This window comes from Phyllobates terribilis, unplaced genomic scaffold (genome assembly GCF_046119375.1).
Source record: "Phyllobates terribilis strain yellow unplaced genomic scaffold, ASM4611937v1 Scaffold_9__5_contigs__length_417890890, whole genome shotgun sequence".
Lineage (NCBI taxonomy): Eukaryota > Metazoa > Chordata > Amphibia > Anura > Dendrobatidae > Phyllobates > Phyllobates terribilis.
Window position 1 is genome coordinate 88655737 of NW_027362769.1, and position 72089 is coordinate 88727825.

General features: G+C 44.3%; 1 protein-coding gene across 2 annotated transcripts; it reads right to left on the minus strand.

The window, feature by feature from the left end:
- Nucleotides 1–5917: 5917 nt before the first annotated feature.
- LOC141161634 (anterior gradient protein 2-like) lies at nucleotides 5918–17244 on the minus strand. 2 transcript variants are annotated; one of them, XM_073646730.1, is made up of 8 exons: nucleotides 17088–17244; nucleotides 14931–15104; nucleotides 14181–14244; nucleotides 13933–13985; nucleotides 11048–11124; nucleotides 7625–7688; nucleotides 7368–7451; nucleotides 5918–6673 (listed from the first exon to the last, which is right to left on the minus strand). In XM_073646730.1, the coding sequence occupies exons 2-8, from the start codon at nucleotides 15097–15099 to the stop codon at nucleotides 6624–6626; spliced, it is 561 nt and encodes a 186-aa protein (XP_073502831.1). In that variant the 5' UTR covers nucleotides 15100–15104; nucleotides 17088–17244; the 3' UTR covers nucleotides 5918–6623. The 2 variants fall into 2 exon arrangements, with proteins under 2 accessions (XP_073502831.1, XP_073502832.1); XM_073646731.1 differs by having other exon boundaries at nucleotides 17061–17222.
- Between the last annotated feature and the right edge of the window lie 54845 nt (nucleotides 17245–72089).

Sequence of the window (72089 nt, forward strand, 5' to 3'; positions counted from 1 at the left end):
TCCTCCATACGGTAAAAGGGGCCCCACATGAAAAAAAAAAACCTCTCCTTGTTCCCCTGGTCCTCCGGTTTCGGCAGTGAGTGCAATGAAACTGCTCACTGCTCGACACAGCTGGCGCAAAATAGCGACATCATCGCGCCCGTGTCGCGGAGACATCAGACGCAGAAGAAGAATGATGGAGAAGGGAGTGTCAGCTGACTATCTTTCTTCCATCATTGTTTTCAACTATATTGGCATCCAGGATGCTGATTACAGTTGCAAGTCCGATGCTGGGTGGATGGAGGGGGGGTTTGGTGCTGGCGTCGCAGGCAAAATATAATCATCCTGTGGGCCAGATTTGGCTCGCGGACCAGAGTTTGACTTGTATGCCTTTAAAAGGTAACCGTGCTGGCTAACCTGCAGTTGCCACTGGATGGAGCACAGGAGCTAAAGCTGTTTATGCATTGCTTTCCTTAACCCTGCTGTACTGTTCGAGTCTATTTGACCCGAAAAAAAAGTTTGTGACATTACAGATTATTTATTATGAGGATCTGTAAATCGTGGGTAGGCAAGTTTGTTTATGGATAGGTGTTATTATGAGCGTTTTTTTTGTTTTTTGTTTTTTTTTACTTTCTGTATTAAGTATTTGTTACATATGTACTGATTAGTGTTTTATACAGTCACATAAACGATTTATATCATTGTGGATCATATATTGCATCTACTATTGTTTATCAATCTCTCCAGTTCCTGCAGGTCCGTGCGCTCGATACATTTGCAAGCTACTGTAGATGGATGGGCTTTGGCTATGTGCCCACGATGCAGAAATGAAGCAGAAAATTTCTGCAGCATTTCTGCATCTCCCTGGCAGAAAAAACGCATGCAGATTGTACATGCGTTTTTCCTGCAGAATACATGCGGATTCACATGCAGATTCACATGCGTTTCCGCATGCAGATTGACAAGCGCTTTCCAGGCGACAGCATCACTTGGAAAGTGCTTGACAACTAGGTCACACTATATAAATCCATGCAAACGGCATGAATTTATATAGTGTGAACCGTAAAAATGAAAACAAATAAAGCTGTACTCACCCCCGAGGCCCCGGCGTGGCTGCAGCGCTCGTTCCTGTCTGGTTCCCGGCTGCCGGCATATCGCGAGACAGAGGGCCTGCAGTCACATGAAGGGCCTGCAGTCACATGACTGTGACGTCACCGCAGGTCCTGAAGCGATGCCGGCATTCAGAGAAAAGCCTTCGGAAAGGTGAGTATAAACTTTATTTGTTATTTTATTCTTTTTTTACAGGTACAATGGTACCCAGGTCTGGATGAGAGTCTCCTCTCCTCCAGAACTGGGTACCATCCGCACATAGAGACGCATAGAAGCCGCTTGTACAAATGTACAGTCGCGGTTTCAATGCAAGTCAATGGCGGGAGTTCCGCTGCGCTTCCGCAAAATTAAATGACATGCTGCGGATTTTTGTACGCAGCATAAACGCTGCGGAAAAATCCGCAGCATGTGCATAGAACATGCGGAATCCCCTTGGGGACCATGGGGTGCGGATTACCTAGCGTTTCACAAGCGTTTATGCTGCGGAAATTCCGCAGCATAAACGCTTGAAAAACGCTACGTGGGCACCCAGCCTTTGGGTTACGGTCTGTGCAGATCTGTTTCATTGTAGTGTATAAGCTCTTACTGTTGCTACACTGGTTAGTGTTTTCTGATATTTTATTATTGTTTTTTATTCATATAGTGTCCATTATTTAGAAAGTTGGATAAAAATGTGGTGAATACATCCATTGAGTGAAGCTGAATTGTAAAAGCTTGCCAAACGCCTCAAATTATGAAGAAGATATCCAACTGGAGAAAGTGTCCGAAGATGAGGACCAAATAAATGGCGGGAAAAGTGATTACGAGAATTCTGATTCTGAAGTTGAATCTGATGAGGCGCGATACCCAGACAACTAGTCCGATGCAAGCAATTCAGTCTAAAAACAAAAATGTCATTTATAACATGCAGCCTTCTGCCCAGGCAGGAAAATTGTCCTCTGCTAATATCAGATAATTCTCTAATAACCAGCCTCTATTATAGACGTTTGGGATAAATGGATAGAAATTCTTTCAGAATTATACAATACTGATGAAAATGTCACTGAGGATGAACAACTTGTGTCATTCTGAGGTAGGTGCCGTTCAAACAATATAGACCGAGTAAGCCAGCAAAGTGCGGCATCAAGATATGGACACTCTGTGACAGTAGCAGTTCATAAGCTCTAAACGCTCAGGTATATACAGAAAAAATCCTTAAGAAAAACCTGAAAAGAATCCGGAATTGCAAGTCGTTTCAGATTCAACGTATGGACGAAGAGGACAAAATGTGACAACTTTTTTACATCGCACCAACTAGGGCAGCTGCTAAAACGAAAACGTACAATGAGGGGCACTGTAAGAAAAAGCAATCCTGAACTGCCGCAGGGTATCGTTGGTAAACAAATGAGATGTTCAAAGTCTTACTTTACTGGAGATACGACAGTGGTTTCTTACATTCCCAAAAACAAACAGGTCATCCTGATGAGCCCGTTGCACCATGACAATGCAGTAAGTAGTCAAGATGAAAAAGCCACAGATTATATTAGATTAGAATTCAACCAAAGGGGCAGTTGATACACTAGATCAACTAATAGCTATCTACACAAGCACACAAAAGTAACCATTTGCTTTATTTTCTTTATAAAACTGAAGTTTTGATTTTTATGTTTCACTTGTTTTTGACCAACTATGTTCACATACAGTTAAATAATGCAACTGGTATTCAAATAATACCTTAGAGTAGCTAAGTGTCAAAATTAACAGACTTTAATAGGTCGGGTCATATTGAGCCAAACAGTACAAGTGTATAGTCAGTCAATACTAACAAAACAGCATACCACAATATGCATTGTGTGCCCTCTAGTGGCAGCTACAGGTAGTCTTTTTAGTCTTTCAAATCTACATCTATGCATGGTTTTTTTAGCTTTATGCAAAAATGGATAAAAATAATCATCTGCAAATAACTTTTTGACCTAAAAATGAAATGGCAATATAAGATATAGGTTGACTTTGTTTAGAAAATCCATTTCACATCAGAGAAATTTGGGCTAAGGGAAAAGGTTTACCGATTAGCCAGAGGGGCGGCAAACAGTGTCTCATTCAGCAGTCTTTGTGATATTAATTTATAATAAGTACACTTCGGTCAATATTGAAATCCTAAGCCTCTATTGTTTTTTTAATATTATTTTGTGCTAACAATTCACATTTTTAGGAAGCCAATAATACTATTCTGTTTAAGGATATAGCTTCATGGTGACAAATCATAGTAATCGCCTGCAAATCACAATCTGTCACAGTTGCAATATGACATCAGTTGTTCCCTAAGGGTATGTTCACACAATGTTTTTTTCAGGTGGCCAAAAAGCCTGTTTTTCAAAGGGAAGATGCTTCAGGAAACTCTTCTTCTCTGGTATTTTTAGAGGGTTTTTTACCCATTCCTGAGCATATTTTTGACATTTATAAAGGCTACCTCTTTTTTTTAGCACTTTCTGGACAGTTTTTTCTTTTTTAACTCCATTCAACAACAAAGAAACCGCGAGGTGTTTTTTTTTTTAAGGTAAAATTGCTAACAAAAACCTTAAAAAAGACTCTGGGGCATCTTTTGAGCCTTCCCATTGATATAGAGCAGGTTCAGAGCAGAAGATGCCTGAAGAATGGCCCCCTCTCATTTCTTTTTAACGCTTTGCGTCTTTTAGATATAGATTTGAAGCATTTTAAAGATGCACAAAAGGCAAAACTTATGGACAGCAAGTCGTTTGTACATTGAAATTAATATGCTTATTCTTTTGAGCGCCTTAAGAGGTGGGTTTCGGAATGGACATTCTCCAAACCCATCTGTTAAAAATGTGTGAAAATACCCTAAGGGGGGAAAGAATGGAAATCAACCTCATCACTTATAAAAGTATACTGACTATGCTGGAAACATTGGGGTAGCATTTTAGACCCTTAGACTAGACAATCTAAAAGTAGGCCAGATTTTGCAGTTACTAACATTTTTGACTAACTTTACACCACCTGTTGGCATACTGCCTAAATTTTTTGCCTTTTCAAGTAACCCACAAATAGGTCTGAAACTAGATGTACCAAAAATTGTCACATTTTCTGCTATAGTCCATCCACTAGAAGTGTCTGTGTCGCAATCCAAAAATCAGATAAAAGGCCCCCCAAATATCCTAAGGTGTTTATGTGGCTGAGACTTCATGACGAATTTGGCCACAACACCGGTCCTGTGTCCATAGATTGCTCTATGCTGTTCTTACACCACAGTGTAATGAAGGTGAATGAGGTCACATTGTGACCCGCTGGGTACCTAGTCAAGCGAGCTGCAAAAAGTCAGAACCAGTTAAGTTTTTTGGGACTTGTTTGTTGCAGTACTTTGCAGGTTGCAATGTGAACCCATTCACTTGCACTACGTTGTGATGTAGCAGCGGCAGGAGCAATCATTGGCTTTGTAGCCCCAGCTATACTGATTTCTTCTTATGTGGTTGGGTAGCCTCTGGGCCACTCCGGGACCAAGGCTCAGGGAAAATCGCTAATTTTGCACCACCTGTAGCTACACTTCTGCCATTAACATATTCTAAAAATATCTGATACTTGATAATATTTTTTTTTCTTGTATGTGTGTAATCTATATCATACAGGATGTGCTAAGAAAACAAGATTTAGGATATGTTCACATGTGGCATTTTTGCAGTATTTTTTTCTTTTTCTGCAGCTAAGCCCGTCCGTCGTGGCAGTAAAAATGTTGTATATAATACACAGTAAATGGCTGCGTTTTTCAGCTGGATTACATTCACCAAAACCACAGCACAGATGTTAAGTTGCATTTTTTCTGTATTTTTGCATCAGTTTCATTGGGTAAAAAAAAACGTTGCCGTGCTGCAGATTTTCAAACACGTTGCAGCGCTCAAATTCAGGAAAAATAAAATCTGTGAATGTTTGTGAATTCTGAAATTTCATAGCTTTTGCTGGTAATATAAAATGCAGCTTCTAATCCACCTGAAAAAAAAAAAAGGCATAAAAAAACGCTTCGTGTGGAAATAGCCAGACTATATTCACATGTTATAGATATGTAGTAAATACTGTAAGTCTAGGTTCACACTTATACTGTGCTCTAGGCCAGCTGCTACATGGGGGTTCCCATTGGAATCCTCAAAACACAAGATTCCGACAGAAATCTCAATGCAGCCATTCACTTCAACAAAGCCGACAAAGTCATGGTGGGCACTGTGTGGCCCCCGTCCTGGCATTATTTGTCTTTTTCAAACAGGCACAAAATTGTGTTCTCATACAATTTTGTACATGATTGAAAAAGGCGATTACTGCCAGAATGGAGACCACAGAGTGTCTACAGTGACTCCATTGGGCTCTGTTGGGGTTTTCATTGGAATTCTGTTTTTCGGGGATCTCGACAGAAACTCCCACATAGTGCTGAGTAAAAGCACTTTATAAGGCCACGTTCACACGTTCAGTATCTGGTCAGTATTTTACATCAGTATTTGTAAGCCAAAACCAGGAGTGGAACAATCAGAGGAAAAGTATAATAGAAACACGTCACCACTTCTGTATTTATCACCCACTCCTGGTTTTGGCTTACAAATACTGATGTAAAAAACTGACCATATACTGAACGTGTGAACGTGGCCTAAGTGTGATCCTCACCTATATGAGAACTGTTTTTTTACTGCCATGTGCATGGATTCCTGCAAGACTAATTTAGATAAATGAGGCAGTGTCTGTAACAAATCTGCCACATGTGAATATACTCTGAGCATTTGCCCCTGATTATCCCTATATGCACCAAACATAGAAATTTAAAAAGAAAAAAAAAAGTTAAAAGTGAACACAATTGTTGGGATAAAACATGTTTATTTATTACATTACATAGTAAATATTTTGTATAAAATGTAAAAAGTTACAGAGGTGACCTGTTGACTTGAACAGAATTCTGGCAAAGAGGAATAATTGAGAATTTCTAGTTTCCCAGCACTTAATACCATGTTCTGCGGATTTTATAGAATTTGAGGATCATAAATCGGCAAAACAATATGTGAAAAGAGAAGAGCAAAGACCACAGTGAGCATATTAAAGTCAGTGAAGCGGTAAAATATTAGTAACATTAACTGTAACATTTCATACAGATGTCGTCTCCTCTGTTACCAACTCAGTGCTAATGTATATATTGTTTTCTAGGAATACCAATGTTGATAAAAGGCCATTTTCTATGTTTGCTTGAAAATGTCTGGTACAAGAGGTTATTTTAGTGGAGTTCATACATAAGGAAAAATGTGTAATTTCACCAAATTGCATAGGTAGAGAGGGATGTGTGAAAATGAGATGTAGCAAATAAAAGCCGAAGTCTATACAAGAGGTAGGAAAGACTTCTTATACTATAGCACAGTATAGCAAGGAAGCTGGAAATATTTGCCACTGTGAATCGTTGTCATAAGGACTTTTTTTTTTTGATGGGGCTACTATAGTGTCTTGGTGTTGGGGTGCTCAGTACATCATGGCCGTTGTTGCTGCTCTGCAGATTTTCCACGATGATCACACACCTATAATTCGGTCTTCAGGATATTTTTAGCTTTCTTCATGTTTGTGATCACTGTTGGTTAAAGAAGAAGCATACAGATAATTACTACAACATAACAGACTTGTTACTGTCAAAAAACTGATAAACAGACAAGGGCATTAAGAATTCATGGAGGAGAGCCCTTAAAAAGTAGTTTATCTGGTAGAGTTATTCATCTAGATGACTACCATTTAAAGGAAGCGGTTATGTCTCCAAATGCTAATAAGCAGCAGATATAAGATTAATCCAATGATGTTTCAATGCTGAGAGTGCGGCTATTGGAAGAAAATAAACTTTATTCCTCCCAGGAGCCGCCGGCTTTCACTCATAGGGGCATGCACAGAGCGGCTACAGTCCCCACTCAGTACACAGTAATTGACGTCTGTGAGCACGCCCCAGCACTTTGATTGACAGCTCGCTCTGCATAGATGTGCTGCAGAGTGAGCGATCAAAGTGCCGCAGCGTGCTGACTGCCACCAATCACAATGCTGTGAGCAATGATTGTATCCACTCCGTGCATGCCTCTAATTGAAACGCACTTCCTCCCAGGAGGAATAAAGTTAATTTTCTCCCAGTAACCGCACTTTTAGTAAGGCAGCTGGAAGGCATTTTAACACTATATACCTGCAGCTTAGCCTTATCTCTACTAGTTAATAGCATTTGGAGACGTGACAGGTTCCCTTTAAATACTACCGTACATACACAAACCACTTTGCACAATACTTACACTCTGGAATATCACCAGCTTCATAGGCATATAGTCTGTTTGAGTATCTCCCTGCAAGATCTGTCCTGACAGTCATTGATGGATCTATTATAGAATAGATAATGCATTAGTCAAGACACTGAATGGCTTGGAAACTTTTATTGTCACCTAGTGCATTTCTAATGCATAAACCCACTTGGAAAAAAAAGCATAAACTAGAGACTAAAACCAAAGTATTAGTGATGCTTCAAAACTATTAATTGCTTGGTACAACTCACCCACAAACAGGACTCTGGGTACATAGAGTCCATCTGGAGACTGGTTCTCATCAGCCACTGGGTGCTGTGAAGACAAAGATCTACATGAACATATTATAGGACTGTAGACGTCACATCTGATTTACTTAAAGGGGTTGTCCATATGGAATAAGTAGTGATGAGCGAGTATGTTCGGTTAACCCTTTTGGTGAGTATGCTCGGACGAGTACCGAGTATCTTCAGCATCAGGGCCGGCGTCAGCACCCGGGCAAGTGCCGGGGCCCTGAGCTGGTGGGGGGGGCCCACTCGCCGTCGGGCACCCCGCCTCATCAAGAGAATGGCAAGAGTGTGCAAAGCAGTCATCAAAGCAAAAAGTGGCTACTTTGAAGAACCTAGCATATAAGACATATTTTCAGTTGTTTCACACTTTTTTGTTAAGTATATAATTCCACATGTGTTAATTCATAGTATTGATGCCTTCAGTGTGAATGTACAATTTTCAAAGTCATGAAAATACAGAAAAATCTTTAAATGAGAAGGTGTGTCCAAACTTTTGGTCTGTACTGTGTGTGTGTATGTATGTATGTATGTATGTATGTATGTACAGTGTATATATATATATATAATTTCTCTGCGGTATCTGTGCATCATGAATCGTGGTATGTGTTAAAGGGGCCCGCTAAGACTCTTTCGCCCAAGGCCCACAAAATCCTGGAGTCGGCCCTGTTCAGTGTACTCAATGATATGTTTGAATCGCTCCTGTGTGCATGATTTGCGACTGTTTCACAGCTTTAATACTTGTGAGGAATGCTTGTTTCTTTTGCATTCCTCACATGTATTAAAGCTGTCAAACAGTCGCAAATCATGCACACGGGAGTGACTCAAACATAGCACCGAGCAGCTGAAAATACTCGGTGTTCGCCCGAGCATACCCGCCGAAAGGGTTAATCGAACATACTCGCTCATCACTAGGAATAAGTTATCCCCTTCCCTCTGGATAGGTGATAAATTGTAGATCAGCAGGGATCAGACCACACTGATCACCAGAAAAGGTCACTCTTATCCCACATATAATGTCAGTGCGCCTGCTCGACTGCCACTCTAGTCATTCTCTATGGGACTGTCGAAGCGCTGCTATCGGCTTTCTCCAGCAGTCCCATAGGGAATGAATAGGTAGATGGTAGAGAATGCACACTAGCGAAAAATGTGCCCCATTCTGGTGATTGGTGGGAGGATTAGCAATTGCACATTTTATCACTCGCTGCATCTGATCGGGACATTAGTTGTCTTTGTGTCTTGCATGCAGAGGCGGACATATCATTGGTGCCATCTGTGCAGCCCAAGAAATAAAAAGGCCCATTTTGACCCTCAAAACAGGTGGATTATGATTGGCTATTGGACTGCAAAGGGCCCATATGTTAGACTTCATCAGGGGCCCTTTAATGTCTGTATCCACCAGTGCTTGCATGTCTACTAGTATCTGGATCATGTACATTTTGTTCTTACTATTGATGGGGAATTTGTATAGCTATGTACATATAGACATATATAAACTTTACACAGACTGAATTTTAATTTTTAGGAGGGCTCCTTATTGGTCAGACTAGTAGCCAAAAGCATTCATTTTTGTGCTTTTTTATATTACATTTTGATGCAAATTGCATAAAGCACCCATGACTGTAAAGCATTGTGGTATTATCAAAATGTGCCTATCAAAAAATATAGGTTTTAATGTTGTCAAATGTGAGAAAAATTGTCCTGACAGTGAAAGTGTTACTTACTACATTGTGTCTCATGGTCATGTTTTTATAGGCCTCAATAAATAAGGCCAAGTTTTAGTGTCTATCATTTCCTTAAAGAGTAACTGTTGTTTTATTTTTTAGTTCATAAATCGATAGTACACATGAAAACAAGAAACTTTGTAATATAGCTTTCCAGCAAAAAAATCGACTACTTTCCCCATCTAGACTGATCTTTTACTCTTAATTCATGGGTAAAATCTGTATTCACTTAAGACATATTTTTCCATTGCTGAGATAGAGGACAGATAGTTGGTGCTTTTAAAATTCTATGGAGGAGGATTGGGGAGGAATTCTAGGCAGACACAGATATTCTGCTACAAGTTCTCCTGTAAAGACAGTTCTGCATAGAACTTTATAAGTACCAACTGCCATCTATCTGAGTATTGGGAAAGTCTGTATTCACTGAAGACACATTTTACAACTTTTACCCTTGAATTGAGATTGAAAGATCATTCAGGGACCAGAAAGAAGCAGATTACATATTACAAAGTTGCTTATTTTCATGTGTACTATTGATTTATGCAATTTAAATAAAAACGACGGTCTCTCTTTGGAAACAAGACTCCTTGTAGTTCAAGGAGGATTTAGAGGTTTCTCTAAATCATACGGAGTCTGTGTCTTGCAAGTGTAGTTATGTCACTCGGATCTGCAGCCTTAAAGGGAATCTGTCACCAGGTATTTGACCCCTAGTTTGAAAGCAGGCAAAGACCTTTTGGGCTTTTGGGTCACCTTTTGGGCTGCTTGCTGTAGTTTTGATAAAATCACTTATTTATCAGCAGGAGATTATCACTAGAGGACTAGTAAACCTGCTGCCATGAACTCCTCCATATTCATGAGCTCTATATAACCCCGCCTCCAACAATGATTGGCAGCTTTCTCTGTACAACATGCTTAAGCAGTAAACTGCCAGGGCTCAGCATTCACAGAACTGCTAGATCTGCGGCAGATAAAACAGTGATTTTATCAAAACTACAGCAATAAGCCTAGTAAGTGACACATTGCAGGATCTTTGCCCCTACATCATCCTGTTCTCAGATGGGTTTGAAAAAATCTGGTGACAGATTCCCTTTAAGGGATTTTACGAGGCTTGATAAAAATTTCTGCAGCCACGCAATGTGACTACAAATTTCGAATCATGACAGTGTGCAATGTGCATACATTCATGATTCCCTTCTATTTCCAGCTTGAGCAGAAGGTGACGTGACAAGTTTTTAATTTGCATTCCTGTAGTCATGCGTTGACTAGCTTCTCATCTTCTCCAATGTTCAATAGAAGCGGATGAAAAGCTAGTCGGCACGTGACAGCAAAAGCTGAAAATAGAGGGGAATCTGGAACTCTAGCTGAAAATAAAGAGGAATCCTGACCGTGTGAACAGTATCCAGATTCAACATGCTACAATCATATAGAGTGACTGTAGAAATTTATGCTGAATCCGGAAAACCCCTTTAATCAAACCTCTGTGATATGGAGGTGATGTAAGACTATACATGACTAAGTGATGTCTCATACAGCGCACAATTATAAAATGTTTAACACTGGGGCCGTTCTAGCTTATCGGTTAGCATTTTTCGTGTACCAGTTACTATATGACACTCTTCTTAAAGTGTTATGATATATTCTAGAGGAATAACCATAAACTCACCACAACATTTAACATAATAAAATCATCCCGAGCCAATTTCTGTGCCATCGCATCAAGAGCAAAAGCTTTCTTTAATTCTACATGTAGGAGAGAAAAATTGTAAGTGTCTTTCTAAAATGAAAAAATATATATATTTAGTATTTTTATAAGAAAAGTGAGTAGACATTTAATATGTACATGCTGTAGGATAGATGATAACTTGCTGCTCACTGGGCTATGACTGCCGGGACCACTACAGTTCCCAAAAGCGGGGCTCTGAAACGTCCTGTAAGAGTCGAGTAGTGGCCATGCATGTACACTAACTCTCCATTCTTTGTGGGGCTGCAGGAAACAGAATTTGGCTAATTGCCATCTCTACATTGAAGTAGGGGACTCTAGAGCCCATTACTTGGGATCAGTAAGTCGAACCCCAACAATCAGACACTTATCTCGTTTTCTGTGGATCAGATCTAGGCAAAGTGTGGTCCACAGGCCACATCATCTGGCTGTTCTAGTCCGGCCCACAGACCGAGACAGCCAAAGGACTGACACAGTGGCCTCCCTCGCCCAGCCGCCACCATCTCAGTCACCGCTATCTGCATCCTCAGTATATACATTGGTGGAGGAGGGGCTGCTGGTCCCCTTCTTCCACCAATCAGTGTGTGAGACAGGTGACACAATGATGTAATTTCATTGCGTCAGCCGTGTACAGCGGAGGGTCAGTGTACCGAAGACAGGAGCAGAGGCAGAGCGCTGGGGGAACGGGAGTGACGTGAGTATGTGGAGTTTTTTTCATGTATATGGGAAGTTTATGTATATAGAGGGCTGTGTGGGGCTCACACTGTATATAGGGGGGACTCACTGTATATACAGAGGCCATGTGGGGGCTCATGCTGTATATAGGAGTCTCTGTGGGGCTCATGCTGCATATAGGGGGGACTCACTGTATATACAGAGGCTATGTGGGGGCTCATGCTGTATATAGGAGTTTCTGTGGGGGCTCATGCTGTATATAGGAGTATCTGTGGAGGCTCATGCTGTATATAGGGGGACTCGCTGTATATACAGAGGCTATGTGGGGGCTCATGCTGTATATAGTAGTCTCTGTGGAGGCTCATACTGTATATAGGAGTCAATGTGGGGGCTCAAGCCGTATATGGGAGGCTATGTGGGAGCTCATGCCGTATATAGGAGGCTATGTGGGGGCTCGTGCCATATATAGGAGGCTATGCGAGGGCTCATACTATATATAGGAGGCTATGCGAGGGCTCATACTATATATAGGAGGCTATGTGGGGTTCATAGTGTATATAAGAGGCCAAGTGCGGGCTCATACTGTATACAGAAGGGTATATGGGAGCTCATAAGTTATGTAGGAGGGCTGTGTGGGAGCTCATATGCTATGTAGGGGGATGTCCGGATACTTAATTCTGCTCAATATTAAGTGATACAATTAAAATTAATACAAAGTAATTAACATGTCAATATGAATATTAAGCATAATTCATCCAAGCCTATTGGTAAAATTAATTGCCCACCCCTGCTGTGGATAGATGATATGTTGTTATGGTGGGCGAACCCCTTTAAATACGAATGAAATTGTTAGTACGTACTTTACAAATAGGGCATATCATGGTTTTTGCATATAAAATCTATCTTATTAATGTTTCATCACAAAGATTTTTCAAGTTTTTGTCGATTTAGTATAATAAATTGTGTAAAAGCAGTTCTCCAAGAATGTAATAAAATGACCCCCGTAATTCATACGGCATCCTGTCCTAGTCATGTGTCAGGACAGACTGCAGTTTGAAGAAACACAGCTCTCAAGACCTGTGTCTCAACTGTCAGAAGACCAGCATCTTAAGCACAAATACCAGACTGCTGGAGAAGTGCGTGACAGGAGAATAAATCTTCTCCTTGACTGAGCACAAAGGATGATTTTCTCCAGCCTCAGTCCTCCGCACTCAGTCAGCAGAAGAGCAGATTTATTTCTTCTCCTGTCACAATAAGAAGCAATCAAAAAGTTGTATCTATCCCAAAATTTTATTATTAAAAACATCAGTTTGCCATGCAAAAATCAAGTCCTCACACAGCTCCATTGATGTAAAAATAAAAAAAACATGATGACATTTTTTTATTTACAAATTTTCCAAAAAAATTTCACCACTTAAATAAAAAATCTATACAAGTTTGGTATCAGTGTAATTGTACCGACCTGCAGAATTATGGCGCCAAGCCACTTATTTATTTATTTATTTTATTTATTTATTTATTGCAATTTCACTGCACTTGGAATTTTTTTTCCCTTTTTTCCAGTACATTCAATGGTAAAATTAATGGTAATATTCAAAACTACAACTCATCCGGCAAAAAAAATAAGCCCTCACCCAGCTATGTTGATGGAAAAAAATTAAAGCGGGCCATAGCTTTTTTTAAAAAATGAGAAAAAACAAAATCACAAAAAAAAAAAAATAAGAAATAAAAATCGCACAGTCGGGAAAGGGTTACAGGCTATCTTAGAAAGGAAAACTCCTTTTTCTATATACCCAATAAGGGCAGAGGGAATTTTAGTAAACAGCAAGTTCTAATGATAATCATGGGCATTGTAATTAGTTACATAGAGTGGATCCTCGTAAAAGACAAAAGCTACCAAGATCTGTCAACAGCAGTTTTTTTAGCTTCCAGTTAGCAAAATATTTTTTTCACTTTACTGTACTATAAAAATAAAAATAAAAAAAAATCTGAACAATAAGTGAAAGGAAAATTACTAAATACAGAATATACAATGGATAGACAATATAAATCAAATGAGGATATTTATCTAAAACCTGAAAGGTGAGGATGGCCATTGGATAGATCAAGTTCAATTTTATCAAATATATCTTTATCAATTATTTTGACATTACCTTGGCTGAAGGGACAGTCTTCTAAGTGATGGATCACCATGAGAGGTTTCCCTCTGCAAAGAGAAGTAAATTAAGAAAGTGACTGCTTAGAAAGCATAAACAAATAATATCAATGCAAAGAAAGTAAAATATATATAAAATAAAAAAATAGCTGCCATGTGATAAAATCACTATATGAAATATTTAAGTGAATAAAATATTATACTATAAAATTGTTTAGTTCTTTTGCTTTTATATCTCATACTTACGCTTCCCTAGACTTGGCCAAAGCCTCTTCATATGTCTGAGCCCATTCAATACTCTCACCCCAGCCTGTAGATAAGAGATATATAAATTGTCATGTAAGCCGGACACTGAAATAGGCTGATAATGATAATTATGAAATAATGAGATCAGATGGTGCACCTGGCTTCATGGCCTAAAATCCTGTGGCTATTGGCCACCATGGGTGGAGTTTCAGCAACATGGCCAACTGCACCATCTGATCTCACTCTTAGGCCACGTTCACACATTCAGTATTTTACATCAGGAATTGTAATCCAAAACCAGGAGTGGGTGATAAATACAGAAATGGTGAATTGTTTCTATTATACTTTTCCTCTGATTGTTCCACTCCTGGTTTTGGCTTACAAATACTGATGTAAAATACTGACCAAATACTGAACGTGTTAATGTGGCCTTAAAAGGAACCCATCAGGATGAATATACTAGTCAAATCAGTTTGAGTAATCTGATGTGCCATCACTGAGAAAATTAACTTTGAAACCACATGCAAATTACCATGGAAGTGCATTGGGGCTGTACTTGTAGTTCATTGACCTGCCCCAATGCACTTCCAGGATAATTTGCATGTGGTTTCAAAGCTCATATTCTCAGTGATGGCACTTCAGATTACTGCAAAACATGTATTTTTTTATTCTTATTCTACCACTAGATTGATTAGTAAAATACTTCTACAGGTTCCCTTTAACAATTTTGACCCTATAACAGATACTTGCCTCTTGCAAGGGTTTTGGGCTGAGTGACAGGAGAATCTGCAGGCTCAGGATCGGGTTTGGCTGTGCTGTTGGCATCAGCTGCTGGCTGCTTCTTTGACTTTCTTGTAGCTGCCTCTCCCAGCACTGAACAGAGGAGAAGGAGGCAACAAACAAACAGGTTGCGCTTCATGGTGTCTGCAAGAGAAATTCTATTACTTCGTGCACAAAACCTGTATTTGGCCACGTAATGTCACCGAGCAAACATCACTATACAGTTGAGCAAACAATGTGCAGAATTGTCAATAGACATTATCATGCCAATCTTTTACTAATCGTACATTTCCTCGTTCGTGATAAGATGGCCTTGATCACAAAATGTGTAGCTGCTATTTGAAAAGAGTCATGATTGTTAGAAGTCTGGACTTTTGCAGGAGATGATTAGATAGATAGATAGATACTTGGAGTTTCCACTCAGTTTTTGCTTCAAAAACTCAGTAAAAAGACTCCATGTGCACATAGACAAAATCTTTTTAACTTGCAATAAATCTAGAGTGGTTCCTTTATTTTTATTAAATTTTAGTGAGAAATCTGAGTGTATACACTTTTTAAGATTGGTTCTGTTCTGCTTTTTTTCTAGGATGCTATAGATAGCTACCCATTTTTTATTCCTTCTGCTCTTAACCAGAGCTTCATAACCCCCGACTGCTAGATTATGCTCAACCAACGTTATCTTAAAGGATTGTTTTGGTTTATGTATCCATATAAATGTAGCTGGTATGATACATTATATTGAATTAAAGTATTGGCTTGCAATGACCTTAAAGGGATAGTCCGAAACACAAATTAACTTTCATTCTAAATGCCTATTTATTTAATGCCATAATCTAATCTATTTTCTAACTTACTTTAATTAAAAAGTCACTATCCTTCCCTAGCTACACTATCTAACTGCTTTATTTTTTTGTTTTTACTACTTCCTTTTTGATGACGCTTCGTTTGGTCACTGCCGCAGCCTCCTTCCCCTCCCTGAAACGAAACGTCATCAATGACGTTCATTTTCAGGGGCTGGACTAGTCCCTACTCTACTGAGCATGTATCAGTTGTCAATTCTGATGTATGCTCACTAGATTCCTGCTACTGTGTGATGTAACAATGACAGTGCAATCTCTTGCTGGTTCAGAGCAGAAATAACAATCTGGCAACAGAGCGCACTGTCAGTACGTGTTGTAAGACGAATACCCAGCTTGCAGAGACCAGTGCCGCCCCTGCAAATGACGTCACTTGTGCTGGCGACCCTGGTCTCTGCACACTGGGTAATCCTCGTACAACACATACTGACAGTGTGCTCTGTTGCTGGATCATTATTTCTGATCTGAGCCAGCGAGAGAGTGCACTTTCATTGCGCTCTGTTGCCAGCTTATTACTTTTGATCTAACAGAGCAAGAGAGTGCACTGTCATTGTGCACATCACACAGTGACTGGAAGCTATTGAGCATATATCAGAATTGCCAACTGACGCTTGCTCAGTAGAGCAGGGACTAGATCGGCCCCTGATGACATTTCATTCCAGGAAGGGGGCAGAGGTTATGGCAGTGACCGCAGCCTCTGCTCCCTGATGACACTTATGCACTGGTATTCTCAAACAAAACATCATGAAAAAGGAAGTAGCAAAAAAAATACATAATAAATCGGATCAGTGAGGGACTTTTTAATTAAAGTATATTAGAAAATAAATTAGATTATGGCAGTAAATAGATAGGCATTTAGAATACAAATGAATTTGTTTCAGACCACCCCTTTAACTGTCAGTTTCTTATAAATAGAAGTCAAAAGCATTAATGTAACATGCTCTTTGCATTATATTACACATGCATATTTTTTGGAGTGTATTTAACTATTGAATGATGTTATTTTATTTTATACCAGAACAAATACAATATATAATGCATCTTTTAGCATTATGTAAACTCGGATCCTCTTTGTGGCTGTGACTACACCATGCTAAGGTGGCCAATTAGTTGCTAATATACTATGACTAATTTTTGCCCTGCAGATATCATATCATGCCGTGTTAAACACATCCGATAATAGGGAATGTAACAAAAAGTGCAGAACAGAATACAGCCATTCTTGCATTCTCCAGTAGGTTACCTGTATAGGCTTCATGCAGTCACTCACCTGTCGGTCTGCCCTTTGTCAGTGTGAGGAGTACACCTGGATGATGAGTGCTGTAGCTCTGAGATGAAGACCTATTTATACTCCGAGGAGGCAGAAATCATCGTCAGCTTTAGAACCAGGATGTCCTGATCCTTGGAGTCAGCTGGCCCAACCCAGTGACCAGCTCCAGCAAAGAACTGCCCCCATCACACCTTTCCATTTCTTTAGGTTTCTATTGTTTGTCTAGTTCAGATATGCAGCTGACACACCCGGCCTCGCTCTCTGTCCTGGATGTGTCCTAAACTTATTGGCTGAATTTCTGTCTGCACTTTTCATCTATTAATATTGCAAAGAAAATCCACCTGCTGACGAACAGGTGCATTCAGTGCCATGAATATACTCAATAGCAGAGCATTGGGCAGCAATAATAATTTCAGATTATAATTAATAAAAAGCGCATGTTACAAATATTTTCACCTACAAGCCTTTTAATCATTGCCATGGGCAACCACAAACTGGTAACTAGTATGTATAGTTGCTTATATTGCAGGGGCGTAACTACAATAGGTGCAGGTATTGCAAACGCACCCAGTCCCTGGAGCCTAAGGGGCTCAAAAAGTCTCTTTGGTCTATATGAAAAGACCAATACTGTTAAAGATTTGCAATATTTGGGGCCTCATTGGAGCTTTTGCATTGGGGCCCATGGGCTTCAAGTCACTCCATTATTATTTAGGTGCTTAAAAAACTCGATTGGTCCCAAGTTGGGCATTTTATTGGTATGATTACCACTTTCAATACAGTTTATATAGAATTATATAATATACATATTGCACAGTGGGAAGTATGGAAAGATACTGGAGGTAATCAGAGAGTCATATAAGCTCATTCTATGGTTTCATAATTATTGATATTCTTAACCGGAAATTCACAACATCTCTTCTTTTTCCAATACATATTTGTTGGTCAGATTGCAAATCGAAACATATAATTTAGGAATTAGCTGGTTCAAGATGGCAGGTTTGTTCTTCACTACATGATGTCTTATGCAAATGGACTTTTCGAGTTAAAATATAACTCAAAATAAAAATGTGAAGAGAGCCTAATATGGCATCTACACCTCCCTTACTAATTCCTTTCCCAGACCCCTGGTTTGTAGAGTACAGCCAAAGAGCAGTAAAGCAACTCATATCTATCAATTTCAATCCCACTGAAACAAGTTTACATAGGCATGAGATATTTCTTGTGTTCTTCAAGAAATATATTGTATGGTCAAAAGTATTGGAATTCACCTTTTCAATTAATTAATTTAGGTTTTAAATCAGTCCCATTGTCATAGGTGAATAAAACTCAGCCCCATGTAATTTGTCTTTATTAACATTTCTGGAAGAATGGCTCATTCTAAAAAGTGTACGGAGTTTGAGCGTGATAACGTAATAGGATGCCACAAAACTTTCTTCCCTTTTAAATACTCCCCGATCACCTGTGAGTGGTATTAATGAAAAGTGTAAGTGTGTAGGAACTACCGTGACTCAGCCATGAAATGGAGACCATGTAACGTTACTCATCGGGGTTGCTGAGTCCTGAGGGCATAAAAGTCGCCAATGCTCTGCTGACTCCATAACTACAAAGTCAAAACTTCCTCTGGTATTAACATCCGTACAAAAACTGAGGTGGGAGCTATATACCAAGCAGCTGCAATCAAGCCTTACATCACCAAGCACAATGCTAAGTGTTAGATGGAGGGGTGTAAACCCGCCACCACTGGACTCTGGAGCAGTGGAAACGTCTTCTGTGGAGTTATGAATTACGCTTCCCTATCTGGCATCTGATGGATGAGTCTGGGTTTGGTGAATGCCGGGTGAACGTTACCCCCTGACCGCATTGTGCCAACTGTAAAGTTTGGTGGAGGAGGGATAATACTATGGGGCTTGTCTTTCACATGTTGGCTCAGGTTTTTTGTTCCAGCAAAGGGAAATCTAATTACCCTTCAAGCAACACCCCATTGGTAAAGACTATAGAAAGTAACATATTTGGCTCACTAAATAAAAACACCTAAGATCTCTGGTACCCTATGGCAGTTTTTAAAAAAATAAAATTTGGAATAAAACAATAGTAAAAACTGCCTCCTTTTGACCTGGTGTCAGGTCCTTTTTAAGTGAAGCCGAGATATCTTTATGATCATAATAAACTGAACACACGAACCAATTCTTTTGATTTTTGTGAGTCCTTATTCCCAAGTTATATTCTTCTGTGCCAGTAAACATAAATGTAGTAAATTTAATACTTGTTTAGTAGCAGATACTTTGCAACAATAGTAACCCAACCGAGCTATGCATTATATATAGTGTATGTGTAACTTCATGCCACTTCTATCCCCACTTTCTGTAAATGCAGATGCGGTGCTGGGTGCTGCGCACGGCTCCATCGGACTGAGCTGTAAGTGCAATCATTTTAGGTTCAGGGATTAGGATGCAGATAACATTCACAGATAAAACCGTTCTCAAAGTGGGAGCGGCCCAAACTGTAGATTACTTGAAAGGCTCTGAGTGAGAAATGTGGACAGATGGTGAGAAGTTGCTGAATGTCTACTTACTAGGGAGTAAAATTGCAAGAATGTTAAATTAATCATTTTAGCCTATTTTAAGCTATACAGACTAACTATATTAGTGTTGAGCGAGTAGTATGTTCTCTCCGAGTATGCTCGGGCCAAGCTCCGAGTATTTATAGCTGCTCGGTGATATGGTTGAATCGCTCCCGTGTACATGATTTGCAACTGTTTGACAGCTTTATTACATGGGAGGAATGTGTAAGAAATAGACATTCCTCACATGTAATAAAACTGTCAAACAGTTGCAAATCATGTACATGGGAGCGATTCAACCATATCACTGAGCAGCTATAAATACTCGGTGCTCGGCCCGAGCATACTCGGCGAAAGGGTTAATAGAACATACTCGCTCAACACTAATAGTTATAGCAAAAAACTCTCTGTTGAAATTATATTCCAATGGTCGATCCTTCTCTGCCTTGACATAAAATACTAATTGACTGCCGTCTTCCCTGGTTTCCAGAGCTGCTCCGGTCATCTTCTGACCCACTTGACCTGAAAACAGACTTGCCAGCTCACACAAGGGTTTATGTGTCGAGCAGAAGTCGCTTTATCGATATGAGTCTATGGAGCTTCGCTTTGGTTCTCATAATCTTACATTGGAAAAAAAGAGCCACCCCACACACTGTAAGCCGGCAAAGCAGAAGATCGGTCATGTAGGCCAGAAGGGGACCGAAACGGCTCTGCAAATTGGAGTAGATGGCAATCAGTAAGTATATTTCTGAAGTGAGGTCCTCTAATAAAACTCGGTGGGTATGCCGGTGTCTAAAAGACGTTGTGTGCATATACTCTAAGAGTGTGTTCACACTGTCTTTTTCCAAGGGGTTGTCTGAGTAGTGGACAACCCCTTCAATGGCAAAATCTTCATCTAATATATGCTCCTGAATATTGTACAACAAATCTGTACACTCTTTCACATGTAAGAAATTTTTGCAATTCTCCAGTTTTCTGTTAAACACTCGTGGAGCTTTTTCTGTTAATATGTGACCCACAGTGTCCTTTCACTCCCTCACCCGTGGCTCCTGGACAGTCACCATGAAAGAACCCTCCCATGGCTCTCTCTGCTCAGAGACAGACTTGAGTGAATGAATTTCTGAATGTGTGTAGTGCATACGAGATGACCTGATATAATTAACCTAACATTTATTTGTCCATCAGGAATGAAGATCCTTTTGTACATTGTTTATTGAGTAATAATGGCTGATGCTAATCAGAGAAAATCTGCAGAAGCGCATCACCTTTGCATTCAATAAGTAGCCGAAGCAGTGACGTGTTAGAGTGGACAAGCCCTGTAACTTGTATAGTCAGCTTTAGTGTCTATATGTTCCATTATACCGTTACTTGTTTGTTTTTGTTTTTTTTACAAATTGTGAAGTTGTGATGGTTGCATTAATTTCCGTATGTACAGAGTCCGGGCAGTATGGATCTGTTTGGACCCTATAGCCTGCAGAGAAGAAATTGGGGCAAGCATTACTTCTAGGGGCGAATAGGGTGACACATGAAATTCCTATGAACCCATAAAATGGACCTATAGTCTGACATATGGGGAATACGTGAGTTGTGTGACCCGTTTAAATTTCACCTGTGTATTTTAGATTCATTGCTAATCCCTGGTAAAACTCCACAGTATCAGTTCTGCCACATTTACTTGTAATGTAATCCTTTAGTTTGCTGATTTGGCATTTGGTCACCGTCTAATGAATACTTGTGCCAGAGACATATTTAGTTGTGACATTACCTTAGGCATTGTGAAAAAATACATTCTTCATTTCTTAATGTGTGCCTAATGGGGTACATTTAACAAGCGTGCCACAAGAAAAAGTCTTCACAATGGAAGAGAAGATTGAAGGGTCCCTGGTCACCGAACCCTTGTGTTTAAACACAGAGATATCATATATATGGGTAAAACAGGAAAAATATTCCCATCATAGCAAATTATTGTAAAACCCAAGTTATCCATGTTACCACCTGAGAGCAGATATTTGGGTTCCTCCGACAAACCCAATAGATGCTCGATTGAGAGTGATCACTCAGAAATTGGCAAAATGCATCCACTTCAGTCTCATTTCTATGGGCGACTTAAGCCTGAGTCAGCGTTAGATCTCTAGAACATTCAGCATAGTAATGTTTCCGCATTGTGTACGGAGGTATCCTGCTCCGCTCCAAGAAATACAAATATGTCAGTGGAAAGGTACACAAAGAATAGGGTGTGTTAAATCACCGGTAAAAGTTCAGGGCATAGGATCTCATACTCACAGTAATGGCAAAGTGAAAGCCACAAGCACATAAACTACGGCAGACAATAGCCAGCGATTGAAAACTCCTCAATGGGTGCTCAAACATTTACTTTATTCTATTAATGAAGATGCTAATAATGGATCTAGTAATGCAAAATGTTATAAAGTGTAAGTACATGCTTGTTCAATCTACACTTATATTTTAGAGACAATACTTTTTGACACAATTTTAAAAAGAAACCATTCCAGGAAAATGTTTTATTTGGTGTGTTTTTTATTGTATTTGATTTGCTGTCATGAGAGTTAAACAGCCCAAAAGTATCATGAAAATGGCACAAGCGGGGTATCCTGTGGATTAAAAAAAAATTACACATATACAATATATATACAGTTATATGAAAAAGTTTGGGCACCCCTATTAATCTTAAGCTTATTGTTTTATAAAAATTGGTGTTTTTGCAACAGCTTTTTCAGTTTGAAATATGTAATAACTGTTGGACACAGTAATGTTTCTGCCTTGAAATGAGGTTTATTGTACTAACAGAAAATGTGCAATCTGCATTCAAACAAAATTTGACAGGTGCATAAGTATGGGCACCTCACCAGAAAAGTGACATTAATATTTAGTAGATCCTCCTTTTGCAAAAATAACAGCCTCTAGTCGCTTCCTGTAGCTTTTAATGAGTTCCTGGATCCTGGATGCAGGTATTTTTGACCATTCCTCTTTACAAAACAATTCCAGTTCAGTTAAGTTTGATGGTCGCCGAGCATGTACAGCCCTCTTCAAATGATCCCACAGATGTTCAATGATATTCAGGTCTCGGGACTGGGATGGCCATTCCAGAACATTGTAATTGTTCCTCTGCATGAATGCCTGAGTAGATTTGGAGCGGTGTTTTGGATCATTGTCTTGCTGAAAGATCCATCCCCTGCGTAACTTCAACTTTATCACTGATTCTTGAACATTATTGTCAAGAATCTGCTGATACTGAGTGGAATCCATGCGTCCCTCAACTTTAACAAGATTCCCGGTGCCGGCATTGGCCACACAGCCCCAAAGAATGATGGAACCTCCACCAAATTTTACTGTGGGTAGTAAGTGTTTTTCTTGGAATGCTGTGTTTTTTTGCCGCCATGCATAACGCATTTTTGTATGACCAAACAACTCAATCTTGGTTTCATCAGTCCACAGGACCTTCTTCCAAAAAGAAATTGGCTTCTCCAAATGTGCTTTTGCATACCTCAGCCGACTCTGTTTGTGGCGTGCTTGCAGAAACGGCTTCTTTCGCATCACTCTCCCATACAGCTTCTCCTCGTGCAACGTGCGTTGTATAGTTGACTGATGCACAGTAACACCATCTGCAGCAAGTTGATGCTGCACCTCTCTGGAGGTGGTCTGAGGATTGTCCTTGACTGATCTCGCCATTCTTCTTCTCTGCCTTTCTGATGTTTTTCTTGGCCTGCCACTTCTGGCCTTAACAAGAACTGTCCCTGTGTTCTTCCATTTCCGTACTATGTTCCTCACAGTGGAAACTGATAGGTTAAATCTCTGAGACAGCTTTTTGTATCCTTCCCCTGAACAACTATGTTGAATAATCTTTGTTTTCAGAACATTTGACAGTTGTTTTGAGGAGCCCATGATGCCACTCTTCAGAGGAGATTCAAACAGGAGAACAACTTGCAAGTGGCCACTTTAAGTAGCTTTTCTCATGATTGCATACACCTGGCTATGAAGTTCAAAGCTCTATGAGGTTACAAAGCCAAAAAAAGTGCTTTAGTAAGTCAGTAAAAAGTAGGTAGGAGTTTTTAAAACAAGAAAATGATAAGGGTGCCCATACTTATGCACCTGTCAAATTTTGTTTGAATGCAGATTGCACATTTTCTGTTAGTACAATAAACCTCATTTCAAGGCAGAAACATTACTGTGTCCAACAGTTATTACATATATCAAGCTGAAATAGCTGTTGCAAAAACACCAATTTTTATAAAACATTAAGCTTAAGATTAATAGGGGTGCCCAAACTTTTTCATATAACTGTATTTAGTAAAAATCAAAAATAACAGGCACCTGTAAAGTTGGTTCCACAATCAGATCTCAGTTGCTTTTCTTGTCCTCTGATGGGGAGAAATCGTTGATAAGATTGGAGGCATCCATGGATTCTATCACTTCTATATGTATCACACGTATGCTCATACATGTAAACAGAACTGCCTATCATTTACTCTCGGTGTGGCCACCATTGGCTCTATCTGTGATGACTACCTATAGACCAAAGACGTCCAAACCAACATAAGTAAATAGTGGCTCTGTGATCATCCTATTAGCTGGCAAATCGGACATTTGTTGTTGTTGCAGTCTTCCTCTTGTTTTCTCACACTAAACACAATGGTGAATTAGGTGGGAAACCCGTCTTTTAGCTCCCACAATCCAGCTCTTAAAGAGGTTGTCCCCATCTTTATCATTGATGACTTATCCTTAGGGTAGGGCATCAATTTGTGATCGGTCAGGGCCCAACACAATCACTGTTCTCGGAGTCGGTGGCGGCTGCTGGCCAGAAGTGCTCAGTTGTTGAGTTGCTCTGTCTTGCTTCATCTTCTGATAGTGGCCGCCGGGTACTGCACATCCACCTCCTATTCAAGTCAATAGGAGGCGGATGTGCAGTACTCTGTCGCAGCCACTATCAGAAGACGGGACAGCTCCGTAACTGAGCATTTCCGGGTGGCAGCCGCCACCGACATCTAGTACAGCTGATTGGAGTGTCAAGCCCTGACCGATCAGACATTGATGACTTATCCTAGAAAAAAGTTATCAATGATAAAGTAGTGGACAACCTCTTTAAAGCACCTTCGATGAAATGTTTGCCTTGATGTTTGACCCTTAAGTGGTAATGACTTATCAGTAAGGTGGTGATATGGTGATGGCCAGGAATAATTAGGTAATTCTTTTTTACATCCTCCAACTTGGCCTTGTTTAAACGGCCACCGACCCTTTGCATGCCCTGATTGTCGACTACCGATTTTATGTCGACAATGAGGCTGTTTTTTAGGAATATCTCTCTTTTCACATAGACATTTCACAAGATCTTGGAGGCTGAAAACATCTTCTTGGTAGTCTCTTCAATAAAATCCACCAAGAACTCTGGACCTGTCAACCAAGAGGAATTTGCACTAATTATTTGCACTAATAGACACAGGCCTGGAGGCATGGTCAGCAGGGTTTAGATGAAATGGAACATACTGCCATTATTCAGGTTTAGAACACTACCTGATGCTTTCAAGGACATTATGCAACCATTTTGGAACATATAGGTTTTAAAAGGAGTTGACTTCGGGTGGTTTGAGACTCTTATCCAAACATACTTTCACCCACAATTATCCAGCCTAGATCAAGTCTTTGAGCATATGGAGCATCGTCTGCGCTGTTGCATTGCTGGTACACCTTGTGATTAGTGTTGAGCATTCCAATACTGAAATATCGGGTATCGGCCGATATTCGCGGTATCGGAATTCCGATACTTAGTTCCGATACTTTTAGGATATCGGATACCGGAATCGGAAGTTCCCATAATGCAATTTTCCAGTTTCATTTTATTCAGCCAATGAGGATCCTAAGAAGTGTGGGCACATCCTGTTAGGCATGTAGGCATGTTAACTAATGGTATGGCTGAGATTGGCTGCTGAAATGATGTCATGATGCACTATAAAAGCCGCCGCCGCCATTTTGAGCTCACTCTGCTGTGAATTCAGTTAGGGATAGGACACTGTTGTTCTGAGGGACAGTTTTAGCTACCTATTTGCTCTATTCTGCTTTACCCCAGCTACTTTATAAATCGCTGTGCCTTGCAGCGCTAGTGCACAGTTCTCTGTGCTGTTCACCGCTGTCTGCAAGGTCTCTGTGTGTGAATGCAGCTCACGCTGTAATGTGTGCTTCAGCCAAGTCTGGTTGTAGTGCGCTCAATGTGCGTCACTGCCTCATACATTGTCCTTTTTTGCTAATTGATCATTTTTCCTGATTTCTCCTATTAGTGTGGTGGTTCCATCCGTATCCAGCTACATTGGTTCCAAACACACTATACAGGAGTAGTTAGAGAAGTTTTATTTTGTCTTGCAGCGCTAGTGCATAGTGCTCTGCATCTGCACTGCTCACGGCTGTCTGCAAGGTCTCTGTGTGTGAATGCAGCTCACGCTGAAGTGTGTGCTTCAGCCACGTCTGGTTGTAGTGCGCTCAGTGTGCGTCACTGCCTCATACATTGTCCTTTTTTGCTAATTGATCATTTTTCCTGATTTCTCCTATTAGTGTGGTAGTTCTGACTCGCCCCCTGGGCCCCGCGTACACATGTAGTGGTTTCTCCGGAACCAGGTCTCTGGGGGATGCTGGGGTTTGTAGTCTCCGTGGCGGCGACCCGGTCCCGTGGCTCAGGGTGGTCAAACCAGTGGCAGTCTATTTGTAAGGTTTTAAGTTAATTGTCCGATTAACTTAAAAATCAGTGCGGACCGCCGCTGCAAAGCAGACCGCTGGGGCTGATGGGGTATGCAGCTGAGGTAGTGTGACTCCCCACGGGAGGAGTGCAGCCCCAGGGCAGTGAATGTGGATGATGGGAGTGATGGTGCGCGGGAGTCCCAGCACTAGTAGTAGATGAAGCAGGAATGACTCAGAGTCTTTGCAGTGCAGTTCAGGGTCTTTACTGGTGATGTTAAAGCAGACCCTCCCGGGAGTACTGGCTAACATAAGGGGCCTGATCAGTCTGCGAGCAAACAGGAGTTCCCCTGGCCAGGTGGAGTTGTAGGCCTCCCTGTCTATCTGCACTCTTTCTGGCTACCTTGCTGTAAGCGGGTAGAAGTAGCCCACATCCCTGAGTATACCGTGTGGTGCTCACCCGTATGGCTGGTGACTTGGGGCCTTCTGTTAGCCTCCGCTCCTGGATGGCGGTGCTGGTCCCTTCCTTGTGACTGAGCCTCCGGGCTTCTATGGCCAGAGGACCTGGAATCCCCTGCCGGCAGGTTTCTGCTGCTGGGTGAATATCAGTCCCCACAGCCTCTGACTCCTGTGTCCGGTTCCTAGATTCTTCTGCCAGGGCGAGCTATATCTCTGCTTAGCTTCCAGCCCCCGGTCTTCTGCTCCTAGCTCCTACAGAGCTCCTGCTGTAACTTTCCCTCTCCAGGCTCTGACTCTCCTAATCCCGCCCCAGACCCAGTTTATAAGGGCAGATTCCTCCCCTCCCAGGTCTGGGCGGGCGGTGTTGCATGCTTAGGGCTCCCGACCAGAGAAACCTCCCACTTGCTCTCAGACGTAATATTCCTATTACTGTGGCAACCAGACCCCTGGGGTGCCACATTCCCCCCTAGTGAATTTTAGTACTCCGGGACTAAACACATTTTTAAGAAAACACAAATACAGGGTATAAACAATAATACAACATATATACAAGAAGCTTTAGTCTTTAGAGGTCACGGCGTGTCCGTAACCGGGTGTCCATATCACCCAACAAGGTGAAGTCTTGGCACAGAGTAGGGGAACTGTCCAAAGCAAACCCCAAGCGTTGGCCCTGGGCGTGGCTGCAAGGCTGAGACTAGCTACTTTGGGCCACAAGGAGGCCACGCCAGACAGGTTTTCTCTTCCGCGGCCATCTTCGCAAGAGGCACCAAGGTGCAACTATCTACATGTAGTTCTGGTTATTCAGCGCCCATAACCTGTCAGTCCAAATAAACCTGAAGGGTAACTAGAGAAACATAATTAGTACCCAGGTAACAAAACATAAACCTTTTTCAACATTTACGTATGTACAGGTAAATATATATTACAGTTTAGATTCTCCAGCGAGCGGGCATTTGTCCTCTAGTGCTCCTGGTGGACCTACGTAACCCACTATCTGGTTCTGCGCTACAGGGTGTAGGAGGTGTTGCGGGTAGGTCTGGCAGCTTTCTGCGTACTCATTGGCTTACTAGGGGCACGGCAGGCTCACTACTAGCAGAGGGTTGATTCTCCTGGGCTGCTGGTATGGGTTCTTCTGCCTCCTGGGCCGGCTGCTCTTCTGACACTACCTGTTCTTCTGTAGGCTCTTCTGGGGCTGGCTGGAGAAAGTGAGGACGGGTACCATGACTGCGTTGTTAATCTGAGTCCAGGACCGGGGAAAGTCTCCGAGTACGGTACTGATCATTTCTTCCCTTTCCTCTGCAGGTTGAGGGTTTTCTTGATCTTCTTCAGGGCTTTGCAGCTGCTCGGGACACTTCTTCAGGTGGTCTCTGGAGACAATGGCTGTGGTCTCTCCTCCGTCCTTAGTGATGATACATACTTTTGGGTTCTCATGACTTGAGGGCAGTACGGTGTACGGGTACTTCTCCCACTGGTTGTCCAACTTGTGGAGCCGCCTCTTTCTCTTCAAGACCTGCTCTCCAGGCACCAGGGGAACAGCGGGAGCATACTGGTTATAAGCCTTCTCTTGCCTTTCTCTTGCTTGAGACAGACTCCGCTCGACGCTCTCCTGTACTTTCCGATACTGCTGCTGCCGTTCTGTATCCCAGTCTGCCTCTGGCGAGGTGTCCTCAGGTGTCAGGACTCCCATATCCAGGTCAATAGGCAGCTTACCAGGTCTTGCTCTCATTAGGTAAGCCGGGGTACAGTTGGTGGAGCCTACGGGGATGTGATTGTACAAGTCCACCAAATCAGGCAGTTTTTCAGGCCACAGACTGCGTTCTTCCAGGGGCAACGTTTTTAGCAAGTCTATCACCACCTGGTTCATTTTCTCACATAGTCCGTTGGTCTGAGTGTGATGGGGCGTTGTTCTTATCTTCTTGCAGCCATACAGGTTGCAGAACTCCTGGAAGACCTCCGCTTCGAAGGCTGGTCCTTGGTCCGTCAACACTTGCTCCAGATACCCGTGTGGATGGCAGAAGTGCTGCTGGAAGGCTCTAGCTGATGTTTGAGCCATTAAGTCCTTGACAGGGACCACCACCAGGAACCGGGAGTAGTGATCTATGATGGTGAGGGCGTAGACGTACCCAAATCTGCTTGGAGCCAGTTTCACATGGTCCAGGGTTACCAGTTCCAGTGGCTGCCTGGTGATGATGGACTGCAGGGGAGTCTTCTGGCTGGCACGGTCCTTCCTTCTTAGGTTGCACGGGCCACAGTCTCTGCACCACCTCTCGATGGCTCCTCTCATGCCTATCCAGTAGAACCGTTCACGCAACAAGAACTCCAGCTTTTTCCATCCGAAGTGTCCTGCTCCGTTGTGGTATGCCTCCAGAACCATAGCCGCTTCTCGTCTTGGGACCACTACTTGCCAGGTCAGCTCATGTGTTCGAGAGTTGACCATTCTCAGGCACAGCTTCTCCCTGTAGAGAAACAGCTTACTTTTCTCCTTCCACAGTTGCTTGGTCTCCTCCGGGGCGTCTGGGTCAAGACGGGCATCAGCCTGTGTCAGCATTTCCTTCACCAGACGGACTGCGGGATCACTGTCCTGTGTCTCTGCCCAGCTGTAGTGGGGTAAGGGATTGAACGTAGCAAAGCGCCTGTCCCTCACACGGTGGGAATACAGGGTAATCCCATGGCGGTGGAACGTGGGGAGTTCGATTTCTTCCAGTTCTTCTGGATCTTCTCCTACGTCCGGTAGGTTTGGCATTCTGGACAGGGCATCCGCGTTGGCATTTGAGCGTCCCGTCCGGTATTTGATGATGAATTCGTAGTTGGACAGGCGGGCCATCCATCTCTGCTCCAGGGCACCAAGTCTTGCTGTGTCCAGGTGTGTCAACGGGTTGTTATCCGTGTACACGGTGAACTTGGAAGAGGCAAGGTAATGCTTGAAACGTTCGGTCACTGCCCACACCACTGCCAGGAACTCTAGCTTGAATGAGCTATAATTCTCAGGGTTTCTCTCTGTGGGCCGTAGTTTTCGGCTGGCGTAAGCGATTACCCGTTCTTTCCCCTGCTGGATCTGGGACAGTACGGCTCCTAGCCCGATGTTGCTTGCGTCTGTGTGGAGGATAAAGGGCTGGCTGTAGTCAGGGTACGCCAGGATTTCATTCCCCGTGAGGGCCATCTTCAGCTGGCAGAAGGACTCCTCTTCCAGCTTTTCCCACCTGAAGGGCGGCTTCTGGTTTTTGGCCTTCCTGGATTGACCTATCAGGAGGTCCTGCATAGGGGCTGCCAGTTTGGTGAAATCGGGAATGAATCTTCGGTAGTAGCCTACCAACCCGAGAAACTGTCGCACTTCTTTTATGCTGGAGGGTCTTGGCCAGTCTTTAATCACGGTAATCTTATCGGGGTCGGGAGCCACTCCGTCAGCACTCACCACGTGTCCCAGGTACTGCACCTTTGGTTTCAGCAGGTGACACTTGGATGGTTTCACCTTTAGGCCGTAGCTTGCCAGGGCGTCAAACACTTCTGCCAGGTGTTTCAGATGGTCCTCATAGATTTTGGAATAAACGACGACATCGTCCAGGTATAACAGGACCGTCTCGAAGTTCCGGTGTCCCAGACAGCATTCCATCAACCGCTGGAAGGTTCCTGGTGCGTTGCAGAGCCCGAACGGCATACAATTGAATTCGCTGAGACCCATCGGGGTGGTGAATGTGGTCTTCTCCTTGTCTGCCTCTGCTACAGGAACCTGCCAGTACCCCCTAGTAAGATCCAAAGTGGAGTAGAAGTTAGCAGATTTTAATACAGCTAAAGATTCTTCTATTCTAGGTAACGGGTACGCATCTTTGTGTGTGATACGGTTGACCTTCCTGTAGTCCACACACATTCTCATTGTGTTGTCCTTCTTTTTCACTAGAACTAGTGGAGCTGCCCAGGGGCTACAGCTGTCCCTGATTACCCCAGCCTCCTTCATGTCCCGCAACATCCCCTTTGCATGCTGATAGTGTGCAGGGGGTACAGGTCGGTATCTTTCCTTTATGGGTGGATGGTCTCCTGTGGGGATGTGATGTTCTACCCCCTTTACTCGCCCGAAGTCTAGCGGGTGTTTACTAAAGACTCTTTCGTACTCCTGAACCACCCGGTAGACTCCCTGTTTTTGGTGTGAGGGAGTGGAGTCAGTACCCAAATGCAGTTGCTGACACCAGTCCTCCATTTGTTTCTTAGAGCCGTTACCTTCCTCTGGTTGAGATGGAGGCAAGGGTTCTACGGCCTTTACAGAATTTTGGTTTATGGTGAACAATTTGGCTAGCGTGGCATACCGGGGCAGGTATACTTCTCTCTCCCCGATATTGATGATGCGGACGGGCACCCTCCCATGGCGTACATCGACCACCCCCCGTGCTGTCAAAATGGTGGGCCTACTGTCTGAGTAGACGGGTTCTACCATTGCTTGGTAGTCTCTACCTCTTAGACCAATAGCTGCCCGGCACCAGATCATCATCTCACTTTTCGAGGGCATGGCAATAGGGAACGGGTCACACATTCTCACGCTACCTATCTCACCACCAGATAGTTCCACTTGTTGCCGCTTCATCAGTGCCCGGATCTCTTTTTGGAGCACACGCTGCTGGCTGGAACTGGCGTTCTTGGCAACCTGCTGTAAAATGAGAATCACCTCTGCAAGACAATTTTCAATCACGTTAGTTCCCAAGGTTATTCTAGGGTGGCTCTCATGATGGTCTATGTCCACAATAATCAGTCCTTGTGCCGCCAGTTCGACTTTACCGACTTTAATAGTCACCTCCTTGAATCCCACCTGCGGCACGGGCTGACCATTGCTGGCGATGATACTCAGGTCGTCATCTGGGTAGCGGGTTATGTCCGAGTCATTCCAGTACTGCTTAAAGAGCACGTACGGGATGGTAGTCACTTGTGACCCAGTGTCCAGTAGGGCACTCATAGGAATGCCATCCAGTACCACAGGCAAGACTGGACGTCTCCCTACGTATTTATCACGCCAGTTCGATGGGCCTGATGATCTTATGCCTGGGGGTTGGCCCTCTACCCCAGGTTGTGCCCATTTAAATGACAGTACCTTGCCATATGTCCGGGTTGATTGCAGCGGCGGCAGATGGGTTGTCCGTCCTCATTGTATCTGTCGCTGGGTCTTCCTCTGGACGATGGGATCCTCCTCTGTCGGTGCCACGGGACGTCCTCCGGACTGGCGGCCTGCTTGATCCTTCCTGGAGGAGAAGCCTGTAAAGACTGCACAGTTCTGGTTAGCGCGGCTACGCTTTTGGTTAACTCTTGGACCTGATGGTGCAGGTCTGTAGCCGGGTTATTATCCAAAGCCTGCGCACCAGCTCCTACAGACTCTGTAGACAAGGGCGCCGCCTCCTGGTGATAGGTTATAGCAGGGTGCCGGTGGGTTACAGCGCTACCCGGTGCCGGTTCTCGGAGCACCCGGATGGCCCTGTCTTTTAACTTTGCAAAGTCTAAACCAGGGTTCTGCAAGGCCATTGCACGTAACTGGGTTCGGTGGGCATTGGACAGCAGACCCTCAATGAATTGCTCAGTTAACAGTTCATCTGCATTCCGCACACTGTCAGGGTCAGCCTGTTTAATGGCTCCCAGGGCCTCTTGCAAGTTCAAAGCATAATCTCTTATACTGTCTTGGGCCAGCTGCTTGCACCCATAGAATTTCATTTTGATCTCTGCTGAGGTACGGGTATCAAAAGTGTCCCTCAGACGGGTTAAGATTTCTTTTACAGTCTCCTTGTCCCGGACTGACCAGGACTTTACTTCATGTTAGCTGGTCTACCAATATGCTCACTTTTTGTCCTTCTGTCAGGGGGTATACCTTAAACAGGCTGTACAGTCTCTCTTTAAAGTCGCTTAGGGTATGCGACTTCCCTGAGTACTGGGGCAGCCAGGCCGCTTCGGGGATATAGGGCATTGGTGGTAGAGGGTCCCTCCGTATCCGTCATCTTCCTCCCCCCTAGTTAAGTGTGGCCTACCTTCTGTTGCTTCTTCTCCATAGGCCGCGGCTCCGCAGACGATCGTCAGAGTGGAGGACCTTGCGTCGCGCTCTGGTGACGTCAGTGTCGCTCTCTCTCCCTTCCAGGACCTTGCGCAGCATCGATGCGTGGGGCGGAGCTTCGGGCCTCGCACGCTTTCGGCGTCCACGCCCCTCTTCTTCCTGCGTGGCGTCCCGAAGATGGCGTCTGATGGCGGGAAAACGACTGCGGATGGCGGGAAACTTTTGAAGATGGCGGGAAACGGCTCCAGGTGGCGTGGACCTTCACCACGGCAGGTATGACAGTCTTTTCAAGGCGCGCAGTACCCGGTGGTTGCGGGCACGAAATCCTTCCAACTACGCCAAAGCTGACTCGCCCCCTGGGCCCCCCGTACACGTGTAGTGGGTTACCCGGAACCAGGTCTCTGGGGGACGCTGGGGTTTGTAGTCTCCGTGGCGGCGATCCGGTCCCGTGGCTCAGGGTGGTCAAACCAGTGGCAGTCTATTTGTAAGGTTTTAAGTTAATTGTCCGACTACGCCACCCGTGGATTGCGGTCAGTGCGGACCGCCGCTGCAAAGCAGACCGCTGGGGCTGATGGGGTATGCAGCTGAGGTAGTGTGACTCCCCACGGGAGGAGTGCAGCCCCAGGGCAGTGAATGTGGATGATGGGAGTGATGGTGCGCGGGAGTCCCAGCACTAGTAGTGCTGGTGCGGCGATGAAGCAGGAACGACTCAGAGTCTTTGCAGTGCAGTTCAGGGTCTTTACTGGCGATGTTAAGGCAGACCCTCCCGGGAGTACTGGCTAACATAAGGGGCCTGGTCAGTCTGCGAGCAAACAGGAGTTCCCCTGGCCAGTTGGAGTTGTAGGCCTCCCCGTCTATCTGCACTCTTTCTGGCTACCTTGCTGTAAGCGGGTAGAAGTAGCCCACGTCCCTGAGTATACCGTGTGGTGCTCACCAGTATGGCTGGTGACTTGGGGCCTTCTGTTAGCCTCCGCTCCTGGATGGCAGTGCTGGTCCCTTCCTTGTGACTGAGCCTCCGGGCTTCTATGGCCAGAGGACCTGGAATCCCCTGCCGGCTGGTTTCTGCTGCTGGGTGAATATCAGTCCCCACAGCCTCGGACTCCTGTGTCCGGTTCCTAGATTCTTCTGCCAGGGCGAGCTATATCTCTGCTTAGCTTCCAGCCCCCGGTCTTCTGCTGCTACAGAGCTCCTGCTGTAACTTTCCCTCTCCAGGCTCTGACTCTCCTAATCCCGCCCCAGACCCAGTTTATAAGGGCAGATTCCTCCCCTCCCAGGTCTGGGCGGGTGGTGTTGCATGCTTAGAGCTCCTGACCAGAGAAACCTCCCACTTGCTCTCAGACGTAATATTCCTATTACTGAGGCAACCAGACACCTGGGGTGCCACAGTTCCATCCGTATCCAGCTACATTGGTTCCAAATACACTATATAGGAGTAGATAGAGAAGTTTTATTTTGTCTTGCAGCGCTAGTGCACAGTTCTCTGTGCTGTTCACCGCTGTCTGCAAGGTCTTTGTGTGTGAGTGCAGCTCACACTGTAGTGTGTGCTTCAGCCACGTCTGGTTGTAGTGCGCTCAGCATGCGTCACTGCCTCATACATTGTCCTTTTTTGCTAATTGATCATTTTTCCTGATTTCTCCTATTAGTGTGGTGGTTCCATCCATATCTAGCTACATTGGTTCCAAACACACTATATAGGAGTAGATAGAGTAGCCTTTCTGCAGCCTTGTGCCCTGCAGCCCCAGCCAGATTAGTATTAGCCTATTTTTTGTAGTCTCCTCTATTGTGTTGTAGGTTACCTTCCTGCATTGTAATAGCTACAAAAAGTTTGTGATACTATCGGTATTACATCTTTGGGCACATCCAGTGTCTTTTTGTGACAAAAAAAACGTAAATAAAGTTCACTAAACACTCCACTTTACAGTTGTATAGGCCACATTAGCTCATATTAAAGTCTAGTCCACACTTTATAAAATTAGTGTTTCTTATACCTGTTAGCAGCTGTTCAGGAATAAGCACACTAAGCCCTTAGTACTTTTCTGCCTATCTTTATCAGTCTACCAAGATGAAGAAGGCAGGAAGTAAGGCATGTGGTCGTGGTCGTGGAGTTTCTGCACGGAGAGGACGTGAGGATTCTGTGCCTGCAGGGAGAGGACGTGGGGATTCTGTGCCTGCTGCATGCACCAGTGACTCAGCATCCTCCAGTTTTACCAGGGAACAGTCCTTTATGCGCAGCTTTGTAGGAGATAGCTGTACCCCACTGCTGCGGGAGGACCAAATTGAAGCCGTTGTCGGATGGATGGCAGCTAACGCATCGACTTCAATTAGTTCCAGATCCTCTCCGGTCCTGAGCACTGAAGAGCACCCATCTGTCTCTTCACCACCTGCCAAATTGCCCAGGCAGTCAGAGAGCCCTGGACAGGAGCCATCTCTACTTCTGTTCTCTGAATCTCTTGGCTTGGAAAGAGGGGGCCAGCCAAGCAGAATTCGAGAATTTGAAGAAGAGGTAGTATGCAGTGATGCGCAACCGTTTTGTCTCTCTGAATCTGAAAAGGCGGGTGTGCCAGTGCCTATGGTCAGCAGCACACCTCAGTACGCATCTGATGATGAGACTCAGGTGCCACTTTCTGGTGCATACTGTGCTGTCGATACTACCCAGGAGAAGCAGTTGTTTGAAGAGGGTGGTGTAGATGATGAGGTCCTTGACCCATCATGGCGTGAGGGACAGGAAGGTGGTGGGAGCAGCTCTGAGGAAGATATTCCCTGAATGGCCCAAAAAGGAGGGAGAGGGAGGGGGCAGACTTGGTTGCCTGTAGCCTCCACTTCGGCACCCATTAGGAGCATAGCTCTTCCAAAATCCAAAGCGGGCGCTCCCAAGACTTGCAGTGCCTGGTCCTTTTTTGACACAGTTGCAGATGACATTTGCTTTGTCAAATGCAAGCTGTGTAATCAGGAGGTGAAAAGAGGGAAAAGTGTCAGCAACCTCAATACCACAAATATGTGGAAACATGTGCGAACCAAGCACGTGGTGGAGTTACAAAAACACACTGAAGACCTTGGCCAACCTACAGGGCCACCTACCACCTCTTCAGCTCGTGTTGTAGCCTCTTCCTCCAGCTCACACACAGCTGGTTCGGCTTCCTCACAGGATCGCCATGAAAGAACCTCTGGCACTGTTGTACAAAGACACAGTGTAATTGCACTCACAGCACCACGTTCCCTGTCATCCTCACACTCCCAAGCCAGTCTACAGCCATCGTTAGCACAGGCATGGGAGAAAAGGCGCCCATACTCGACAAACCACCCCCGGGCACAGGCTCTGAATGCTGGCATTGCAAAACTACTGGCCCTTGAAATGCTATCATTCAGGCTGGTGGAGACTGACACCTTCCGTAACTTTATGGCATTGGCAGTCCCACAATACAACGTGCCCAGCTGCTTTTATTTCAGCAGGCAAGCCGTCCCTGCCCTGCAACAGCATGTGAAGGGAAAAATTAAACATCCGCTACAAAATGCCGTCAGTAGCAAGGTCCACCTGACCACCAATGCGTGGACCAGTAAGCATGGACAGGGACGATACCTTTCCCTCACTGCCCATTGGGTAAATGTTGTGGAGCCAGGTACAGATCTTGAGATTGGCGCTGTACGTGTTCTGCCAACTCCAAGGATTGCAGGAATCCAGTCTGTACACGTTGACTCCTCCTCATATTCCAGTTCCTCTGAATCAGTGCTGCAGGAGCCGTCAAGGTCTACCTCCACATCGACCAGTGAACGGTTACCTGTTATGATGACCGATATGAGCACAGCCGTGGCCAAACATCAACAGGCCGTATTAAAATTAATTTCTTTGGGGAATCGAAGCCACACAGCGCAGGAGCTCTGGAATGCCATCAAGCATCAGAGCGACGTGTGGTTTGTGCCAGCGAATCTCCAGCCAGGCATTGTAGTCTGTGACAATGGCCGAAATCTGGTGGCAGCTCTGGGCCTAGGCAACCTCACTCACATCCCATGTCTGGCACATGTGCTCAACTTGGTTGTGCAGAGTTTTTTGAGGGACTATCCGGATCTTGCTGCACTGCTTCACAAGGTCCGCATAGAGTGCGCTCACTTGCGGCATTCCAGCAACGCAAGATCGCGCATTGCAGCTCTGCAGCGCCGATTACGTCTTCCGGAACATCGCATCATATGTGACCTACCCACCAGGTGGAATTCAACGTTACATATGTTGGAGAGGTTGTGTGAGCACCAGGCAGCAGTAATGGAGTACCAGCTGCAGCAGGCGCAAACAAGTCACAGTGCGCGCCGTTCACACTTCAACACCACTGAGTGGGCCTCTATGAAGGACATTTGCCACGTGTTGAGTGCTTTCAATTATTCCACGCGGATGGCGAGTGCAGATGATGCACTAGTCAGCATGACTATCCCCCTTACCTGCCTGCTTGAAAAAACACTGCAAGCACTAAGGGAGGAGGTTTTGGAAGAGGTGGAAGATGAGGAGTCACAAATGCCATCTGCTTCTGTACAGTCTGTGCAACGTGGTTCCTCACAAAGGCCTAGGCAGGGGACACTTTGTGAGGAGGATGAGGAGGAGTCAATGGAGGAGGAAGACATCTGTCCAGAGGAGGGAGGTACACAATGCTCTAGTAGTCAGTATCTAGAGCGAGGGTGGGGTGATGCAGAGCAGGAAGAGATAACGCCTCAAGCAGGGGACAGCGTTTCTTGGCCAGTTGGCAGTCTGCAGCACATGGTTGATTTCATGCTGCAGTGCCTGAGAAACGACCGCCGCATCGCCCACATTCTCAACACGGCTGATTATTGGGTGTCCACCCTCCTAGATCCTCGCTACTAGGACAACTTACAAAGCCTCATAACACCGTTGAACCGGGAGCGTAAAATGCGGGAGTACCAAGACGCACTGGTGCATTCCATCATGTTCTCCATTCCAACCGAGAGCAGTGCTGCTAGTGCTTTACAAAGCAGCTCAGTGCGTCGAGGCAGTGGAGGAAGCTCTGCACAAAGAGGGAGCAGAAGCAGCGCCTCAGCACAAGGCAAGACCAGTATGGCCCAAATGTGGCAAAGTTTTGTGTCCCCGCCGCCACAAATGTCTACACCATCACAGACGGCTCCAGTCAGCAGGAGGCAACGTTTCCGTCAGATGGTGACAGACTACATGTCTTGCCCTCTCAGTGTACTCCCAGATGGCTCTTCCCCCTTCAAGTTTTGGGTCTCTAAGCTGGATACATGGCCAGAGCTTAGCAAGTATGCATTGGAGGTGCTGGCTTGCCCTGCTGCTAGTGTATTATCGGAACGCGTCTTTAGTGCCGCAGGTGGTGTACTAACAGACCGTCGCATGCGCCTATCCTCCGATAACGTTGACCGGTTTACTTTTCTGAAAATGAACAAGGCCTGGATCTCGCATGAATTTGCCAGTCTTCTTCCAGAATAAATAATTGGTTGGCAACAGTATCCAGGTCTCCTGTTGTGCTCATGTTTCTACCACCTGAACTGTAATCCCTGAGCTCCAACACCGCCAGTTGCTGCTCAGAAGTGCCGTCTGCACAGTCAACGCTTGCTGCCATGTTATTGGGGTTCAGTAACGTCAGCTGATTCCCTGCTGTGTGTCCGGCAAATTCTCCTGCTCTGTCCACATCCACTGTACTACAGATTTAAAACTTGCTCCAATTACACCTCTGGCTCCACTCTTTTTTCAGAATTTACCCTGAGCTCCAACACCGCCAGTTGCTGCTCAGAAGTGCTGTCTGCACAGTTAACACTTGGTCCAGTGTTATTGGGGTTCAGTAACGTCAGCTGATCCCCAGCTGTGTGTCCTGCAAATTCTCCTGCTCTGTCCACATCCACTGTACTACAGACTTAAAACTTGCTCCAATTACACCTCTGGCTCCACTCTTTTTCCAGTATTTACCCTGAGCTCCAACACCGCCAGTTGCTGCTCAGAAGTGCTGTCTGCACAGTTAACACTTGGTCCAGTGTTATTGGGGTTCAGTAACATCAGCTGATCCCCAGCTGTGTGTCCGGCAAATTCTCCTGCTCTCTCCACATTCTCACTACTACAGATTTTAAAGTTGCTCCAATTAGACCTCTGGCTCCTCTGTTTTCAGTATTTACCCTGGGCTCCAACACCGCCAGTTGCTGCTCAGAAATGCCGTCTGCACAGTCAACACTTGCTGCCGTGCTATTGGGGTTCAGTAACGTCAGCTGATCCCCAGCTGTGTGTCCAGCAAATTCTCCTGCTCTGTCCACATCCACTGTACTACAGATTTAAAACTTGCTCCAATTACACCTCTGGCTCCACTCTTTTTTCAGTATTTACCCTGAGCTCCAACACCGCCAGTTGCTGCTCAGAAGTGCTGTCTGCATAGTTAACACTTGGTCCAGTGTTATTGGGGTTCAGTAACGTCAGCTGATCCCCAGCTGTGTGTCCGGCAAATTCTCCTGCTCTGTCCACATCCACTGTACTACAGATTTAAAACTTGCTCCAATTACACCTCTGGCTCCACTCTTTTTTCAGAATTTACCCTGAGCTCCAACACCGCCAGTTGCTGCTCAGAAGTGCTGTCTGCACAGTTAACACTTGGTCCAGTGTTATTGGGGTTCAGTAACGTCAGCTGATCCTCGGCAGTGCCTTTGGCTTAGGTGCCTCCTTCTCGGTATCCAAGTTCCACCAACGTCTGCTGGTCCTTGGTAGTGCTTTCTGGCACAGGTACCTCCTGCTTAGTAACCGGGTTCCAGTACCGTCAGCTGTTCCTTGGTAGTTCCATTGGCTCTTGTACCTTCTGCTACCCATCCGGGTTCCAGTACCGTCAGCTGGTTCTCGGTAGTTCCATTTGCTCTTGTACCTTCTGCTACCCATCCGGGTTCCAGTACCGTCAGCTGTTTCCCGGCAGTGTCTTTGGCACGGGTACTCCCTCCAAACTAGCCTGGTTCCAGCACGCCAGCTGTTTCCGGGTAGTGTCAACGTCACTTTGCCTCCAATACGTTGTCCTGTCGTGTTGCGGTCAGGTTAGCCGACTCTATGGTGCCTGCAGTTTAGGTGACTCCTATGTGGGCTGCAGAATCTGGCAATGAAGGCTGGTTCCATAGTGCCAATAGGACAAGCACCCTCTGTAGGACTGTGGGTTTCGGTAACTGCGGCCGGCTCGCGGCCTTGCAACTTTTTTTTTCATGGGTACCTTCTGCTACCCATCCGAGTTCCAGTACCGTCAGCTGGTTCTCGGCAGTGCCTTTCCAAGTTCAAGCTTTTTGAAATGGTTCTTGGTAATCACTCTGGATCTCCCTGACGACGACCCTGAAGACAAGGACCCTGAAGACCACCCCGAAGAAGACGAGGACCCCGAAGACAAGGACTCTGAAGACGAGGACCCTGAAGACCACCCCGAAGAAGATGAGGACCCCGAAGTCAATGACCCTGAAGACGAGGACCCTGAAGACCACCCCGAAGAAGACGAGGACCCCGAAGACGACAACCCTGAAGACCACCCCGAAGAAGACGAGGACCCCGAAGACGACGACCCTGAAGACCACCCCGAAGAAGACGAGGACCCCGAAGATGACGACCCTGAAGACGACGACCCTGAAGACCACCCCGAAGAAGACCAAGAAGATGACCCTGAAGAAGATGACCAAGAGGACAAAGAACAAGAAGACAACCACCAAGATACAGAAGAACAAGAGACAGAAAACCAAGAAGCAGAAGATTAAGAAGCTGCAGAACAAAAAGTGGAAGAACATTAAGCATAAGACTAAAAATCAGAGCAAAAGATATTATCTAAATTATAAGCAGAAGAAGACTAAGCAGTGTATGGGGGTGAGTCCGTTCCTCCTCGTGGTGCCCCTGGAAAAGACCTGCTGCTGCAGGCCAAACTGAACGTGGACAAATCCTGTTGTAAATATTTTGTGACAGGCGGAACAAAAGGTGTAATCTTCAAACTTTTATAGATAACAACTACAGGAATGCCTGTCACAAATAAGATTATGATGAAGAAGAAGAATATGAAGAAGATGAAGAAGTAGAATATGAAAAAGAATTTGTGTCCCATTGACTTGCATTAGTTTCTGGTATCGGAATCGGCGATATCCAATATTTTTTGGGTATCGGTCCGATCCAATCCGATCCGATATTTCTCGATATCGGAAGGTATCGCTCAACACTACTTGTGATCCATCAGAATGTCCCTCCCATGTAGGATTAGAATATCAGCATTTGCATCCATAGGGAGAATTTCATTAGCTAGGTGTCTCAAGTGGGGACGATGAAGTGGGTATTTCTTCCTTGTCATCAGGTATCTGGTCACATTCAATTAAGCTTGGCAAGGTTATGTGCATGTTCCCTTTAATTGAAAAGACAATGTATCCAGAGGCTCTCCTGCCAGAAGTCTCGATACGATCAGAACAGGTGTATACTGAGTCACTTGTCCCTTTAGATTGAAGATCTCAAAAAGAATTTAGGTTTTGCTAGAGACCTCTTGCTTTGAACATCTATAATGGAATACATTCTGATGACTTTGTCAGGTTGTCCTTCTGGATAGACTTTGACCAGACATATCTTGGTGCAGCATTTGGGACCAGTCCCTTTTCCACATACATTAAAGTATCAAGACGAAACAGCGGTTGTACTTGAGTCAGGTGCTTGTAGGTCACCACCATGCTTTGGCCAGTGTTAGACGCATCCAGTGTGGAATGCATAATGGTAATATGTTTGTCACTACTGAATTCAGTGCACTTAATAACAGCTTTACCATCCTTTACAATGCACTTTTGGACGTATCACATACATCCGAAGGAAGGGAGACAGCAGCAGCTCTCTTCCTCTGGAAGTAAGTGATCTGTCCTAAGTCAGGGAGAGTGAAGCATTCGCTGATTGGCTGCAGGGATCGCGTGATGTAACAATACAATAGAGTCGACACCGACAGCGCTAAAACAGCGCCGTAACCGGAGGTACTGGAGTATAAGTGTTATTATTTTAAAGAGGGGAAACATACGGATTGAGAAGGGGTTGTCCTAGTAGTGGACATCCCTTTTAATGTATACCAGTATGCAGCTAACTTCTTTGCTCTTTCTAGTGGTGTCAGAAGGGAGCCAACATCTTATATCATCAAAAAACAAATCTTCAACCACTTAAATATGAAAAAAATAAATTGGCACAACATTTTGTAACTATTTGGATAAATAAACTAACTGGCGTTCCAAAATGGATTTTCACATTAATGGCAGAGACAGACAGCCGTATTTCTCATGCGAAGATCGCATTGCATCATAAACCTCATACTAGCTGCCTGCTCTCCTGACCTGGGCTTGACCGCTGCATAGAAATACATCACATTGTCAGGTTCAGGTCAGTAGAGGTGTCGGGCCAGTCCGTTCAGTGCGAGCGATCATCGCACGAGTTATACAGCAGTCTGTCTCTGCCCTAAGCGTGACGCTCTAGCTATCTCTGGTCTCTGCAGGCCATTGGCAATTGACTGAATGCATGAATAGTTGTAAACACATTGGTGCAGGCAGAAGTGAATTGCACTGGTCCTTAATAGGCCATGAAAAATATCCAAATGACACCACTGCAGTACTGCTAAACATTATACACTAAATATTTTATGGCAGTCTATAAGCTTTTGCAGGTAACTTCCTCTTCCTGTACTCCTATTTGTTATTAGGAATTCACTTAGGGGAAGATATCTGTAAAGAAATCGATTATTGATTGCTGTTTTTTTTTAAGTGAAGGGCTAAAGCCATATCATATCATACTATACCATGAATTGTATATTGGCTAAAATGCTGCCCTCTGCAGTTAGAAAATGTTGCTTAGTAGATAAGCAAATAACTTTTTCAGAAAGAAAGGAATTTTTCACTCTTTGTTTCATTGCAGCCATTTGGTAAATTTTATAAAAAGTTCATTTTTTTCTCATTAAAGTACATTCTGCACTCCATCTTGACTGAAAAAAAAAACAGAAATGTAGAAATTTTTGCAAATTTATCAAAAAGAAATAATTAAATATCACACGGTCATAAGTATTCAGACCCTTTGCTCAGTATTGAGTAGAAGCATAATTTTGAGCTAGAACAGCCATGAGTCTTCTTGGGAATGTTGCAACAAGATTTTCACACCTGGATTTGGGGATCCTCTGCCATTCTTCCTTGCAGATCCTCTCCAGTTCCGTCAAGTTGGATGGTGAACGTTGGTGAACAGCAAGTTTAAGGTCTCTCCTGAAATGCTCAATTGGGTTTAGGTCAGGGCTCTGGCTGGGCCAGTCAAGAATAGTCACAGAGTTGTTCTGAAGCCACTCCTTTGCTATTTTAGCTGTGTGCTTAGGGTCATTGTCTTGTTTGAAGGTGAACCTTCGGCCAAGTCTGAGGTCCAGAGCACTCTGGAAGAGGTTTTCATCCAGGATATCTGTCACGGGTGTGTTGCCACGAAGATCGTCACGAGTACACAGCCTGACTTCTCGCAGCTGACTTGTTGGTGCTTTGTGTTTCTCGGCAGTGAGGGAGTTAATTCTCTCTCTCTCTCTGGGCTAGATGAGGTCCAGCCTCGCCCAGCTGCAATCAATACTTCTGTAGTGAGACTCCTTCATATACCTGCTGGTCTGTTTGGGAGGTGTCGGTGAAAGCATTTCATTCAGACTGACAGAGCGGATCGTGGTGTTTGGAGTTGCTGAGATAAGTGTATTTGGAAGTGTTTTTTCCCTTTCCTCGCTTTATCATTTATCTCCTTTCCCGTTGGTTTTCCCTCTGTTGTAGTTGAGAAGTTGTTTGTATGCAAGGTGGTTTTGGTTTTTCCCTTGTACTGTCTCGTTCGTCTAAATACTGTGTTTGGGCATATTATTTCTTGTTCCCTTTGGTTGTGATCGGGGTCCTTCTCAGGACTAGATTACTGAGGTGCAGGGATCTTCAGGAGGTAGGGGTTACGCTGGCGGCCTGGACCTCTGTACCTTTAACAGTACCTCCAGGTTGAGGGATTAGTCAGGGCCCCAGCTTAGGGTCAGCTTAGGCCCCCTACCTCCAGTATACAGAGACAGCGTGACATTTTCACCGACCCACTTAGTTTTTCTCCAGCTACTATGGATCCAGTAGCCGGTCTAGCTCGGCAATTGCAGAGTTTGTCCATGGAGCTGGCGGACGTTAGGTCCAAGGTTTGGCATCCTCAGGAGCAAGCTGGACCAGAACCTAAAGTAGCTCTCCCTGATAGGTTCACTGGGGGGCGGGACAAGTTTTTTGTTTTCCGGGAGGCATGTAAATTGTACTTTCGGCTGCGGCCTCGGTCATCGGGGAGTGAAGAACAAAGGGTGGGAATTGTCATCTCGCTCCTACAAGGGGACCCACAATCTTGGGCGTTCTCTCTTCCCCCGGGTTCCCCGGCTCTCCAGTCAGTGGATAGGTTTTTCGCTGCCCTGGGACTCGTATATGATGACCCAGATCGGATCTCCCTTGCTGAGTCTAAGTTACGTAGGATCCAGCAGGGAGATCGTCCGGCGGAGGAATTCTGTTCGGAGTTCCGTAGGTGGGCCACGGACACCCAGTGGAATGACCCGGCTCTTAGGAGCCAGTTTTGTCATGGTTTATCCGACAAATTACAGGATGTGTTGGCACAGTATGACTCTCCCGTGTCTCTGGAAGCCGCTATGGCCCTCGCTATTCGCGTGGACAGACGGCTTCGGGAGAGGTGCGGGATAACTCTACCCCCTGTGATGACTCCACCTCCTACAAGGTCCCCTCATATGGTGGTTCCCCTGGTCAGTCCTGAGGAGCCTATGCAATTAGGAGGGACATCATTTCGGGGGAGGGGACCAGTGGTGCGCCATAAGGCAGGAAGGTGTTTCTTCTGCTGGAGAAAGGGACATTTTATTGGGGGGTGTCCATCCCGTCCCTTGCAGAGTGAAGAGTCGTCGGAAAACTGTTGATCCCAGGTTGTGTGGTGGACGGCAATCTGGGAGTAGGTATTTCGTCCCTAGGTTCGTCTCAGTTTCTCGTACCGGCGGAGGTGGTGGTGGGTACGAGAACTGAGAGGATATCTGTTCTTCTGGATAGTGGGGCCGGGGCTAATCTGGTTGATGCTCGGTTTGCCCGGGTTCAAGGTATGCGGTTGAGTGAGTTGGCTAAACCCATCCCCATATTCTCGATCGATGCCAGGCCTCTCGGGCAGGGAAGTTTTTTGCAAGTTGTGCATGACGTAAAACTTCAAGTGGGGGCAATACATAAAGAACTGTTGTCTTGCTACGTGTTGGAGGGTCTTCCCACTCCTATTGTGTTGGGCCTTCCTTGGTTAGCTAAGCATAACCCGGTTATTAATTGGCAAACCAGGGAGATAAGCCAATGGAGTAAATTCTGTAATAAAAACTGCATGAACACGGTCATTGGTGCGGTTACTCCTTGGGTCTTACCTCCATTTCTGGCGGACTTTGAGGATGTATTCTCGGAGAAAGGGTGTCAGGAACTACCTCCTCATCGCGTGTATGACTGTTCTGTAAAACTGCTCCCTGAGGCCAAGTTACCTAAAGCTAGGTTGTATAACCTTTCTGGTCCTGAGAGGCAGGCCATGAAGGATTATATCTCAGAAAGTCTGGCTAAGGGGCATATTAGACCTTCATCTTCACCGGTGGCTGCGGGGTTCTTCTTTGTTAAGAAGAAAGATGGAGGCCTACGCCCTTGCCTGGATTTCCGTGAACTTAATCGGATTACGGTCCGAGATCCGTATCCGCTCCCACTTATTCCCGATCTCTTTAATCAGATCGTGGGCGCCAAATGGTTTTCTAAGTTGGATCTCAGGGGGGCGTACAATCTGATTAGGATGAAGGAGGGGGATGAGTGGAAGACGGCGTTTAACACTCCGGAGGGGCATTATGAGAACCTTGTCATGCCATTCGGTCTGACTAATGCCCCGGCGGTGTTCCAACACTTTGTTAATGACATTTTTCGCCGCTTGGTGGGACAGTTTGTGGTCATATATCTGGATGATATCCTAATTTACTCGCCGGATCTGGTGTCTCATCAGGAGCACGTTAGGCAGGTGTTACAGATCTTGCGGGATAATAAACTGTATGCCAAGTGGGAAAAGTGTGTGTTCGCCGTACAGGAACTCCAGTTTTTAGGCTTCCTGGTTTCAGCGTCCGGTTTTCGTATGGACCCTGGGAAAGTGCGGGCAGTTCTTGAGTGGGATCGGCCAGAGAATCTTAAGGCACTACAACGTTTCCTGGGGTTTGCTAATTATTACCGGAAGTTCATTCGTAATTTCTCGTCCATGGTTAAGCCTCTCACTGACATGACTAAAAAGGGGACGGATTTTTCTAGGTGGTCTGACAAGGCTTGTCAAGCATTCTCCTCTTTGAAAAAATGTTTTGCCTCGGCGCCCATACTCATTCAACCTGATGCGTCTCAGCCATTCATTGTAGAGGTAGACGCTTCCGAGGTAGGGGTGGGAGCAGTATTGTCACAGGGTTCGTCCCCTGGTAAGTGGCATCCGTGCGCCTTTTTCTCTAAAAAATTGTCGTCCGCTGAGAGGAATTACTATGTCGGCAATAGGGAACTCTTGGCCATTAAGTTAGCTTTTGAGGAGTGGCGCCATTTTCTGGAGGGGGCTGTTCATCCGGTCACCGTCATCACCGATCACAAGAACCTGCTATATCTGGAGTCCGCGAAACGTCTGAATCCCAGACAAGCTAGGTGGTCATTGTTTTTTACCAGGTTTAATTTTGTCGTTACATATCGTCCTGGGTCAAAAAATGTAAAGGCGGATGCCTTATCTCGTAGTTTCCCGGGGGCCGGGAATACGGACGACCCGATTCCTATCCTTCAGGAGGGGGTGGTGGTTTCGGCAGTATGCTCTGAGCTGGAGGAGGAGGTATTGGAGGCTCAGGGGGACGCCCCTGTTGGACCTCCAGGGAGATTGTTTGTTCCAGATCAGTTGCGACAAAAGGTGATCGAGGCACACCATAACTCAGTTTTTGCAGGACACCCGGGGAGTAAAGCTACTGTGGATCTCCTCTCGCGTCGGTTTTGGTGGCCTAATTTACATAAGGAGGTGGTAACTTTTGTCGCGTCCTGTGGGGTTTGTGCGCGCTCTAAGACCTCACATACCCGTCCGTCTGGGGCCCTCTTACCTTTGAAGATCCCGGAGCGTCCTTGGACTCATCTGTCTATGGACTTTATTACGGACCTCCCTCCGTCTTCGGGTAAAACGGTCATACTCGTTGTAGTGGACAGGTTCAGCAAGATGGCACATTTTATCGCTCTTCCGGCTCTCCCTAATGCTAAAACTCTTGCGCAGGTGTTCATGGGGGAGATTGTGAGGCTTCACGGGGTACCCTCCGAGGTGGTGTCTGATCGGGGGTCTCAGTTTGTGTCTAAGTTCTGGAAGGCGTTTTGTGCTCGGCGGGGGATGCAGTTGTCATTCTCATCGGCTTTTCATCCTCAGACCAATGGTCAGACGGAACGTATGAACCAGAGCTTGGAGACATATCTCCGGTGTTTTGTGTCAGAGAACCAGGAGGACTGGGCTTCTTTCTTACCTCTGGCAGAGTTTGCTCTTAATAATAGGCGGAGCGAGTCCACTGGTAAGTCCCCGTTTTTTGGGGCATATGGTTTTCACCCCCAGTTTTGTACTTTCAGTGGGGGGGGCTCTTCGGGAGTTCCTGAGGAGGAACGATTTTCCTCATCACTCGCTTCAGTATGGAGAGGGGTGCTGAAGAATCTGAATACTATGGGGAACCGATACAAATGTATGGCTGATAGGAGGAGAGTGTCTGGTCCGGACCTAAGTGTGAACGATCGGGTATGGTTGTCTACCAGGAATATAAAACTTAAGGTTCCCTCCTGGAAACTGAGTCCCAGGTTCATCGGGCCGTACAGAATCAGTTCTATTATTAATCCGGTGGCATTCCGTCTTGACCTCCCCCCTACGTTTAAAATTCACAACGTGTTTCACAGATCATTGCTTAAGAGGTATGTGGCGCCGGTGGTACCGTCACTTTTACCTCCCCCTCCAGTGGTTGTCAATGGTAACTTGGAGTTCCAGGTATCGAGGGTCATTGATTCACGCTTTAATCGCCGGTCCCTTCAGTACCTGGTTCATTGGAAGGGGTATGGTCCTGAGGAGAGGATGTGGGTTCCTGCGTCGGATATTAACGCAGACCGATTAGTTCGGGCCTTCCACACGACTCACCCGGATAAACCTGGCCCTGAGTGTCCGGAGGCCCCTCGTAGAAGGGGGGGTACTGTCACGGGTGTGTTGCCACAAAGATCGTCACGAGTACACAGCCTGACTTCTCGCAGCTGACTTGTTGGTGCTTTGTGTTTCTCGGCAGTGAGGGAGTTAATTCTCTCTCTCTCTCTGGGCTAGATGAGGTCCAGCCTCGCCCAGCTGCAATCAATACTTCTGTAGTGAGACTCCTTCATATACCTGCTGGTCTGTTTGGGAGGTGTCGGTGAAAGCATTTCATTCAGACTGACAGAGCGGATCGTGGTGTTTGGAGTTGCTGAGATAAGTGTATTTGGAAGTGTTTTTTCCCTTTCCTCGCTTTATCATTTATCTCCTTTCCCGTTGGTTTTCCCTCTGTTGTAGTTGAGAAGTTGTTTGTATGCAAGGTGGTTTTGGTTTTTCCCTTGTACTGTCTCGTTCGTCTAAATACTGTGTTTGGGCATATTATTTCTTGTTCCCTTTGGTTGTGATCGGGGTCCTTCTCAGGACTAGATTACTGAGGTGCAGGGATCTTCAGGAGGTAGGAGTTACGCTGGCGGCCTGGACCTCTGTACTTTTAACAGTACCTCCAGGTTGAGGGATTAGTCAGGGCCCCAGCTTAGGGTCAGCTTAGGCCCCCTACCTCCAGTATACAGAGACAGCGTGACAATATCTCTGTACTTGGCCGCATTCATGTTTCCTTCAATTGCAACCAGTCGTCCTGTCCCTGCAGCTGAAAAACACCCCCATAGCATGATGCTGCCACCACCATGTTTCACTATTGGGATTGTATTGGGCAGGTGATGAGCAGTGCCTGGTTTTCTCCACACATACTGCTTAGAATTATCACCAAAAAGTTCTATATTCGTCTCATCAGACCAGAGAATCTTTTTTCTCATAGTCTGGGAGTCCTTCATGTGTTTTTGAGCAAACTCTATGCGGGCTTTCATATGTCTTGCACTGAGGAGAGGCTTCCGTTGGGCCACTTTGCCATAAAGGCCCGACTGGTGGAGGGCTGCAGTGATAGTTGACTTTGTGGAACTTTCTCCCATCTCCCTACTGCATCTCTGGAGCTCAGCCACCGTGATCTTGGGGTTCTTCTTTACCACTCTCACCAAGGCTCTTCTCCCACGATTGCTCAGTTTGGCTGGATGGCCAGGTCTAGAAAGACTTCTGGTGGTCCCAAACTTCTTCCATATAATGATTATGGAGGCTACTGTGCTCTTAGGAACCTTGAGTAATGCAGAAATTCTTTTGTGACCTTGGCCAGATCTGTGCCTTGCCACAATTCTGTCTCTGAGCTCCTTAGGCAGTTCCTTTGAGCTCATGATTCTCATTTGGTCTGACATGCACTGTGAGCTGTGAGGTCTTATATAGACAGGTGTGTGCCTTTCCAAATCAAGTCCTATCAGTTTAATTAAACACAGCTGGACTCCATTGAAGGAGTAGAACCATCTCAAGGAGGATCACAAGGAAATGGACAGCATGTGACTTAAATATGAGTGTCTGAGCAAAGGGTCTGAATACTTATGACCATGTGATATTTCAGTTTTTCTTTTTTAATAAATTTGCAAAAATTTCTACATTTCTTTTTTTTTCAGTCAAGATGGGGTGCAGAGTGTACTTTAATGAGAAAAAATGAACTTTTTATAATTTACCAAATGGCTGCAATGAAACAAAGAGTAAAAAATGTAAAGGGGTCTGAATACTTTCCGTAACTACTGCAAAAGTCAATATCGACCCTTTTGATAAGCTTTGTCACATGACTTAGGATAAGAAGCCATACCAGAAACTCCATTTGCAGACACGTGTTTTGAGGTGCTTTCCCTCCTCAGTGCAAAGCAAGAGATCCGATTTGGCTCATTAAAGGGTTAAAAGTGACTTTTACGATTGCTACATCCAATAGGAGTATCAGAACCACCAGCAATATGTCTCTATACTGCGTCCCCTCCTTACAATTCCTCTGCTCCTCTCTGAATATTGCCCCCTCCATACTGTGCCCTCATCCGCAGAAGTGCTGGTGGTGAGAGCGTCAATTGTACTCACTAGTGGTGAGCGAGCGTGCTTGCCCCTGCTCTGTACTCGCCCGAGAATCTCACTGCTCGAGATGCTTGGCGCTTGGCAAGTACTTCTGGGATGCCCGGGCGGGAGTTTGAGTCCCTGCCCCGCATGTTTGGTGCTGTTTTAACAGCAAATAAACATGCAGGGATTGCCTGCCACTCACTGTAATGCAGCAGCCATGTTGGTTGTGACATTACAGTGATTGGCTGGCCGCATAGCGTCATCAGGTCTATATCAGACGTGATCCGATATTACTGCCATGATAATCGTCACATTTTTTGGAGCGTGCCAAATATTACACTCCATTTAAAATGGGCAAGGCGTGTGGCAAGGGACGAGGAAGTGGGCCTGATGCTGATGGTGCGTGTAGAGGCAGAGGCGATGGGCAAGATGAAAGTGTGCCCGCTGAGGAAGCACAACAAGCACCCACATAATGTCAAACTACTTTCCTGTCTCAATTTCTAGGGGGCCACGGAACACCACTCTTGAAGCCAGAGCAGTATGAAAAGGTTGTTGGTTGGATAGCAGATAATGCTTCCAGTCAGTTTGCCACCACCACCACCCTGTCTTCCACACAGTCAAGTCTCAGTAGCTGTGAGTCTGGACCACATATTCCTCACCCTGATCCTCCTTCCTCCCACCATGCCGAGTGCCTAGAGACAAGTCATCCTACACTTGGACACTCTGAAGAGCTGTTCATTTTTTCATTTATAGATTTGGGCCTCTCTCCCGTCCCGTTTCAAGTGGGGAAAGAGGAGATCACATGTAGCAATGCTCAAATATTTGAGCAGCCACGGTCACACGAAGGTGATGGTGGGAAAGTGCAATTACTGTCACAAGAGGTGGATGATGATGATGATGAGACACAATTGCCAGCAAGTCAGGAGGAGGCCCAGGGTGCGTACATAGAAGACGAGGTAATGAGCGATGAAGTCACTGACCCAACCTGGCAAGGTGACATGCATAGCGAGGACAGCAGCATAGAGGGCAAGGGAGGCGTAACACCACAACAGGCAGGAACAAGCAGTGGGGTGGCCACAGACACAAGGCGTGCAACTGTTCTCCGGAACACCAACACGAGGGAACTTGCTAGTCCAACTGCTAGGTCTTTCAGAGTTTGGAGTAATGAGTAATATATTCTAGCGGTACTCTTAGTGGCTAATCTTGCTATTATGATCTATGACTGTTATATAAGAATAGGCTTTTGTGAGAGACTCTGAATGGTTGGGTCTCTCTGGACTACATGTCGTCTTGTTAGACGTTATAGCCTATAGCTTGGTGTCTTTCTATATATCCATTCGAGCTAACACCATTTGATCATCTTTTTTGACAAATTTTATGTCTATTTCTATGTTATACAGTATTTGTTTGTGTGCCTTAAGGCAATATTTTAAGGATATCTAGTCAAGGTTATTTTTATGGGTTTTTTTGATGAGTCTTCCAGAGTTTGGCTCTTTTTTAAAGACTGTCCAGATAAGCACAAAAACGCTATTTGCAACATCTGCCATGCCAGCATCAGCAGGGGCAGCAAATCTACCAGCCTGACCACCACCAGCATGCTCAGGCACATGACAGCAAATCACCCAACTATTTGGGTTGAACGCCAGGGTCCAGGAACAGTGTCTGCGGGTGACACCACTGCCTATTCCGCTGTTGTGCGTGCACGCCAATCCCCTGTCCATGGCGCAGGTGAAGATGCCTCCTTCCCTGCACCTGTCATTGCACACTCACAACCACCACCATCAGCAACCACCTCCATATTCTTGTCCCAGCACAGCGTTCAGTTGTCCCTACCCCAGTCCTTTTAACGCAAGTCGAATACGTGGCCAACCACCCACAGTCCACAGTGCTAAACTGCCATATTTCTATGCACTAGAAATGTTGCCTTTTGTTTTCAATGTTTTATTTATTGAAGAAATAGACATATCAGATAAATAACATACACACATTTTTCAATCAGAATCAAATCGTATAAAGAAAAGTGTACAACAAATTTTAAATATTTATGAAGATTGCAGCAAAACATAGTAATACAGATGATGCAATTTGAATATATGATCGATGTATAACATAAAAGAGAGACTTAATTGTCTCTATATATACAGTACAGACCAAAAGTTTGGACACACCTTCTCATTTAAAGATTTTTCTGTATTTTCATGAGTATGAAAATTGTACATTCACACTGAAGGCATCAAAACTATGAATTAACACGTGAGGAATTATATACTTAACAAAAAAGTGTGAAACAACTGAAAATATGTCTTATATTCTAGGTTCTTCAACGTAGCCACCTTTTGCTTTGATGACTGCTTTGCACACTCTTGGCATTCTCTTGATGAGCTTCAAGAGGTAGTCACCAGAAATGGTCTTCCAACAATCTTGAAGGAGTTCCCAGAGATGCTTAGCACTTGTTGGCCCTTTTGCCTTCACTCTGCGGTCCAGCTCACCCCAAACCATCTCGATTGGGTTCAGGTCTGGTGACTGTGGAGGCCAGGTCATCTGGCATAGCACCCCATCACTCTCCGTCTTGGTCAAATAGCCCTTACACAGCCTGGAGGTGTGTTTGGGGTCATTGTCCTGTTGAAAAATAAATGATGGTCCAACTAAACGCAAACCGGATGCAATAGCATGCCGCTGCAAGATGCTGTGGTAGCCATGCTGGTTCAGTATGCCTTCAATTTTGAATAAATCCCCAACAGTGTCACCAGCAAAGCACCCCCACACCATCACACCTCCTCCTCCATGCTTCACGGTGGGAACCAGGCATGTAGAGTCCATCCGTTCACCTTTTCTGCATCGCACAAAGACACGGTGGTTGGAACCAAAGATCTCAAATTTGGACTCATCAGACCAAAGCACAGATTTCCACTGGTCTAATGTCCATTCCTTGTGTTCTTTAGCCCAAACAAGTCTCTTCTGATTGTTGCCTGTCCTTAGCAGTGGTTTCCTAGCAGCTATTTTACCATGAAGGCCTGCTGCACAAAGTCTCCTCTTAACAGTTGTTGTAGAGATGTGTCTGCTGCTAGAACTCTGTGTGGCATTGACCTGGTCTCTAATCTGAGCTGCTGTTAACCTGCGATTTCTGAGGCTGGTGACTCGGATAAACTTATCCTCAGAAGCAGAGGTGACTCTTGGTCTTCCTTTCCTGGGGTGGTCCTCATGTGAGCCAGTTTCTTTGTAGAGCTTGATGGTTTTTGCAACTGCACTTGGGGACACTTTCAAAGTTTGCCCAATTTTTCGGACTGACTGACCTTCATTTCTTAAAGTAATGATGGCCACTCATTTTTCTTTACTTAGCTGCTATTTTCTTGCCATAATACAACTTCTAACAGTCTATTCAGTAGGACTATCAGCTGTGTATCCACCAGACTTCTGCACAACACAACTGATGGTCCCAACCCCATTTATAAGGCAAGAAATCCCACTTATTAAACCTGACAGGGCACATCTGTGAAGTGAAAACCATTTCCGGTGACTACCTCTTGAAGCTCATCAAGAGAATGTCAAGAGTGTGCAAAGCAGTCATCAAAGCAAAAGGTGGCTACTTTGAAGAACCTAGAATATAAGACATATTTTCAGTTGTTTCACACTTTTTTGTTAAGTATATAATTCCACATGTGTTAATTCATAGTTTTGATGCCTTCAGTGTGAATGTACAATTTTCATAGTCATGAAAATAATGAAAAATCTTTAAATGAGAAGGTGTGTCCAAACTTTTGGTCTGTACTGTAAGTAATGACAATATAAGAAAAACAAGGATAAGGATGCGTAAAAAAGAAATAAGAGAATCAAAAAATCAACTGGGTAATGAGGAGAGAGAAAACTTGGATATAAAAGGGGGGACAGACAAGGTAGGAGGAAGAGAATGAGAGGGGAAAGTGAAGAGGGGGGAGGCGGGGGAGGTCCAGTCACTGTATGAAGAGGTTAAAAATAAAAATAGCATATATTAAAATGTTGAGACGGTTTATGTGATAGAGGATAGGTAGGAGGCAGAGTTTCTAAATTTCTGCCAAACCCGATGAAAGGAGGTGAGATTTTGCATTTACAAGGCTGCCAGTTGCTCAGTTTGGAATAATTGGTTGATTTTTAGAAGCAATTGCTTCTTGCTTGGTAAATCAGGTGTACGCCAAAGAGGTGGTATGAGCAGCTTACGCGCCGATAGAACAAAAGAGACTAATTTAGATGGAAACTTTTGTCCGATTTAATTGGGAGGTTTAAGAATATGTGTTCAGGGGTTAAGGTCAGGCGTATGTGTAGTAATTCAAATAGGGTTCGAGCTATCATTTTCCAGAATCTTTGAATAACCGGGCAATTCCACCATATGTGTAAGTATGATCCTTTATCTTTTTCACAACTCCAACAAAGGTCTGGGGTAGTAGAAAACCATTTATGAGTCTGGATGGGTGCTGTGTACCATTGAGAGATTATTTTATAGGAATTCTCTTGAACCCTGACACATTGTGAAGGACCATATGAGAAATTGTATATTTGTTTGATTTGGGAATCAGTAAAAGAGATACCTAACTCTTTTTCCCATTTTAACAAGAATGCTGTCTTCTGAGAAATATCCTTCAAGAGTAAGATATTATAGAGAAAAGAGAGGATTTTCTTTGGCGGGTTTGTTTGTGCGCATAGAGATTCATAAGCAGTCAGTGGTCTAGAGGGATCTCCCTTTATCAAGGCTTGATGAATTGCCTTTTTTAAGGATTCGTAATGCAGAAAATTAAAGTTGGACATTGTAGGCAAGGTTTTCATTTCTTGGAAGGTCATGAAGGAGCCATCCTTCAGTAATTGATCTATTAAGGGGGAGGTTTCTATATGTCTTTCTGCATTAAGTGATTTGGGTTTCCCTAAGCTTGGGGTGAGGAAGTCCAATGCTCGGGATAATAAAGATAGGAGGGGAGCTAAAAGAGTCAGCGACTGTTAACCAACGTTTGACCGTCGTGTGGGTTAGTTGGTTGTGAAATGTAATTTTATGTGTTAAAATTAGGTTAGACAGTATTATTGAACGTAGTGGTATAGGTGACATATGTTCTTCTATCGAGAGCCATAGCTTCTTCCCCGGTTTTCTGATCCAATCCGTAGTTCTGGAGAATATGACGGCTTGGTAGTATTTATGGATATTGGGTACTCACATATCGCCCGATATCTTGGGGAGCGATAAAGTTAGAGAGTTCAATCTTGGCCGGTGTTTGTTCCAAATGTAATTAAAAAAGAGTGAGTTAATTTTGGATAAGTATGTTTTGGACAGAGAAATGGGAAGCATTTGAAAAAGGTAAATGAATTTGGATAAAAGAACTCTTTTAATTAGGTTTTTTCCACCAAACCAAGAGAGATAAGCAAATAGCTTTTTCAGAAAGAAAGGAATGTCACCTATTGGAGGTAGCAATCCTACAGTGGGTTTGGAAAGTATTCAGACCCATTTACATTTTTCACTCTTTGTTTCATTGCAGCCATTTGGTAAATTCTAAAAAGTTCATTTGTCTCATTAAAGTACACTCTGCACCCCATCTTAACTGAAAAAAAAACAGAAGTGTAGAAATTTTTGCAAATTTATCAAAAAGAAATAATTAAATATCACACGGTCATAAGTATTCAGACCCTTTACTCAGTACTGAGTAGAACTACCCTTTTGAGCTGGTACAGCCACGAGTCTTCTTGGGAATGATGCAACAAGATTTTCACACCTGGATTTGGGGATCCTCTGCCATTCTTCCTTGCAGATCCTCTCCAGTTCCGTCAGGTTGGATGGTGAACGTTGGTGAACAGCAAGTTTAAGGTCTCTCCAGAGATGCTCAATTGGGTTTAGGTCAGGGCTCTGGCTGGGCCAGTCAAGAATAGTCACAAAGTTGTTCTGAAGCCACTGCTTTGCTATTTTAGCTGTGTGCTTAGGGTCATTGTCTTGTTGGAAGGTGAACCTTGGGCCAAGTCTGAGGTCCAGAGCACTCTGGAAGAGGTTTTCATCCAGGATATCTCTGTACTTGGCCGCATTCATGTTTCCTTCAATTGCAACCAGTCGTCCTGTCCCTGCAGCTGAAAAACACCCCCATAGCATGATGCTGGCACCACCATGTTTCTTTATTGAGATTATATTGGGCAGGTGATGAGCAGTGCCTGGTTTTCTCCACACATACCGCTTAGAATCATCACCAAAATGTTCTATCTTCGTCTCATCAGAACAGAGAATCTTATTTCTCATAGTCTGGGAGTCCTTCATGTGTTTTTGAGCAAACTCTATGCGGGCTTTCATATGTCTTTCACTGAGGAGAGGCTTCCATCGGGCCACTTTGCCATAAAAGCCCGACTGGAGGAGGGCTGCAGTGATAGTTGACTTTGTGGAACTTTCTCCCATCTCCCTACTGCATCTCTGGAGCTCAGCCACAGTGATCTTGGGGTTCTTCTTTACCTCTCTCACCAAGGCTCTTCTCCCACGATTGCTCAGTTTGGCTGGATGGCCAGGTCTAGAAAGACTTCTGGTGGTCCCAAACTTCTTCCATATAATGATTATGGAGGCTACTGTGCTCTTAGGAGCCTTGAGCAATGCAGAAATTCTTTTGTAACCTTGGCCAGATCTGTGCCTTGCCACAATTCTGTCTCTGAGCTCCTTAGGCAGTTCCTTTGAGCTCATGATTCTCATTTGGTCTGACATGCACTGTGAGCTGTGAGGTCTTATATAGACAGGTGTGTGCGTTTCCAAAGCAAGTCCTATCAGTTTAATTAAACACAGCTGGACTCCATTGAAGGAGTAGAACCATCTCAAGGAGGATCACAAGGAAATGGACAGCATGTGACTTAACTATGTGTGTCTGAGCACTTATGACCATGTGATATTTCAGTTTTTCTTTTTAAATAAATTTGCAAAAATTTCTACATTTCTGTTTTTTTTTCAGTCCAGATGGGGTGCAGAGTGTACTTTTAATGAGAAAAAAAATAAACTTTTTATAATTTACCAAATGGCTGCAATGAAACAAAGAGTAAAAAATTTAAAGGGGTCTGAATATTTTCCATAACCACTGCAAAAGTCAATATCGACCCTTTTGATAAGCTTTGTCACATGACTTAGGATAAGAAGCCATACCAGAAACTCCATTTGCAGACACGTGTTTTGAGGTGCTTCCCCTCCTCAGTGCAAAGCAGGAGATCCGATTTGGCTCATAAAAGGGTTAAAAGTGACTTTTACGATTGCTACATCCAATAGGAGGAGCCAAATTTTTAAAATTCAATTTTAAAAACACAAGAAAATAAAAATGATTTTTTTTTTTATGTTTTTTTGGCCACCGCAACACCGTAAAAATATGTAATTTTGACATGATCATAAAGTCCCCAATATGGTATCAATAAAAATATAGGCTCAGGGCGCAAAAAAACAAGCACGCACACAGCTCCATCTGCCTGAATTTTTTTTTTTTTGTTTTACAAATTTCAACTATTGATGTTTGGTATTGATGTAATCAGTGGAAACATATTAACAAGTTATTTTTACCGTAAAGTGAACACTGTAAATAAGACACCCAAAAACAATTGCGGAATTTAGCTTTTTTCACTGATTTGCCGCACTAAGGATTTTTTTTACGCTTTCCAGTACAGCATATGATAAAATGGATGGGGTCATTCAAAATTGCAACTCATCCTGCAATAAACAAGCCCTCATATGGCTATGTTGGAAGAAAAATAGCATAACTTTTTTTTTTATCTTGGAAGAAGGGGAATAAAAAAGCAAAAGCGCAAAAACAGAAAATCGCCATGTCGGGAAGAGGTTAGTATAAACCATTTTCCAATGTGGTGGAATAAGGGGAGTTTTTTTGTCAAAAAAATCTAAAATTAAGTATCAGAACCACCAACAATATGTCTCTATACTGCGTCCCCTCCTTACAATTCCTCTGCTCCTCTCTGAATATTGCCCCCTCCATACTGTGCCCTCATCCCCAGAAGTGCTGGTGGTGACAGCTTCAATTGTACTTGTGGCGCCCCTGAGGGTTCGACCGCCACAGGGATGCTGCACCTCTTCAATGGGGTGTGGTGTTCCTCCTTCGAGGTAAGAACGGTGCAATGGTCAGGACCCCACCTCCACATCCAACACCACACTTCTCCCACCAGAGGGGGCTAGTAGGCACTAGTGTGCTGCCCCTACTGGAAAATGGGAGACTGGGAAACCAAAAGATAGGGGGAACCATGTAGTGGGTGAGGGCGGAGGACGCACATTTAGTTTACACTTAATATTTCATATTTAATAAACAGCCATCTTGGGCTCATGGTTCTTTGATTGTGATCTCCATCCCTGAACGTGGCTTCTGGGTGAACCTGCAGCGGATGGAGACACGGCCCTCGTACCCTGGCCTTGAGTCAAGGGGCAAGTTGGAGTTAACGTAAGTCTCAACCCGGTCAAGGACCATATCCAAGAAGGCCTGGAGCTTAAGAGTGTAGCTCAACCGCAAAAGGATCCCAGGGGGATGCAGGCGGAGCAGTATACGCCACCTGTCCTCGCTATTCTGGCCTAGTCAGAGGGATTCCTGCTGCAAGAGTGGTACCGGCCCCCCGACACCTGACTTTGCTACTCTACGTCCTAGTCAGGGAAGCCCGGCAGGCCCAGAGGATCCCACCGGGTAACGGAAGGAGCGGAGCTGCCACCCGTACCCTTTCCTCCCCAAACGCTTGAAGCCCACATCTCTCTCATACATAAAGAAGGTAAAGATCCGGAATGTTGTAGTAACTACAGACCGATTTCTTTATTAAATGTGGATCTCAAAACTTATGCCAGCATGCTGGCAAAATGTATAGCGGAATTTTTGACAAAATTGATATCACCGGATCAAACTGGTTTTATTAAGGGCAGGGAGGGTAAGGACAACGCCTTGCGAGTTCTCCACTTGCTGCAGTATCCACCATAAACTTCCACTGGTGCTCTTAGGCACCGATGCGGAGAAAGCGTTTGAGAGGGTAGACTGGACCTTCTTACAAGAGACACTTAATAGCTTTAATTTTCCTCCTGTTGTGACATCGGCAATACTCCAAATGTACTCTCATCCCTCAGCTAAAATTAAAATCAACAATTCCCTCTCTAATCCTTTCATAATGGAACAAGGCAAGGCTGTCCCCTTTCACCACTTTTAAAAAAAGTACGTAGGGTCTGAGAAATATCCTTCAAGAGTAAGATGTTATAGAGAGAAGAGAGGATTTTCTTTGGCGGGTTTGTTTGTGCGCATAGAGATTCATAAGCAGTGAGTGGTCTAGAGGGATCTCCCTTTATCAAGGCTTGATGAGTTGCCTTTTTTAAGGATTCGTAATGGAGAAAATTAAAGTTGGACATTGTAGGCAATGTTTTCATTTCTTGGAAGGTGATGAAGGAGCCATCCTTCAGTAATTGATCTATTAAGGGAGAGGTTTCTATATGTCTTTCTGCATTAAGTGATTTGAGTTTTCCTAAGCTTGGGGTGAGGAAGTCCAATGCTCGAGATAATAGAGATATGAGAGGAGCTAAAGAGTCAGTGACTGTTAACCAACGTTTGACCGTCGTGTGGGGTAGTTGGTTGTGAAATATAATTTTATGTGTTAAAATTAGGTTAGACAGTATTATTGAACGTAGTGGTATAGGTGACATATGTTCTTCTATGGAGAGCCATAGCTTCTTCCCCGGTTTTCTGATCCAATCCGTAGTTGTGGAGAGTATGACGGCTTGGTAGTATTTATGGATACTGGGTACTCCCATATCGCCCGATCTCTTGGGAAGCGATAAAGTTAGAGAGTTCAATCTTGGTCGGTGTTTGTTCCAAATGTAATTAAAAAAGAGTGAGTTAATTTTGGATGAGTATGTTTTGGACAGAGAAATGGGAAGCATTTGAAAAAGGTAAATGAATTTGGGTAAAAGAACTCTTTTAATTAGTTTTTTTCTACCAAACCAAGAGCGATAAGGAGCCCTCCATTTCTTGATGTAGTCTGGGACTGTAACAAGAAGAGGTTTATAGTTAAGTGTAAATAAGTCTTTATAAGATGCACTAATCTTGATGCCCAAATAAGTGATGTGACTTTCTGGCCTTCTGAACGGGAATTGGGTTTTAAAGCGGTTTATGGTGTGTATTGGTATGTTTTTTCCCAGTGCTTCAGATTTGGAAAGATTTATTTTGAAGTTGGACAAGGAACCATATTTGTCTAGAATCTGCATAAGGGCCGGGATCCCTTTGTGGGGTTGTGTCATTGAGATTAGAAGGTCATCAGCGAAGGCCATGGTTTTATGGTGGATGCCATCGATATTGACCCCTACTATATCCTCACATAAATTAATGGATTTAATCAAGGGTTCCATCACCATAATAAATAAAAGTGGTGAAAGGGGGCAGCCTTGCCTTGTTCCATTATGAATGGTGAAAGGATTAGAGAGGGAATTGTTGATTTTAATTTTAGCTGAGGGATGAGAGTACATTTGGAGTATTGCCGATGTCACAACAGGAGGAAAATTAAAGCTATTAAGTGTCTCTTGTAAGATGGTCCAGTCTACCCTGTCAAAAGCTTTCTCCGCATCGGTGCCTAAGTGTCACGGGTGTGTTGCCACGAAGATCGTCACGAGTACACAGCCTGACTTCTCGCAGCTGACTTGTTGGTGCTTTGTGTTTTCTCGGCAGTGAAGGAGTTAATTCTCTCTCTCTCTGGGCTAGCTGAGGTCCAGCCTCGCCCAGCTGCAATCAATGCTTCGTTAGTGAGACTCCTTTATATTCCTGCAGGTCTGTTTGTGAGGTGTCGGTGAAAGCTTTTCATTCAGACTTACAGAGCGGATCGTGGTGTTTGGAGTTGCTGAGATAAGTGTATTTGAAAGTGTTATTTCCCTTTCCTCGCTTTATCATTTATCTCCTTTCCCGTTGGTGTTCCCTCTGTTGTAGTTTTGTTGAAGTTGTATGCAAGGTGGTTTTGGTTTTTCCCTTGTACTGTCTCGTTCGTCTAAATACTGTGTGTGGGCATATTATCGCTGGTTCCCAATTGTTGTGATCGGGGTCCTTCTCAGGACTAGATTACTGTGGTGCAGGGATCCTCAGGAGGTAGGGGTTACGCTGGCGGCCTGGACCTCTGTACCTTTAACAGTACCTCCAGGATGAGGGATTAGTCAGGGCCCCAGCTTAGGGTCAGCTTAGGCCCCCTACCTCCAGTATTCTGTGACAGTGTGACATTATACTGGAGGTAGGGGGCCTAAGCTGACCCTAAGCTGGGGCCCTGACTAATCCCTCATCCTGGAGGTACTGTTAAAGGTACAGAGGTCCAGGCCGCCAGCGTAACCCCTACCTCCTGAGGATCCCTGCACCACAGTAATCTAGTCCTGAGAAGGACCCCGATCACAACAATTGGGAACCAGCGATAATATGCCCACACACAGTATTTAGACGAACGAGACAGTACAAGGGAAAAACCAAAACCACCTTGCATACAACTTCAACAAAACTACAACAGAGGGAACACCAACGGGAAAGGAGATAAATGATAAAGCGAGGAAAGGGAAATAACACTTTCAAATACACTTATCTCAGCAACTCCAAACACCACGATCCGCTCTGTAAGTCTGAATGAAAAGCTTTCACCGACACCTCACAAACAGACCTGCAGGAATATAAAGGAGTCTCACTAACGAAGCATTGATTGCAGCTGGGCGAGGCTGGACCTCAGCTAGCCCAGAGAGAGAGAGAATTAACTCCTTCACTGCCGAGAAAACACAAAGCACCAACAAGTCAGCTGCGAGAAGTCAGGCTGTGTACTCGTGACGATCTTCGTGGCAACACACCCGTGACACTAAGAGCACCAGTGGAAGTTTATGGTGGATACTGCAGCAAGTGGAGAACTCGCCAAGCATTGTCCTTACCCTCCCTTCCCTTAATGAAACCAGTTTGATCTGGTGATATCAATTTTGGCAAAAATTCCGCTATACATTTTGCCAGCATGCTAGCATAAGTTTTGAGATCCATATTTAATAAAGAAATCGGTCTGTAGTTACTACAACATTCCGGATCTTTACCTTCTTTATGTATGAGAGAGATGTGGGCTTCAAGCGTTTGGGGAGGAAAGGATTTACCCTGGAGTACTCCATTGCACATATTGAGAAGGTGGGGTTCAAGTATCGAGGAGAAGGTCTTATAATATGTAATAGGGAGGTCATCAGGGCCCAGTGCCTTCCCTTTAGTGCTATTTGACAGGATAGACCTAACCTCCTTTATATCAAATGGCCTAGAAAGTGCTACTTGTTGGTCCTTAGTAAGTTTTGGTAGTTTGAGTTTTGTTAAGAAGGATTGAATGTCTAAACGTTTCTTAGTTTTTTCTTGAGCAGATTCGTCAGGTAAAAGGTTATATAGATTTGAATAGTATTTTAAGAATTCTGATGTAATAATGTTGTGATCTGTTGTACGGTGGCCGCTGGAGGTTTTCAGAGTATGAAAATAGGTTCGGCCTTGCCTAATTTTAATTAAGGGCATCATCAATTTGGAAGCCTTTTCACCATGTACAAACATGCGATTTTTACAAATAAGGTATTGTTTAGCAGATTGCTTATTTGATAAGTCTTTTAGTTGTTGGAGTTTAGCTGTAAGTGCTTCCAAAGTTTGATGTAGCAGAGTTCTTTTGTGTTGTGTTTCTAGATCTGCTATTTCCTTGTAACGGGTTTGTGTATGTTTTTTGCGTTGTTTGTTTATGTAGGATGCCATGGAAAGCAGTTCTCCTCTGATCACTGATTTTTGAGCTTCCCATAAGGTTGAGAATTTGATTTCTGGTGTTGCGTTGATTTAGAAGAAATTGTTTAGGGTGGTTTGGATGCGCTTTTTATTGACGTCAGACAGTAAGATTGATTCTTTCAGTCTCCATGTGTGGTGGATAGAATGGGGTTTAGAGAGCGAGAAGCAAACCGAGACTACTGAATGGTCAGAATGAACCGAAGGAAGTATTTCTGATTTAATGGTTGGTGAAAGGAGAGACTTGGGTAGGAAAACATAGTCTATCCTATGATAGGAATTATGCGCGTGAGAGAAAAAAGTATAGTCTAGCTCAGTGGGATGACAAAATCTCTATATGTCAATGAGTGAGAGTGTATGTAGTGATTTTTTTTATCTTAGCTAGGTCCTTGAGGAAAATATGACTTTTTTTTGAAGAGGAGTCCAAAGAAGGCTCCAGAGGAGTGTTAAGGTCCCCTCCAATAATTGGAGTGCCTTCAATGAAGGCCCGAAATTCGTTTAATTTGGATAATATCCATCTGATCTGCTTCATGTTAGGGGCGTATAAATTACCAATCGTAACCAAGGATCCTGCTAAGAGGCACTTCACAAATATAAAGCGTCCCTCAGGGTCAATTAAAGATTCGCTTAGTAGAAAAGGCGTATCTTTAGCAAAAGCTATCGAAACTCCTCTAGAACCTTTCTGGGGTGATGTAGCATGGTGCCATTGGTTGAAATTAGCTTTTTCAAAGGAGGGTAGTTTCCCTGTTTGGAAATGGGTTTCTTGAAGAAGAAGTACAGTACAGACCAAAAGTTTGGACACACCTTCTCATTTAAAGATTTTTCTGTATTTTCATGACTATGAAAATTGTACATTCACGCTGAAGGCATCAAAACTATGAATTAACACATGTGGAATTATATACTTAACATAAAAGTGTGAAACAACTGACAATATGTCTTATATTCTATGTTCTTCAAAGTAGCCACCTTTTCCTTTGATGACTGCTTTGCACACTCTTGGCATTCTCTTGATGAGCTTCAAGAGGTAGTCACCGGAAATGGTCTTCCAACAATCCTGAAGGAGTTCATAGAGATGCTTAGCACTTGTTGGCCCTTTTGCCTTCACTCTGCGGTCCAGCTCACCCCAAACCATCTCGATTGGGTTCAGGTCTGGTGACTGTGGAGGCCAGGTCATCTGGCGTAGCACCCCATCACTCTCCTTCTTGGTCAAATAGCACTTACACAGCCTGGAGGTGTGTTTGGGGTCATTGTCCTGTTGAAAAATAAATGATGGTCCAACTAAACGCCAACCAGATGGCATAGCATACCGCTGCAAGATGCTGTGGTTGCCATACTGGTTCAGTATGCCTTCAATTTTGAATAAATCCCCAACAGTGTCACCAGCAAAGCACCCCCACACCATCACACCTCCTCCTCCATGCTTCACGGTGGGAACCAGGCATGTAGAGTCCATCCGTTCACCTTTTCTGCATCGCACAAAGACACGGTGGTTGGAACCAAAGATCTCAAATTTGGACTCATCAGACCAAAGCACCGATTTCCACTGGTCTAATGTCCATTCCTTGTGTTCTTTAGCCCAAATAAGTCTATTCTGCTTGTTGCCTGTCCTTAGCAGTGGTTTCCTAGCAGCTATTTTACCATGAAGGCCTGCTGCACAAAGTCTCCTCTTAACAGTTGTTGAAGAGATGTGTCTGCTGCTAGAACTCTGTGTGGCATTGATCTGGTCTCTAATCTGAGCTGCTGTTAACCTGCAATTTCTGAGGCTGGTGACTCGGATAAACTTATCCTCAGAAGCAGAGGTGACTCTTGGTCTTCCTTTTCTGAGGCGGTCCTCATGTGAGCCAGTTTCTTTGTAGCGCTTGATGGTTTTTGCAACTGCACTTGGGGACACTTTCAAAGTTTTCCCAATTTTTCGCACTGACTGACCTTCATTTCTTAAAGTAATGATGGCCACTCATTTTTCTTTACCATAATACAAATTCTAACAGTCTATTCAGTAGGACTATCAGCTGTGTATCCACCAGACTTCTGCACAACACAACTGATGATCCCAACCCCATTTATAAGGCAAGAAATCCCGCTTATTAAACCTGACAGTGTGAAGTGAAAACCATTTCCGGTGACTACCTCTTGAAGCTCATCAAGAGAATGCCAAGAGTGTGCAAAGCAGTCATCAAAGGAAAAGGTGGCTACTTTGAAGAACCTAGAATATAAGACATATTTTCAGTTGTTTCACACTTTTTTGTTAAGTACATAATTCCACATGTGTTAATTCATAGTTTTAATGCCTTCAGTGTGAATGTACAATTTTCAAAGTCATGAAAATACAGAAAAATCTTTAAATGAGAAGGTGTGTCCAAACTTTTGGTCCGTACTGTGTATTAAAATTTTCTTTTCTGAACCTAGTTAATGTTTGGGATCTTGAAATAGGTGAGTTGAAACCATGTGTGTTGAAATTTGCTAATTTGAATGTTTCTTGTTTATAGAAATGTTGCCTTTCAAGCTTGTGGAGATGGAATCTTTCCACAACCTCATGGCGGCGCCATCCCTTGGTACTCAGTCCCCAGCCGCCACTATTTCTCCTGGTGTGCTGTCCCCGCCTTACACAAGCACGTGTCCCAGAACATTATCCGTGCCCTCAACAACGCAGTTACTGGGAAGGTCTACCTAACCATAGACACATGGACAAGTGCAACTCGCTGACGGCACACTGGGTTAATATAGTAGAAGCCGGGACCAAGTCAGACCCTGGGACTGAACATGTCCTCCAGATACCAAGGATTGCGGGCCCTGGGTGGCCGCAGAGTGCCGTGAGGAGCGGGGAGAAGCCTTGCAGCTGCATGCTCTACTGTGAGTAAAACCTGGAAGACTACCCCTATGGCCTCCGGTCCTTTATTCCCGCGCCTCCCTTGACTTTTTTGTGTGACAACCCTGGGCACGGACTGGGCCTAGGCAGCGACTACATCCACCTTGCACAGTGGCCCGGCTCCGAGTACCCCAACTCTCAGGGTGGGCTACAGAGCGGGGAAGGAGAGGCGTCCTCTACTTCAATCAACTCGGACGTATTGTCTGTCATTCATCTCTCCTCCACCCAGGCGTCACAGCTGTCTCTAGGACCAAGCGGCTACCTCCCTCTGGCTAATTAGCTCCCTGGTCTGGGTGTATAAATACTTGGTGTGTCTGAGAGGGTTCTGCCGGTGATATTCATTACTGCTTGTGAGGCTTTAGCAAGACCAGCACTTCGTCCTCTCTGGAGCTTGAGGCCGTGTGCGCATTTTTCTGGAGTCATCTAAAGCTAAACAATCCCCCCTGTTTGTCTACCCTTGTTGTCTATTGAGTTTAGTGGAGATCGACTAGTACTCATCTCCCATCCCTAGCCTTAGCCATACGCCAGGGAAAGTCAGGGCGAGGCGTGTGTGCGGCAATTGGTGAAGAGCCAATACAGGGACGGTAGTTGAGACAGGGTGACACTAGACCAGACTAGGAGGTCTCCCCTTCACCTTTCCCTAGTGTCTGGGCTCCTTTTCCCTTTGTGTTGCACTAAGTCTTTCCCACACCTGGCGTGACAGATGGAACAAGGAACCATACAGGGTGATTCCACACAGCCGAGCCTCATCTCATCCCAACGTGGATTGGGTGACAATGAGGAAGAGGTGGAGGAGGAGAAAGAACAGGAGCTAGTTTCCTGCGCTATAGACGGTACTACCTGCACAACTGTTATACCGGAGGAAGAGGAGGATTACATGGTCAGCCGTCCTCTTGGTGAGGACACGGAAGTCTTGCCTGTTAGCAGTCTGGCACACATGGCTGAGTTTATGTTACGCTGCCTTTCCTGTGACCCTTGCGTTGTCCAAATTTTGAGTGACAGTCATTATTGGTTGGTGACACTTCTAGACCCACAATACAAGGAGAACTTTTTGTCTCTTATTCCCGCGCAGGACAGGCCTAATAAAATGGGTCAGTATGAGAAGGCCCTTGTTGCGGAACTATTTAAAAAATACCCATCTGAAAACGCTGGTGGCAGAGGTCACAGTTCACTGGACAACCAAGGAGTACAGGCGTGAGAGACACAAATGCAATCCAGCAGAGTCAGGGGAACACTGTCAAAGTTCTGGGACAGTTTTCTCAGACCCTCCCATCGCACAGGCCCTGAGGCGCAGGGTACTCTCACAAGGAGGAAAAAGTTTCGGAAGATGATGAGGGAGCCTTGCCGACCGTACCAACATCCTCCGTGATTCCTCTGTGCCTTATAATTATTGGGTATCAAAGCTGGACACGTGGCATGAACTGGCTCTCTATGCCTTGGAGGTCCTGGCCTGCCCTGCCGCTAGTGTTTTGTCAGAGCGGGTTTTTAGTGCCGCTGGTGGAATTATAACCGATAGGTGCATCCGCCTGTCAACTGAAAATGCTGACAGGCTGACTCTTATAAAAATGAACAAGGGCTGGATTAGGCCAGACTTCTCAACACCACCGAATGACAGCAGCGTAACATAAACTCAAATACAGTGGGATTTTTTTGGGAGGTCTAACTCTATTCCCATGCACCTCTGTCTTCACACCCAGACATGGGTATACGCTTCCTGATTTTGTCTATTTGCTCTTGTCCTCCTCCTTCTCCTCATCTTCCACCACCATATCACAATCATGTCTACCATATCACCATATCTACGTCTCTTGCAAGAGACATTGGAGTTCCTCCAAATTTTTGGCAGCCATTGCATTCACTGCATAGGCAAACAGTATGGGAGACCCACTTCCTAATAATGGGAACATTGTTTTCAGGAGGCCCTCTGATCTCTATGTCTCTTGCAAGGGACATTGGAGTGCCTCCAAATTTTTGGCAGCCATTGCATTTACTGCATAGGCAAACAGTATGGGTGACCCACTTCCTAATAATGGGAACATTGTTTTGAGGAGGCCCTCCAACCTCTACGACTCTTGCAAGGGACATTGGAGTTCCTCCAAATTTTTGGCAGCCGTTGGAAAAACTGTATACCTTATAACTGTATAGCAGACCATCTCCTTTTTCTTACTGAGGCTCTCCTCTATGTCTCTGTAAAGGGGTATTGGGGTGCGTCCAAATTTTTGGCAGCCCTTACAGTCACTGCATACGCAATAACAGTATAGGAGACCCACTCGTTAATAATGGGAACAAAAAAGCATGGTCGGCTGATGGCCCTCTAACAATAGTGAGGGCCGACTGTATGCCCTTTAAGAATAGTTAAGGGCCGTCTGATGGCCCTATAAAAATAGTGTTTGTGACTTTCAGAGTCCCTCCTTCATAAATGAAACAGGATGTGTCGGATGATGTCTCACACACCACATGGCGAGATAATGTTGTAAAATGTTAAAATGATATTTACTGGTGAATGTATTTTTCACCGTTGAAAGCAATGCAAAAGTGCAAAAACGCATCAAAAACGCTATGTGTGAACATAGCCCATGTTGTGGGGAAGCATTTTTGTTTTTGGTTATTTATTTTGCCTTATATACAAGTCATTACTCTGGAAAGGATGTTCCGTAACATTTTTTACAGGAAAATCCATTTTGGTTTCGTTCTTGTATGTTTTGTTGTGAGTGCTTAAAAGTGGCGTAATACTCTGACAACATTGTTGACAGCAGTGGCCTGGGAGTCAGAGATGTTTCCAGGAGTCTTCCGCATGCTGTTCCCATGTCATTTGAGCACTGTTCCCATCAATTTGGACAATGTTTAGGCCCTCTGCAGACCGCCGGGGGGGGGGGGGGGCACCGGAAAAATGCTTCAGTTCCCCATAGACTTACATTGGGCTCATTGCTCAGACAGAGCACTCGAGAATTTCAATTTGCTCGACCCGAGCAACGAGTAACTGAGCATTTTAGTGCTCGCTCATCACTACTATAGATCCATTTGCTCTCCACTTGTGCCAGTATTTTCTTAATGTTACCACCTCTAATGCCCAAATTTACCTGATCAATTCCTTTGACCTTAAGCAGACTTGCATCCCTATTGTGGAACAGACGAAAATGTTTGGGCAATGTTTTCAAATTCTCAGTGTTCTCTTCATTATTAGATTTCTCTATCTCCTTCACATGTTCCCTAATTCGCACACAGAGTTCTCTTTTTTTGTCAAACCTATACTGTATATATTTTTTCACATGGGGACATTGCATGCTATACAGTGGGTATGGAAAGTATTCAGAACCCTTTATATTTTTCACTCTTTGTTTCATTGGTAAATTCTAAAAGTTCTTTTTTTTTCTCATTAAAGTACCCTCTGCACCCCATTTTAACTGAAAAAAACAGAAATGTGGAAATTTTCTCAAATTTATTTAAAAAGAAAAACTAAAATATCACATGGTCATAAGTATTCAGACCCTTTGCTCAGACACTCATATTTAAGTCACATGCTGTCTAGTGTTGAGCGAACATGCTCGACACTGCTCGGTACTCGCCCGAGCATCACGCTACTCGGGATGTTCGGCGAGCACCGATCATTTCCGGGTTAGTCGGGCGGGAGCTCGGGTCTCCGCCCTGCATGTTTGGCACTCTTTACAGAGCCAATGAACATGCAGGGATTGCCAGCCAGTCACTGTAATGCTGCAGCCATGTTGGTTGTGGGCATTACAGTGATTGGCTGGCCGCACAGCGTCACCTCGAGTATTTAAAACCGGGCGCCGCCATCTTGGACACAGTCGCTCCGGATTAGACAGTGTAGGGACAGCGCTGCTGATTTAGGGAGAGATATAAACTGCGAAATACTTAGTGTAGGGTCTGTAAAGGCTGCCAGAACAAACAAACAGTCCTTTTCAGGACTAATATCCATCCCAGATACCAGGCAGGCAGGTTATACCAGCAAACGCTGCATTAAAGTCCTGTGTGCTCCTGTTGCTGAAATTGCTGGACTTAGCACCAGGTGTCGGGGGCCAGGAAAAATCCTTTTTTTTTCATCTAAATCCTCCTTTTTTTTCCTCCTTCACACTGTACAAATACCCGTCTTATTAACCTTTTGGTGTGTCCCACCCCCCCAAAAAAAGCGTGTCTCTGATTTTTCAGACACAAATATAACTGTTGAAAATATGAAAATAGTCTGGTGTAGGATAGAGAAACAGAAGTGTTGTTTTGCACTTCCACGGTTCAAACCTCTGTATTATCCATTTTAGGCCATTTGTATCTAAAAAAAAAACAGTTTGAGTGTGTTGCTTACTGTTCAGCCGCAAATACGATTTTGCCATCCCACGGTAAAAAATCTCTATTATTCAGCTTTTGGTATTTTTTTCCGTAAAGAAAAACAGTAGTGTCTCCTGACTGTTGTGACACAAAAATATATCTGTTGAAAATAGTCTTGTGTAGGCCCGACATCCCAGTGTGGTTTCGCAGTTCCACGGGTCAAATCGCTGTACTATCCAGTTTTGGGCCTTTGGTATCTAAAAAAAAAGCAGTTTGAGTGTGTCGCTCACTGTTCAGCCGCAAATATCTCTATTTAAAAAAGTGTGGTATACCCCAGTAAACAATAACTGTGGTTTTGCCATCCCACGGTAAAAAATCTCTATTATTCAGCTTTTGGTAGTTTTTTCAGTAAAGAAAAACAGTAGTGTCTCCTGACTGTTGTGACACAAAAATATATCTGTTGAAAATAGTCTTGTGTAGGCCCGACATCCCAGTGTGGTTTCACAGTTCCACGGGTCAAATCGCTGTACTATCCAGTTTTGGGCCTTTGGTATCTAAAAAAAAAGCAGTTTGAGTGTGTCGCTCACTGTTCAGCCGCAAATATCTCTATTTAAAAAAGTGTGGTGTACCCCAGTAAACAATAACTGTGGTTTTGCCATCCCACGGTAAAAAATCTCTATTATTCAGCTTTTGGTAGTTTTTTCCGTAAAGAAAAGCAGTAGTGTCTCCTGACTGTTGTGACACAAAAATATATCTGTTGAAAATAGTCTTGTGTAGGCCTGACATCCCAGTGTGGTTTCGCAGTTCCACGGGTCAAATCGCTGTACTATCCAGTTTTGGGCCTTTGGTATCTAAAAAAAAGCAGTTTGAGTGTGTCGCTCACTGTTCAGCCGCAAATATCTCTATTTAAAAAAGTGTGGTATACCCCAGTAAACAATAACTGTGGTTTTGCCATCCCACAGTAAAAAATCTCTATTATTCAGCTTTTCGTAATTTTTTTCCGTAAAGAAAAACAGTAGTGTCTCCTGACTGTTGTGACACAAAAATATATCTGTTGAAAATAGTCTTGTGTAGGCCCAACATCACAGTGTGGTTTCGCAGTTCCACGGGTCAAATCGCTGTACTATCCAGTTTTGGGCCTTTGGTATCTAAAAAAAAAGCAGTTTGAGTGTGTCGCTCACTGTTCAGCCGCAAATATCTCTATTTAAAAAAGTGTGGTATACCCCAGTAAACAATAACTGTGGTTTTGCCATCCCACGGTAAAAAATCTCTATTATTCAGCTTTTGGTAGTCTTTTCCGTAAAGAAAAACAGTAGTGTCTCCTGACTGTTGTGACACAAAAATATATCTGTTGAAAATAGTCTTGTGTAGGCCCGACATCCCAGTGTGGTTTCGCAGTTCCACGGGTCAAATCGCTGTACTATCCAGTTTTGGGCCTTTGGTATCTAAAAAAAAGCAGTTTGAGTGTGTCGCTCACTGTTCAGCCGCTAATATCTCTATTTAAAAAAGTGTGGTATACCCTAGTAAACAATAACTGTGGTTTTGCCATCCCACGGTAAAAAATCTCTATTATTCAGCTTTTGGTAGTTTTTTCCGTAAAGAAAAACAGTAGTGTCTCCTGACTGTTGTAACACAAAAATATATCTGTTGAAAATAGTCTTGTGTAGGCCCGACATCCCAGTGTGGTTTCGCAGTTCCACGGGTCAAATCGCTGTACTATCCAGTTTTGGGCCTTTGGTATCTAAAAAAAAGCAGTTTGAGTGTGTCGCTCACTGTTCAGCCGCTAATATCTCTATTTTAAAAAGTGTGGTATACCCTAGTAAACAATAACTGTGGTTTTGCCATCCCACGGTAAAAAATCTCTATTATTCAGCTTTTGGTAGTTTTTTCCGTAAAGAAAAACAGTAGTGTCTCCTGACTGTTGTGACACAAAAATATATCTGTTGAAAATAGTCTTGTGTAGGCCCGACATCCCAGTGTGGTTTCGCAGTTCCACGGGTCAAATCGCTGTACTATCCAGTTTTGGGCCTTTGGTATCTAAAAAAAAAAGCAGTTTGAGTGTGTCGCTCACTGTTCAGCCGCAAATATCTCTATTTAAAAAAGTGTGGTATACCCGAGTAAACAATAACTGTGGTTTTGCCATCCCACGGTAAAAAATCTCTATTATTCAGCTTTTGGTAGTTTTTTCCG

Bases quoted from the DNA above. Each gene is read 5' to 3' on its own strand.
- LOC141161634 (XM_073646730.1), bottom strand. From the start codon at position 15,099: ATGAAGCGCAACCTGTTTGTTTGTTGCCTCCTTCTCCTCTGTTCAGTG. The intron at 13,986-14,180 runs GTAAGTATGAGA...TTCTCTTTGCAG, and splicing joins TTGGCCAAGTCTAGGGAAGC to AGGGAAACCTCTCATGGTGA. The intron at 7,452-7,624 runs GTGAGTTGTACC...ATTCTATAATAG, and splicing joins ACCCAGAGTCCTGTTTGTGG to ATCCATCAATGACTGTCAGG.